Source organism: Prorops nasuta, unplaced genomic scaffold (assembly GCF_024137725.1).
Source record: "Prorops nasuta isolate Cenicafe-Biocafe unplaced genomic scaffold, Cenicafe_Pnas_1.2 PNAS00032, whole genome shotgun sequence".
Taxonomy (NCBI): Eukaryota; Metazoa; Arthropoda; class Insecta; order Hymenoptera; family Bethylidae; genus Prorops; species Prorops nasuta.
This window is the reverse complement of record NW_027116829.1, coordinates 175-63,435: the sequence shown is the minus strand read 5'-3', so window position 1 is coordinate 63,435 and position 63,261 is coordinate 175. Positions and strand designations below refer to the sequence as shown.

The 63,261-nt window shown below is 39.6% G+C and overlaps 1 protein-coding gene across 3 annotated transcripts; it reads left to right on the top strand.

The window, feature by feature from the left end:
• The first annotated feature begins 23,244 nt into the window (after positions 1 to 23,244).
• Positions 23,245 to 56,034, top strand: LOC136783131 (very long chain fatty acid elongase AAEL008004-like). Of its 3 annotated transcripts, none has more exons than XM_066742991.1 (7): positions 23,245 to 23,732; positions 40,785 to 40,921; positions 46,337 to 46,527; positions 48,690 to 48,773; positions 50,189 to 50,245; positions 50,412 to 50,517; positions 50,654 to 56,034. In XM_066742991.1, the coding sequence occupies exons 2-7, from the start codon at positions 40,864 to 40,866 to the stop codon at positions 51,166 to 51,168; spliced, it is 1,011 nt and encodes a 336-aa protein (XP_066599088.1). In that variant the 5' UTR covers positions 23,245 to 23,732; positions 40,785 to 40,863; the 3' UTR covers positions 51,169 to 56,034. The 3 variants fall into 3 exon arrangements, with proteins under 3 accessions (XP_066599088.1, XP_066599089.1, XP_066599091.1); XM_066742992.1 differs by lacking the exon at positions 48,690 to 48,773 and adding an exon at positions 47,139 to 47,219; XM_066742994.1 differs by lacking the exon at positions 48,690 to 48,773.
• Positions 56,035 to 63,261: the final 7,227 nt, after the last annotated feature.

Sequence of the window (63,261 nt, the reverse complement as noted above, 5' to 3'; positions counted from 1 at the left end):
TTATCCCGTTTAAGCTTCGTGAAAAGCTTTCGAGCACACAAATAATTGAAAGAAAAGATTATATAGAAAATGTACATGTATATATAGACGTAAGTAATGTAGAGAGACGATAGCGTGTTTATCAGTTTTAATGCTATTCAAATGATAGGCTATTGAGACACCAATGTTACGAGTTCTGTAAGGATTATCCTCTTTCTCATTAAATTATTGTATACACAGGTATTTAAGAAGAAGCTTAAACGAGAGGGAATAAAACGAACGAAGGAAAAATGATGAAAAGAACGATTTATCACGATGTCTCTGTACTATGGAGAGTACAGATGGATAGGTATACATTAATTTCACTGTGGCGTGAATTTGGCTTGAATATTTCAATAGAAGAGTCCTCGGAACGACGATAGGGATTGAAATAGAAAAAATGTACCTATATGTATTCCTCCCCCCCCCCCCCAATACTTTAGACTCTTACGCATCTTTAACTTTGACGTGGAGACAGACTGGCTGAGCAGACATTCTTGATTATACTTGACTTATATTCGATAAATAGCCTTGAGAACAGCTTTATATTGCTGTTACCAGCACGCGTCTATTACTTATCATCAATCCTTGAATCAGAGGCCAAAAGCGACTGAATTTCCATTTGTTTTAAACGACATTTTATCGAATTATTTTATCAAATTAATTGCAAGTGAAAGACTTGTCTGATTCTCACTTAAATTTCGCGAGTCAATTTACGGGATGTTTTGATCAAAGTGAACGCGATTGTTCATTAAGTTTCCGATCGAAAGAAAGAGGAAAACATTTGAAGGATGTTAAGCGATGAGGATGTGTCGTACCACTTCCGGTTGACCCTTTGAACGATGCATTTCTGATTTTTTCCGATAATTCATTAATTCCTCTTTGTAGTCTCAACGTGCGAATTTACGAACGCACAATCTCGTTCGCTCCAATTAAATCACCAGTACATTCTACACAGATTTTCTTAAATAACTGCACTTTTCGTTCATAAATAATGAGATATAATTTAATAAAAAAATAAGATACATAAATATATAGATAGGGTCAACGATGTATCATTATAGCAGAAAATATATTTGAACGTTTGATAAATTGCCGCATATAGGAGAAACGTTTGCTGTCGTAGAGTTTCCTTATCAAGCTAACCAGGTTTTCTGGCAGTGCTTGTCTTGGAGTTTATATTACGGTTGATCAGTTCAACGCGCGAGAGTGTTCAGAACAATCGTGAAACTCGCGTAGTTCCGTGGTAACCGCTGATTTTAGCCAAGTTTAATATTTTATAATTTAATTTATAATCATAAACGCGCGCATGCGCACACTTGTATAATAATTCTTAAATCCACACAATTTTTATTTAAATCAACCCATTTAATTTCTCTCTGCGCCAATTCACTCGATCGCCTTTACAAATTGATTCTGAAATTATCGATGAGATTGTACAGTGCAGGGAATTTGAAACTCGGATAGAAATTGCAAGATATTAATAAAGAAAACTTTGCTGTGCTACACATCTTATTTCGTGTCATTCATGTATGTTATTTGTATTTACTGGTCTCTCGTCATTCAGTTTGTCGCGTTGTGCGTTACCGACTTGTATCAAAGTGGAAGGTGTCATATAGTGAATAGACAAAGGTCGTTGTGGTCCTTGCTAACTTTATATTTGCAGCTCAAGGTCAACTCGGTGTACCAAATTTTCGTTAAAAGTAAGTATAATATCGATTGTCCACTCGAGGAGGATGGTCAAAGGATGAAGAAACGTTGTCGGAAAAAATATTACAGTGTATTCCACGCGAGAGACAAAGAAAAGAGTATAGGCACAATCGTAACGTACGTACATTATCAAGTCGTTATTAATATGTCAAAAGGTAATTTGAATATTAGAAAAAGTGTTGGTATATGCAACAGTTTCTTCTTATCGAGCAAAAAGGCGCCAAGAACTCCTCTATCTAAAATACAAGCCTCTCCCTACTATATATATATATATATATATACATATACATATACTGATGGTTTATCAAGCTCGTGTGTTTAAATCACGCATGCTTGATAAGATCCGGCTATCACGTGGCTTCTTTACAAAAAGATATGCAAGTTTGCTGGCACACTGCTTATTTAGTTATGCAACTCTGTTAAAATTCATACAACCACAGAAGATTATTCATTCGAAAAAGTCTGCATCAAAAGTGTACTCTTTAAATTACAATGCTATATACAGCGGTTTAAAAAATTGTACAATTGAAAATTTTGCTCGCTTTGGATTCTCCTTTATCGCGGACGATGCAGTAAGATAGTAAACACTTGTACAATTTTTTATTGCCATATATACATATATATATATATATATATATATATATATATATATATGCATATTGCATTCCTAAAGGCAGATAATTAATGAAGAATCGCTGGTGCACACACCGTGCCTGTGAGAGGAAATGAAAAAATCTCCGAGAAAACGCGCGCAGTGTTGGTAGAAAATTGCATGGACAAAAATTTCGATCGTTGGATCGTTTCTGATAAGACTCTGTCTCGTGGCGCATGCCAAAATTGCAGTTGAAGAGAGAGGCGAGTAATAATTAAATGAAAGACACACACGGAGGGAGAATTTAACGGGTCCCCTCGATGAGGAGGGGAACGATGTAGGTACTGCGATTAAGGCTCGCGTAAAATAATTGAGAATGCAGAATAAATATGAGAAATATATATATATATACATGTACTATACATATATAGCGGGGGCGATCAATGATCTCGAGAGTAGAGCACTGACGTCCAGCGATCGAGTTGGAGAGAGAATTGGCCGTGGGCGCGCGCGTTCGGTTTGCTCCTGGCGATTTTCCGGGTTACGTCTGGATGGATATGGTTGGGGAGGAGGAGGAGGAGGAGGGGGTTTTGGCACGTGCGCGTTCGACGCTGGGGCTGGGCGTCGCGCGCGTATGTATAGTCTCGGCGTCGGGACGCTTCGCGAGACGCTCTAGTCTCGGATCGTGCCCCGCCCGTGGTGAATTATTTTTAAACCGGAAGAGCGAGAGAGCGCCCTACCCCGTGACTCTTGGACCCGCAATTTTCGCATTCCGGACGCATGAATCGTGTGAACGGGTGGTACAGAGAGCTCTGGAGAAAGAGCCCCGGCTGGAGAGCAGATCCGGGCGATCGCATCTCTTCCACGAGTAATCCTTTGCCACTCTACACCCATACAATCTGTGAATGGTGAATGTCTCTTTCTGCAGTGCTCGACTGTGCCTGACTGCATGTGTGTTGTACATGCCTGTGCGTGCGTGCGTGCATGCGTGCGCGTGTCTCTCCGTGCGAACGACGACGACGACGACGACGACGACGACGACGAAGACGACGACGACGACAACGCGGACGAGGGACCGAGGGAAGTGGTCTGCCTTACCGACCGGGGGACCATCGTCGTCGTCCCCGTTCCATTCTCCCCGATCAGCTGATCGCGCCGCCAGGAACGCCTAATGTTTCTTGCCTCGACTCTACTTGGCCGGATTTTCATAGGTACGTGCCCTCTTGTACAGTACGTCGCGATCGGACTGAAACAATTTGTCCACTTCTTCCTCTCTCTCTCTCTCTCTCTCTCTCTCTCTCTCTCTCTCTCTCTTAATTGTTATTTTCCTCCTATAGAGACCTTGCACACCAACACAATGACAGTGAGATAAGAATGTATATTAGTGTATATGCATACTATCAGCGCAAACTATCGGTCAATTTTCGCAGTTTTTCAGTGTAATTTATTTATACGTATACAGTTATACATTGACACTTCGCTATCATTGTGTTGGTGTGCACGGTCTCTATAGACTAAGCAAAATTTTGCTACGTATGTGCATGGTAAAAGTTGATGTATTTCACGCGAATAATCCAGACCTTTTTCTATTTTTGTCAAGAGAAGGATGAGTCGGATTCAATGTTTGCGCGATCTAGCAGTGATCATCTCTCGAGTTAGCGAGGTTTTAATTATTGCAAAATATATCATTGTACCTTTTATCACTCTTAATTGAGATATATTATAATTTATGAGGCAAGTGTCGCGCGCGAAGAGAAGATTGCACCTCTTGTTTGATAAGAGGGTTCTCGTGCCTCAATTCACCGCTTCACCAAGCGCGTATACGTTTCCTCGTTCATTTCAATAATGTCATGTAATTAATGTTGCTGCACCTTTTTTCAAAAGATTATTCACCATGGGCGTAATTTTTAATTTTTAATAAGAGCCAGAAAAACTCGACCGCGTGAATCTGTTCCCCCGTCACTCTCTTTAACAGCTGACTGTACGACGCGCGATTCCTCATCTGAAAAATAAGCTTCCTCTCGATTATTATAAAACTCTATACTCATCCTTATAGTGTGACTTTCCAAGTTTGAACGAGGTTTTCGATTTGCATCTGTATAATTTTCTCCATCGGCAAAAAAGTACAAGCTATATACGAGCGAGTTATCGCGTGTAAATCAGTGAATATTTTTTGTTCGATACGAAAGGTTTTTCATTAATTCTTCTCCTCGTAATTTATCCGAAGCGACGCGACGCGGTGTTATAACATCGACCGTGGTCGCGTTAAATAGGCCAAGAAGAAAATTTCACTTGTTAATCGAAAAACTCTAAGGTAAATATACGTGTGTACTACATGTGAGACGCGTGTTCTGCACATAACAACACGTGGATTAATTAGAATACAAGGCGAATACAATATTTGTTTATTATTCGGGTTCAAGAGATCGAGCGTTGACTTTGTGCCGGACGCGTGTGACGAGCTGGAAAAATGTCGTTGGGAAATTTATTTTTGGAATCGATCGTGTGTGCGCGCGCGCGCGCGCGCTACTCCATTTTCCAAATCACTCAAATATTTTCGTGCATTACTGTTATAACCACTGGTCGGTGTTACATACTTACGGTGAACGGAGATTGCATAGGAGATCTCGCAGTGATACGAGTATTTGCACGAGGGTTGTCGAAAGGAGAGAATTATACGGAGCGCTCTCTCTCTCTCTCTCTCTCTCTCTCGGTAATTTAAGAGGTCTAGGAGAAAATGGTAAATTTCTGGAGGAAAACTAGAAAGGCGCGCCTCCCCTCCCCCCCCTTCCCCCTGTATATATATATATATATATATATACCTAGTTGACCAATTTCATGGGCAATAGAAGGGTTTCGACACTTTTTACGAGTACGCACGTCCGAAATCCAAAACCGTTCAGTCGCACAGCCATTCGGCTCGAATTGTGAAACAATTACGTGCACTTGAGCAAGATATTCCAGTAACTATTAAGAATAGTCGACACGAGGCTCGCTCGTATTGTCCAATGACATTTTTTGTTTCAGAACAAATTTTCAAAAACCATTGACAAGTTTACAAATGTCATATACATATATACTCCCTCATCCCTTCTTACGGTCTTTAATTATCATGAACCTCTCGCGTGTAGATATTGCACACCGTGGTTAATATCTCCTATTAAAATATTAATCGAATCCACTAGAAATGTTCTCTGACTCATCATCTCATAGAATGGGAAAATAATGGAATAGCAAATTAGTGGCACGAATAGATCGAAATATCGATGTAATTCTAAACCTATCCTATATATCTATATGTATAGTTCTACGTGGTATATCAATATGCCAATACCACGAGATAACACACACAGCACAGCAAGTTCGATATATAAATAATAAGTGGAAAATTGTCAGAGCGTTGAAAGTACAGCTACTATATGAAAATGGAAAGATTGATTGCAATGAAAATTTTCGCTGGGATAGAAATATAAGTTTGCTGCAAAGAATTTCATTTCTTTGCAAATCGAATCGTCTGATTTTTTTATTCGCAAAATGTGCGATAAGGTATGCGCTATACGAGTGTATACGATCAAATTATCAGCTTTGAAACTTCTCGTACACACGCGCAAATATATATTATAGAATAAAGATGATCCAAGGAAGAACGTATAATAAATTTAAAAAATGGTTTCATTATATCACGTATCGGGTAATCGATACATAAATTGGGATTTGCGAGAGAGATATATATGTATATAATCTAATCCCCGATTAATTTATTGCAATATAAATCCGTTTAGAGACAGTTGGAGGAGAATTCTGTACACCACAAGATTTTGACCAAGCTATAAAGCGAAACAGCAAGCATGGGAGTTTGATATTTCAATGAAATTGCTCGAGTTGTTGCGTTGCGAAAATAAGAGTTGGAGAGCGCGTGTGATACGTTCGTGCTCGCCTTGTGTTAGGAAGGATGCTTTTTTACAGAGTGAGATAATTTCGTGTCTGGAGGATATAGGAAAGCGATCGGTGATGAATCGGGTGGTCGTGGTCGTCGATCGTTGGAAGAATGGGATGGAGCGAGTCTCTCTCGAGCAATCATTTTCTTGCCGTGTAATTCGCTTAAAAGCCGAAACTTTCTCCATCATCGACAACAGCCTATTCCATAGCTTCGGCAATGTCGATGAGAAATTCCTCTCCTTTTCTTTCTTTCGATGGGGCGTCACGGACTCCTCCCTCTCTCTTTCACCCTAACTCGCGTACATACCAGTCGTAACCGAGACGCTCCTTAGGCGTTGCAAGCAAATATTACGTCAAGTTGCTTCTGAACGATTGCACATTTTTCAATCATCAATTGCGTCGCGCGCGCCAAAATGTATATATATATATATATATATATATATATATGCGTATGTGTGTATAGTCTCTTCTGAATAAATGAGAAAAAGAAAAAAAGAATGTTAAATTGCCTCACACACACATTCCATTTTTCCCACCGCTGATCCATTGTTTTTCTTCGAAAAGGTCCTTGAATCGTCAGAAATCACTGGCTGTCCAAATATTTCAACCGTCCCCCCCCCCCCCCCCATCCAGTTATCGTACGTATATTTCTGCTGGCGGTGGGATGCAACATTCCCGGCAATTCATTAGGCGACTTATCCTCGTTGCTCGCCTCGTTATTAATCGCTTTCGACGAGATTTAGGATTATATGGTTTCTAAAACGACGACAAAAAAAAAAAAAGGAAAGAATCTTGCCAAACGCGATTATTCATGATCCTTTCGCGTATTTTTCGTGGAACTGTAAAGCAAAATTATGAATCCACGTAATAGTATTCGTCCCTGGGTTATTAAAGCATTGTGCAATCAAATGAACCGTTTTGCAAGTACAAAAGTGAACTCGCGTTGCATTATTTGCATTGGTTGTAGCGCAGACACGAGCGGTAATTGTGGTATAAATAGTTTCTTATCGTACTTTACGAAAAATCACGAAAATTCTCTGCACTCGCGACAATCATTTAAACTCGTGATTTTTTATCGAGCCTATGCGTTTCTTGCAAGATTTATTCATTTTTATTTCTTCCACTTACAGTTAATAGGGCTTTTCTTTTCAATGTAATGTAATTTTGTAATAATTGTAGTAAACTCTGGTATATATATATATATATATATATATATATATAAAGTATCAAATTTGTTTTAGTTTATTTGTACTTTTTAAGTATTTCAATACTGAAATTTTGTTGAATAAATGTCAGAAAGTGCATATACGTACAGAGCTTTAACGACAAGTGCAGCGAGAGTGGAGGAAAGAAAAGCGAAGGTCTCTGTGTGCATACGCCGTAGATATACTTTAGTGATCGTCAGACTAAGTTTTTAGCCACCATGCAAGAGGTCTCAACACTGTCTCCATCTCTTTTATTCCTTCAACTTGAACGTCGCGTTTCTGTGACATTGATACTTTAGTGCCACAATCATTCGGAGACATTAGAGCGCGTTAAAAAAATTCAAAGTAATCCTTATCCCTCCTCGGCTTTCGTCCGAGGCGAAGAAAACATTGTTTCTTTTGTTTTGAACGTACGTTGCGTGTTGTATACAATGCCGACAGATTATCACTCGTTTGAGAGTCTATATTACGAAAATTTAAGCTAAAGGCTCCAGAATGGAAAGAAACGATTGCAATGATAAGAAAACGCAAAGTGCTAAAATGTTTTCTCCTCTTTGCCTTGGATTCCGGAAGTTTGCTCCTACATTTATCCATGCACCAATAATTCTCTACAACTACTCAACAATGCAATGGGGAAGCAAGTACTTGCAGTCCTCTTGACAAATACGTCTTTCAAGTGTTTCGAGAGTGTTGTAAGAAAAAGTTAGCATTGGTTTTGGACCAAAGGTCATTTACCAAATATGCTTTCTTTCAATACTTCCCGTGGATTTGTGTATATGAAACTTTGCAAGGGTTCGGAAAAAAACAATGAAGAAACGAACGAAAAGAAGAAAGAAAAGAAAAAAGAAACTGGAAAATGTCTCGGCTCCAGTTTCGCCATGGAATTTGAGAAATACACTTTACTTGGAGATCCTTCGAGAGTATTTTTGTATTCGTCCTATAGATGGAGGCAGGGGTAGCGAAAGCTTGCGCAAACCATCGAATATGAAATGGATAAATTTAAAGGAATTGATGAATAAATATAGAGGTATATTAAAGAAGGACAGAGGTGTGAGAGATGGATAGTCTGGCTCGCGCGTATCGATGGGTATATATATAGTGATGATTTTGGGCAGACGTTTTCTAGGGTGTGTGAGCGTGTGTGTCACGAGCAGTGAAATAGTGATATTTAATAGTGTACACGTATGAAGTTGGTGGAGCGTACGAGAGAGAAACCAGTGAGTATATGAAATCGGGCAGGGGCCCGGGCAGGGAGCGATATCGCCAACACACGTTCCTTTGGCTTGTGCAACGTATCGCGTCGCACGCTCGATTTTCTGACGCTAGCTCATATCACACGTACGTACACAGTAGGAAACATACATATATGTAGGTGAACTAGTGGGCCAAGGCCGAGATCCTCCGTGATACTCGCCTGCCAACTGCCAACCTGCTTTGTAAACCTTCTCGCTTGCCTGTGTGTGACCGATCTACTTTTGTCAATTTCCATTCCGCCTCTCTCACACACACAATATATATATATATATGTTCGCAACTTTGGTCTCATTCCTCTCAATTCTTAATACACCAACGATCATTCATTCATTTCCTTAAGAATATTGATTCTTGCCTTCTTCCTGTACATATACGCACGTATATGTTTTACAATTTAATCATATACATGTAACAATAAAACTTGATTCGTTCCTTCGAAATAAAGTTCAAGAGGAAACTTTGCAAATATATAATAAAAAAATTGATTACATCTCAGCACATATTCTTGCATCGACTACTGACCAGTTTCATATTCAAACGTGAAAGGAATAAAAGTCAGATATACATATAATATGTATAATAATGAACTATGGGAGTTAGGCAGCGTCTAGCATAATTTCTTTTATAGGAAAAATACAGTGCCATCGTTTGGTTCCTAAATTATAGAGAGGTATACGTGTTAAATAGTCTCGAGCCATGTGTGTGACGGAAAGGATGGATCGCGCGCGCGCGCGCGACCGACCGACCGATCGAGGTTTCTTTTATTTTCTTATTGAAGAGAGAAGTCGCGCCACTCGCCTACGGGCCGACCCGATGCGCGTCCGCATGCACTACGACGAATAGCCCACAGGGTATCGCATCTTCCAAGAATCCGCTCGATGAAGAAATGTTCAGATTTATTGGCCAGGGTGTGCGTGCATGCCTATATCCTCTATATATATATAGGAATTTCGCTCTCTAAGCTTCAACAGCGCCCTCTCTCTGCCATTAATTTTTCTTATTCCTCTTAATCTTCCGTCAGTTTTAACACTTTAACGACCGCAACCTTCATTTCACTGCAATTCGGATTAACGTTTGCGTGTTCATTCAACGACGCTGCAATCGGCTGAAAAAAGCCTGAATGATTCGCAATATACAATACGACGAATTGCGAAAGCAGATCACGGAAACATTGTCGTTTGTCGGAAAAATAAAACTAACGTTAACTCTTCGTGGAATATATCCCCCCCCCCCCCCCCCCCCCGCCCTCCTAATGTTTCTTACACACAAATTGTCATTCGTTATATTGATTTACATAATAACTTTATTGAATTTTAGATGACAATTCGCGATCCTAGCCTATATGGTCCCCCGCGCACAGTGGAACAATATATCAATCTTTTTTAATTTGGTTAGTGTCAATTGGCCGAATGGAGAAGAAAAGTTTTTCAGGAGAAACGATCGAGGCTGCAGTTTTATCGGAACACGAGACTTTTATGCTAAACTCGTTTAAAATGGCAAAATATATTGCCTGTCGGACGTATTATCGGTCACTGTTAAAGTCATTTGTAGGTTAGTTGCATTTATACCACAATTATTATTCCATTTCTAATTTCCTATATCGAGTTATTTATTATATATAAGGTTTGGAAGAGTGAGCTAAAAAATAATTATTTCATTCGAACATATAGCGATGCACTAGAACAGTCTCGATAAAATTAATTATTGGATATGAATAAACTTTAATCGAAATGAGAATTCGATTCGATCTGATTGAAAGCACTTATTATTTGTTCGATCAATTATTCGATCACGAAAAATTAAGCTAATAAACTGAGTGACTTTATTGCAGGCCCTATTGTCTATGAAATGATTTAATTTTTTGTTTCCCCATACTCTATCTGTACATTAAAAATTTCAGTCAAGAATATATTAAGTACGCGAAGACATAGGTGCTTTTATCTCTATCAGTAACTATATATATATAGACGTATAAACATTTCTTATAAGGTCCGTTGCTATCCTGTTTATTATTCAATTCCATGTTCTGGGTCGTTTGACTTATTGTTGGAATTCTGTGCACATATATAGAGACTGCACTATATAAATAGAATTCGACGATTCGACAAATAATTAATCGGTTTTAAGGAATTTCTAAGGACATTTTTGACAGACTAGACAAAATAAATCTATATAGACAATTATTATATCTTGTTATTTGGTAAACTTGACGAGATTATGCATCGCATAAGTAAAAGACTTGGTCCATGTGCACATGACTATTCTTTATTTATTATTTATTGATCTGGATTTTACAATGAGTATTCAAGTCACATATTTTCACCAGGTTTTCCTTGTAGCGTTGAATATCGTTGACTTAATCGATTTTAATGTGCAGTAAAGCTTTCAATGCGCGAACTTGGAAGGCGAGACGCTATGAATGCAGAATCAATGCAATTATTCCAATCTTTAAAGTTTTTGATTGCAAAGAGTGATTGATTTAGGGGGAAACCCTTGGCAAAGCTTGGCATGATTAAACGAGCTACGTTGTGTTCCCTAGAGAGAGAGAGAGAGGGAGAAATTTCTCCCAATCACACTTATCATATATTTCTATGTTAATACCTATTTAGTACATATATGTACATATACTATATTACTTATTATTTATCGAGAGAAATGATACCTAGCTGAGTATGCGATTTTACGGAACGACCTTGAAAATATCTTTAAACCATAGTGTTAAGATATTTTATATAGAAAACACCTGGCGTTTGTCATATACGGTAGTAAAATAATTACGAGATTCATTGCTACATATAATAAATCGTAAAATCCCTAAAACGACCTCGAACATTCTTCTCAAACGACATTGAAAGCATTTTCTGTATTAAACACCTGACACACATACTAAAGTGTATTATAACTTCTCTCTATAGGGATTTCTTGATGCAACTTTTGAACCTAATATTTATCTCTTCGACCAATCATTGTATTATATTTCTAATCTCTATTATGTAAGCGATTACAAGCATTCCAATCTATTACATTTAAAAGCCATCAAACTCAAAATTTATAAATACGTGTGTATACACACAGTTTATTATGTCGGGAATGAGAGTTTAACTCGTGCCTTTTTTTTTTTCATTTTTTTTTTCAGATAAATCCTGTCCCGTTACCATTGATTTTTTTGGATACACAGTTATTTTCTAAAAGAGGGGAGGGAGGATGGAGAGAAGAAAAAGACAAATACTGCTTACAGGAAGAGTTTTATGAATTGTGCAATGAACAAAAACTTAAGGCTAAAATACTAAAGCATAATTGGTGTTGCTTGAAAAAAGTGCTGTTTTAAAAGCTAGGTTGCATCCTCTGTGATGATTTAAGTTTCAGCCTGTGCTGCTTTATAGATAATAATTCACGTAGGAGAAGCTGGATATATAAATAACTGAAATATCTCCAAGTACGTAATGAAATTATTGTCTTTTAAGACAAGTATCAGTTTCTTGAGCAATGATTTATAGATCATCGACTAATGACGATTTTTAATGAGATGTGTAAAAGATGTACGTATAGGTAATATCTGTAAGGCTACACATGAAATTTTTTATTAATAATAAATTAAAATTAGCAAAGAGCTGCTGCACATGCCTACTGATTGCATACGAAATTGCAAATGTTAATTCTGTAAAACTTGTTGTACATTTCCATCCCGTACAAAGTATTACAAGAGCCAGTAAAATTCAATCATTGTGACACATAAAACGTCATTAGAAGTGTATTACAATCGTGTCGAGGAATTTATTCAAATAGCCATTTCCAGCAGCAGCAATTATATGGAATCATATAATTAACCGATAGTAATAAGAGCAATAACGCAAACATCGTTACTTTACATGCATAATTAATTGGTAAGAAAGAAATTTGTAACTCGTATTAAAAAAATTCTGATAAATATTAATAATTGGATGAACTTTATCTTTATGCTGCTGGTACATGTGGATGCCAGCTGGTTAACGGTATATGTTTTTTCTCTTTGACACGCAGGGAATATATTTCAATAATAGGGTTTAGATATCGAGTTGCAATTTTTTAGCATAGTGCTTCGTATATGTGTATATATATATATATATAATACAGATGGGAGAAAAAAAGAATTATTCGAATTTTTTTCTCCTCCAAATAATTTATTCGTAAGGCAAAGTTCGCACCTCCGCACAGCTCATCCGTCCGTCCGCGTCCCTCCCTCTCTTCTATACGGTAATTAATTATTCCTTATTACCAAATTCACAGGAGCCCGGAAATCGATCAAAGCTTATAAAGAACATTTTGCATATTAGGAGTCGATCGAGAGTATCCTATGGTACTTTGGATATACCATCGAAATTTACCAAGGAGATTAATAAGAGATTCGTGGAATTAAAACGGTGATTACCTATATATTTAAATTCGAGTGTGGGGTCGTCTGGCCTTATGGATCTTTAATTGTTAATTGTCTCTTCAGCTGCGCGATAGGCCTTTATTTTGTAGGACGAATCGTTCAAACATATATTCATTCGTGCGCGTGCAATTTTCTTTAACACCCCGAGAAAAAGTTTGGTATTTCGTCAGTCGATTAGCTCCCGATGGAATCTCTCTCACGCGAAACGTTAAAAATTCTAATGAGCAATTTTTGGTTTGACGCGTAAATCAACCTGAGAGAAAGTCTGTCTTATCGTTGAATGGACTGTAAGGTTGATCGATTTTGCAATTGACCAGTGCCAGGGAGAGAGAGAGAGAGAGAGAGAGAGAGAGAGAGATTGGGACTTGTGTGTGTGTGTGTGGCTTCAGAAGAAAGATGCATAATTCAATTTTTACCACTCCCCCTCCTCAACCCCCTCTACTATTTTGTAGGAGTTACGAGTATCTTCTAGCTCCCCTATTTTGATGAAATATTACAACCCCTCTCAATAAAATATTCCACATGGCAAACCTATCTCTCCACTCAAAACATTCCAAATTCCACCGAATTGCATGCAAAACTATATATATATATATATGTATATGTTCGACCGATACTCAGTCAATATTGCGAGGCTTGATGATGAAAGCAAAATAAACAAGCACAACTGCGAGTTTAGCATTTTTCATGAAAATAATACAATCATGTGATATAACGAATCCTTGCTATTAAAACTATCGAGAGAAGTGGAAAATTTTGTAGCTACATTTTTAAAGAGGAAAAAATTATCAAAACAGGTATTTGGTATGGAGAAAAAAAATGTGCAAAGCTAACGTTGTGCCTGCGGTCGACTGTTCGTTCTACCTGTTGTCGAGGAAAAAAGAAAAAATAAAAGAAAGAGAGAGAGAGAGAGAGAGAGAGAGAAGTATAGGTGCAGTTTGGTAACTTTTGGTTGAGTCAGCAGGATGCGAGTTTTTTTTTTCCTTTTTTTTTCTTGTAGATTTGTTTTTAATTCATACAAGCAGCAGCTACAGCTGAGATGGGGAATCTCCGTGGCAGCGCGTTCTCGGACTGCAAAGGACTCTGCCTGCACAGTCTTGTCCGCCGCGAATGCCCCGCGCGTCTTATTCTTTCCCGGAATCCTTGCACGACGACGATACGCGAGACGATCCTCGGGAATATCGCGAGCAATGCTGATGATAGATGCATGGACGAATCAGCAGCTGCTTGCGCTTGTCTCTCGCATTGACCTTGAAACGTACGTCCTTCGGACATGAGTCGTAGATGCCTCGTTTGGTCCACTATTCCGCTTAAAGACCAGAGACAGCTCCGAGACCGCACCAGCACCTCGAGGAGAGAGACTCATCTCGAGAGCGCGCGCGTTCGGCCGACCGATCCTTGTGCACGAACGATTCGATTGGCGTACACATGCACATGCACAATCAAATGTATATAGATATTTATTATACTTGTACTCGTACATGTATACACGCGTGCACGCGTAGAATTCAAAGCGACATAAATTCTTCTTTGTTTGATTTTTCTTTCGACTTTTGAAGAATCTAAACCTCTATATGATGCTTTGGTGGAGCATCCTTCGAAGCTTTCGCGCTCGCTGTAAGAGAGTGAGAGAGGAAAAGATATTTTGAGAATGGATAAAAAAAGGTGGTATATAGGGGGGCTATATAGAGCAGCTATACGGGAGAATTGTCGCGATTAATTTAATCGAATGAAAATATTCGGATAGCTTGTATATATGTATAGTATTTTCATTGGAAGAGGCTATAGCTATCGCAACTGCGAGTATATCTGCATGCATGATGGCTAATTGTATTTCCTATATATAAACATTTAGCTTCTCTCAGTTTCTGGATGTGACAATATCGCGAAAAAGAAATTAACGCTGTTATCTTTCTTTTGAATTGGCACGTCTGGACGCGCCAAGTATAACTTTTCTGCTGCTTATCACTCGCGCGGAAGACTTTGACGATTTTACAAGCTAGTATAAGGTTATAGTATAAATAAAGTTAAATTCTTTCGATCAAAGTGCATTTTTTAAGGTTGCGCTCTCTCTCTCTCTCTCTCTCCCTCTCTATGCATGCGTAGAAAAATAAAGCAGCGTATATACGACGAATGTTCGCACTCTATATCGCTTACGTTGATTCTCGTAAAAAGTAAATTGTGCGATGGATGCGCTGCAGCGATGAGATGGAAAAAATAGTGGAACGCGCAAGGATGAGAGACTAAGTTGTATGCGGCGCGGGCGGGCGGAGGCGCCTTTGAAAGAATCCTGTTCCTCAATTCCATTCAATAATTTACCTATATATCATCGCTTTGCTTTATAGCATATAGACATATGGCAGCTGCACGTATTCTCTATGTATATATGTATACTATATGACATAACGAGAAAAATCAGTAATCTCCATATTACTATGTTTAATTCCTATAGTGATTATTCTAATATCGAAATGACGTTCAATTAAATCTCATTTCTGTCGCGTTATTACTCTTTCAGTCTTATACGTTCTTGGAATATATTTTGCATTAAGTTATTTTTTTAAGACAGACTTTTGTTTATCGATGCTCAGACGTATACGTTAATTGCATCACGATTACGCACGTAAGTTTTTTCGCGTCTTTAGTCCCCCACATGCTCTTCCACGTGCACTTCCCGCTCACAAACACGCGCACACACGCGCATTCTGTCGTGCCGCTGTACATACACATTCTTAATCGAGGCTTACGCGCGAGCGCCTCTTGTATACGCCTATATACGTACTACACTCTCTCGCGTATACGCCGCGGTTTAATAATTTGTATGGGGCTGCATGTGTCGCGCGCGGAAATCCGGTGAATATATATATATAGCGAAGGGATAGCTGAAAAGTCGCGTCGAGATAGCACGATATTTCTTATCGTGCCTATATATAGTATATTATACATTAGCCTAATTGATATTGTGCAACGTCAACTAATTATACCCCGGTCTAGCTGCTGACGCACACTACTTTTCCAAATTATATGAAAATTTTCTCTTCCCTAATTATACAGTAACCCCCCTTGTATATCTTGGATTAAAGTTCCCCTATATTGCTAGGTATACGAATGATATACAGGATTCTACTACCGAGGACCTATACGTACATTAAGCGCTATATATTTATCACAATTAAATTATCTTTTAAACCACATGTAGCAGGTACGATTATTCTTTTCTCTTCAAATATCTCATCTTGGAATGTAAATTGCTATACCTATATATACATTAACTTTTGAAATATGGTGTGCTCTATGAAAAACACAGAACATATATTTTATTACTAGAGAAACGAGTGAGTTTCTTTGTTCGTTCAATTAATCCTATAGTGGAAATTCGAGGGCATGCACGCAACACCCTCTACGTAGCACCGCGTTTAATTTAAAACTTGAGAAATAGCAATTAAACGTTAATTCTCTCGATTGGTCATTATCGTCTCGTTATATACGCGCGCACACACACACACACACACATATATATATATATATGTATAGATATACGTATAGCAGAAGAGTAATGGCATGTGTCCCCTCGAGCGATTAATCATCGATTCCAATTTAGAGAATTATTGACAAATGCGCGTGCGCGCGCGCACATGGAGAAACGGAAGTATTAGTATGACAGGATTTTTTGTTCCTTGCTTACGTTCATTTCTTTCTTGTCCAGTCTCTCTTTTTTCCGTTTCGTCGCTTTTAGTCAATATATGCATAAGCTTTTCCTGATAAAATATTTTAATGCGTCGGAATAAACGGGGTGCAGATCCAGTCGCGCGCGCGCGCGCGCGCACGCCTGACACATACTCAAAAAACGTAAATTTCTCATGCACCATTCCAGACACACGCTTCTTTATAAATCGACCGGCCGATCCATGAATGATCAAGCAATGCCACACTCCGCGTTACACGATGCATGCATGTCTCGCTCCCTATGTACTCTCGCGGCACACAGCAACTATATACATGTATATATATTGTATAGGAAAATAAAAAAGACAGAATTCTTCAACACCCGAAATAACACTTTGCTCGATCCTCATCCTATTGGAATCCATGCAAATACTACACCCGCGCGACTGCACGTTGAATTTCTTTCTTTCTTCGGCATATTACGAAATGAACGATTCGCAATATATTCAGAGTACACTTTAATTGTTGCCTGATGTAATCACGGACACTGGTGATTTTCTTCATTATATTTAGATTCAGCCGCGTTACATTATATGTATAATATATTTATATATACATTGGGTTTGGCCCCCTGGAAAGAATTTTCATCGAGTACTCGCGCGAAGAAAAAAGAGGAACCTCATTTGTAAACGTCTGTGTATGTGGTAAAAATATAATTATGGTACCTACATGTGCAAATGTCGTCGGTCCTTTTCAAAAGATTTTTCGGTCAATTATTATTCATATACATTGAAAGATATCGCGCGTATATATCTCTACTTAATTCTTATGCTAATTGAGTATGATGAAAAAAATGAAGTAATATGAAGGAAACGGATGTAAATTACGTATCGTAAACGCGCCACGAGTCAATGACACTCGATGATTTAATAATATAGATTTTTTTATGATTGTCATCAATCCCTGCGCATACGTATTACGTCAAACTATAGCTGAGCGGGCCACGAGAGAGCGTTGTTTTTTTTTCTTTCATCTTTTTTCTCTTTCTCATAAAGTAGGAAATGAATCTATTAAATCATAAGGAAGTATCGGTTGTGAAAATTAATCAAGCACCACATGCGAAACTATTCGTACGGTACATCTGGATTTTGACCTTTGCGATAACCCGTTAAGGAACGTCGAAGCTAGGCCGAGGGAGAGAGAGAGAGAGAGAGAGAGTCCAGTTTCGGAGCTGAATTGTATTAATTAGTGATCGACTAGTCTCGCCTAGGGCATTATTTTATGGCCTCTCATTAAACTGAGGGAAACTCTGTGTTGAAAAATCTTTTACTTGAAAAACGTCACAGCATATGAAAATCGATCATAACGATAATAACATTGCAAAATGTATACAAAGTACAAATTTTCCTAATGATATATATGTATATAATTCTAGTTTATACACGTCCAACAGCATCGATTTAATAATATAATAATTTATCTTGCTTTTCAATGTCTTTCTTTTCTATAATTTTATACAGATTTTATTTTGCAGCAAATATACATGTACTTTATATATGTATATATATATATATATATATTAGAGCCAGAGCTATAGAGAGTAGTGCTCGTAATGATCGATTGTGTGTAGTTTTATTGGTGTCGGTGGTATATAGAGAGGTGTGAATAAAAAGAACCTGAACTGTGTGTATGCGTGCCGTGGTATTACGTATACAAGTATCCAAGATGACGCGTAAAAATTTGAATTGGCCAGGAAAGTTCAAGGGAAACGACGATCGAGGTGCGCCACGGAAAAGTCAATCAAGTAGCTAGCGAGTAAATTGTTTTGATTTTTAAATTCTTGCAAGATATATATGCTTCCAATAGGTTTTGGAGCGATGATGTAGTTTGCTCGTGGTGCGCGCCTCCGCACACATCAGCTCAATTAATATCCATTGAAATCATTCTTATATGCATGACGATCGGCGTGTAACGATCTCCATATTTATATATACATATTTAAAACTGGATCACATCTGCAGCGAGATTCTTCATTTTCATGTTAATTGTAGATAGAAGAGAAAAGAAAAATATAGAATATATAGAAATTTAGAGCCGGATTGCCTCTTATTGCACGATCCTCGTTCTCTAGAGGCGGTCTTGTTGTTTTATACTATATATATATACACACAAAAAAAGCCAGGTCGCGACTCTTCGATTTCCAGACCAAAGAAAATTTACACGATTCGCGCATGGATATTCGCAATTTTTATCGTGAGAGAGCTGGAATTTCGTCAGAGTACGCGCGTACGGAATGAAAAAGATTTGGTTGCCCCATGCAACTCTTAAGAAGTAAGGCACCATACCTATACTAGCTATTATAATGAGTGAATCCTGCCGCGTTATCCCAAATACATACATTAAGGAGTATGTACGTATATACACAGCAGGACGAAAGAGGGACGCCTGCGTATACCTATACGTATTGAAATAACCAAATTTTTCGTAAATCAAAGTTCAAGGCTATACATGTCTACTGCAGTCATCGCGATGATTTTTTGCTTGACGTATAAGAAATAACCGATCAGTGTGCAGAGCCGGGGCAATAAGTTATTCTTATATTATTGAGAGTTCAAAGTATACACACTGAATAATGAGTGTTTTTATTTTTTTCTCCTTATCAAACCATTAGAATCAATACAATTTAGCGTTGAATATCGGTATGAGAAAAACTCGAATCGCGTATAGAATCTAAAGTGAGCTAGCGCATTCTAAGAGAGAATGTTTTTTTGTTTGTAAAATAAAAGGAACAATTTGCATCGGGTACTATAGGTGCATGAATAACAATTGTTCCCCTGACCTGTGCAACTATATTGTGCAGCTTCCACGGAAGGAAGCTGCAAAAAATTCACTCTCATAGAAACTCCTGACCCCTTAAAATATATATATATGTATATATACATATGCCTGTGTACGCACTTTTAAAAATAACAATTATCAGAACGAGGATAGCGTTTTCATTCTCTGCATGCAGTTGTGTCTCGTCATCAGACTAGATTTTTTAAGAAACTATTTTTTTGAAGAAGTGTGGAACGTTTTCGAATATGAAAAGGAAAATTTCGTACTAATAACATAATTCATATAAAAAATATATGATTTTTATTGTAGGCGCTCGCGTATGCAGATCGAGTCAGTAGGAAAACGTACGTTTATGCGAATGAATGTGTATATTTGATTCTGAAAATCTCTTTCTCGCGAGGAGCGCATTGAAAGCTGCATAAATGCTGCATATATCGCTATATAATAGCACTCTTAAAAATAAATTCAACAAAATAATTTCTGTCTCTTACGCAAATGCACTTTAATTCTAATTGATTCGTTCCACGCATCTGTTTCCTTATATCATGATTCGCCCCATTGATTAAGATGGTATATCTTTTTTTGCAAGATTCCGTCGACGCGTATATACCTTTGTTGCTTATGCAATGCTTTATATCAATTGCAATATAATTAATTTCCATTGTAAATTAATTGACAGAATTTGTTAATTAACATTGTTTAAACGAAGCTATAGAGCAGCGTCCATCGATTCGTCGTAAAATCTCTCTGATTGTACCGAACGGATCGAAATTTTCCATCCCTGTGATTGCAGCATGTAAATAAAACACTTCAGCCATGTACTGTCAATATATGCTAAGCTAAATTGTGTAATTGTAATAAATCGTTTATTTCATTGGGAAAATAATTTTTCAGACAAGTCGTTTTGTTGAAAGAAATAAAAAGTTGTGGACAAAAAGACTAAGGAAGAAATAGCAAAACCTTTTCCTCTCTCTGTTTACTATATAGAAATTACAAGGCAGCTTTAAATCACAACTCTAAAGAGCTGTCCCCCATATTGTCAGCTTCTATAAATAAAAGTCCTTTAAGGACAAGTAATTTTTAGTTATTCTATATAATCATTCATAATACAGCGTACGTAATTTACAAGGTGCATGCACACGCGCGTGCTCATCAGTTGACTCTCACGCCAAATCGATCGATGAATATACAGGGGGGGGAGCTGAAACATATAGGATTGTATATGAAATTTTCTACTTATTGGCATAAATTAACTCTCTACATTTGATAAATGTACACACATTCGCTTTTTAATCAAATCTTTCATACCCGCAGGTGTTTACTTGGCAAAGAATCGCTCAGGCTCTCGATTATGGTTGCTTATTTTAAAGATGCTCGCAACAATTAAAGTTTTTTGCTTGTCGTAGCAAGGATCAATGTGCTTTAAGAATATATATTATGAATTGCGGAATCGCAAGGGACAATTGTTTTTCTCTCTCCCTCTCTCTCTCTGTAACAAACGGTTGAGGGTCGAGAGCAGCATTGACGTTGGAGGAACGAAGCATTTCTAGAATACCAAAGAAACTAGTGAATTATGAATGATGCACAAATGCACGAAAAAACAAGTGTATACTTGCATGCGTAAAGTCTTACACGATTTTAGTCTCTGCGAGAAGCATTACTCTATACACGTGCCGCAGTAATAATGTCGAAAATTTGTGATAACAGTGGGGAAAAATCAATTTTGAACGCCGCGATAAATATGGATGTTGAGACGTATCGAGGTTTTAATAGTTATGTGTCAGTGAAATGAAATTATTATGCCAATTTGTGGAAAAAGATGAGAGGGATAATTTTTAACCAGATTAGAATCAGCGTTGCCAGCTCCGCCATTTTGATTATACTACACTGAGAAAAATGTTTTCATCCAATTAACAGTTATTCGTGATATCAATAACTAAATTTATTGATATTACGAATAAATTAACAATCAATTCATTTTTCGTAATATTAATAAAATTAATTTAATAATATCACGAATAACTGTTAATTGGATGAAAATAAATGGGAACTTTTTCTCAGTGTACGGTGTACAGTGATGTCATTGATTCCAGAATGAAGCTTTTAGCAACAAAAATAAAGTTAACCGTTAGCCAGCAGCATTATTGAAAACTTGAAGGGAAGAGGTATATATCCCTTCCCTTCAAATTTTCTATACTGCTGCTGGTATTTTTGTTGCTAAAAGCTTGATTCTGGCATCACTGTACACCGTAGTATAATCAAAATGGCGGAGTTGGCAACGCTGATTAGAATACATTCGGTTCGTGCCATAAAGAAATTTCGAATAGGCTTTTCGGATAAATATCCGCTCGATATAGTTTTATTCACACATTTAAGATACTGAAGAGTATATATGGTAGAAAATTTAAAAAAAAAAAAAAAAAGAAGAAGAAATCCATTAATTGTGGCATATAGAAATTTCACATTAAAGCCTTAATTATTCCAAAATCCGTGCTCACGCTCAATTTATAATAATATAATAAACGAATATATCGATCGGATTAAAAGACACATGCTGTGCAGTAAAGTTCGCACGAATGATCGACTCGTGCAATAATTTGGCCCTTGGAATCGATCGCAAAATGCGTCGTTCGCTCTCCAAGCTGATGGAAATTTACCACAAAATAATTCAAACTATATATATATATATATATACCTATACATATGCGCCATACGAAACCTTAACGGCTCTATAATGTATGCTAATTATATCCAAGATCTCAGATTGAATTCGGCACTACGAAACCCTACACGAGTTCAATTTCTAACGGAACCAATTAAAATTCACGAGATGAGATTTGCAATTTTTCCAAGTCTCGATCAAAAATCGACGTTATCCTGCTTTGATCATATAAGAGCCTCCGCATATTATCCGATGAGTTTAACGGAACGATTGAAGAAGTTAACAGTACGGTGTATAATCCCCTAAGAAAATTTAACAAGATTGGAGAAAATTCTGGAAACCTTTCACCAAAGAGACTATACTGCACATATATATGTAGCGCGAGTCGCATAAATTTCAGATTAAATAATGATGACAAATATTCCATTGTATCCGATGTTTTACATGGGGCTGTATAGCGCAATATCGGTTGTGATATTAAAGGTTGCTTTTGCGTCGGCAAAAAGCTCTCTTTTTTCTCCCTCTCAGTCACGCATGGGGCAAGGGTCGTATGTACGTGCGTCAGGACGTTTCGAGTCTGGTTTGGTTGATCGAGAGGATACGAAAAAGGATGCGGGGAAGAGGAAGAGGAATACGGAGGCTAAGGCTGAGGCTAAGGCTAAGGCGAAGGCAAAGACGAAGACGAAGTCGAAGAAAAAAGAAGTTGTGTGTGTGCGTGCGTGCGAGCGTGCGTGCGTGCGTGTTGTTGCTCCTTAGACACTACACGGTGTGTTGTATATAGCCGGGTGGATTGGTAGGGGGAAGGGGATGTGGGGGGATCGAGTAGAGGCGGTTCAGGCCTTTTCACCTACACAGTGTTAGGGAAAGTGTGCACGCACAGGCTGTCCACAGGTGGGAGGGATGCGTCGGTACCAATATGGCTGCTCGGTTAAAAGCAATGGACCGGCCTAACGCCTGTCAGTCCGCGAGTTGGCACGACGGCAGCACGTTCGAGCGCGCGCGCCCGCCCCACATATATATTCTCTCTTTTTTTTTTCTCCTTCCCCGTATTTTTTTTCCCATCCACGCACCTTTCTACTCTCCTCTATACTTTGCTCGATCCTCTTAGTCCCCTATTGAGAATATCTCTCGCGTGTCTCGCCGAATAATAAGTATATCCTTGTGGGAAAAGTCATCGAGAGGCAGGATCGAGATCTCGCGACGAAATCTCGAATCCCCGAGTTGAAAATTGCCGATTCAACGCGCGCGTGCTCCGCTCTACTCCGCTTCCTCGAAACTCGTTGTTTTTATCTTGCCGAACTTCCATTCGGGATCTACCACGATCTTCAGGGTTGTTTGTGACTTTTATAGTGCTCCAATTCTCCACTCGACGCTCTTCTCTTCTTCTTCTTCTCCCTCTTCTTCTTCTTCTGCTTCTTCTCCTCCTCTCGGTAGGTACTTATTTTTTCTCTCTCAATTATCATTGCTATTAATTGGCAGAATAGAATTTCTCTGCCACGTATACGAGAGACTACGCGTCGTTAATTGTGATCATCGCGTACACGCGCTTGCATGGTTACGTTCGTTGGAGTTTCAAGTATATTTGGATCGCTGCGGTAAAAGGAACGGTGCAGTGCATGGGTTTGGATTTTTCCTACATATATGTACTATATATAATATGTATACAATAGAAAATTGGATGAGGCAACGCGATCGATGATGCGACATCAGCCAATTGATTACAGCAGTGAACTTGGTGGGGAATGGATGGATGGAGGACCGTCTGGCCAATGATTTCCTTTTCTCCTTTTCCTTTCAGTGAATCACCGCGAGCACGCGAGCCGCTAATTTAATTTCGATTCACGTTCCACGCGTTCGCTACAGCCTGTGGGAGTGTTTAATGGACGTATTTATAGTCGTTAGGCCATCCTTATAATCCAAAGGAAGCCTTGAGAGTCATCGTCATCGCCGTCGTGGTCGTCGTCGTCGTCGTCGTCGTCGTCGTCGTGGTAGTCGTGGTCGTTTCTCAATGCGTTTCGCGCGCGCGTCATGTGGCGTAGTTTTTGCCTATATATAAGCTACGTGTATGCCGTACATATATATAGCTCCCCTCAAACTTTGTCTCTCAAATATTCTTCGCTCCGCTGCCATTTCTTAATTTCCAGCAATTTTTTCCCCAATTCTATATGCAGGATTGCACACGCGGTAACATGCACCATTTCATTCTCGCCAATCCTTGAACGAACGATCCGTAAAAACGATAACGCTTTTAGAGACTCTCGCGAACAATCGGTCAAAGCCATTAACACGATTCTTGAAAGTAAAAGTCGTTTGAGCGTCGCGTCGATCGCGAGAGACTCGCAAACAGAATTACGAGAGGAATTTTCGTGAATGTCGGTCATAGCTGCTGGCGGAGATTTCAAACGGGACAGGATATATTAACGATTCTCGAAAGTAAAAGTCCATTCGGTTGATACAATTAGTCGATAATAGCTTCTCGCGCGCGTCTTATTCGCCCGACAAAAAGGGCAAAAGAAAACAGAGCCAGAGCAGCGCAGCAGCTTTGAGGAATTTTGCTGATCCAATTAATAAATGCACTTTGCTCGTATGCGCACATGTGCGCGACTATATATATATATATATATATATATATATATATATATATAGTTTCTTTTTATAATACAGGGTATAGACACATCGATATGCTACTCGAGAGTGAAAACTAATTGTTGCGAGATGATCAAGAAATTGTCAACAATTACAGGGAGTGAATAATTTCGTGCAATGTTATAATCTTTGGAAAGGGAGCCGTGGGGAGGGGAAGTTGTGCTTGTCACGACTGTGACACAAGTTTCAAAATAACCGAGAAACGATTCTCGAAAGCAAAAGTCGCGCGATTGGGCCAATAATCCTCCGCCGGCATTATTACTCGCGCAGAAAGGAAGTCTTGTGTATACCTATATAACAGAGCTGAGAGAAAATTCGATCGAACGAATGACTATGACACTGAGCACACGGTAAAAACCTTATTTCCAATTAGTACATGGATCAATGGAGAAATTAACATTATAATTGAGAGACTCGAAGAAAAATTAATTCTATCAACAGCCACTCGCGACGATCTATCATTATCCTTTGCATAAGAAATCGGCTCTGAAGAATTTGATTGAAGGAATAAATGTTGCTCATTATAAACTGCACGGTAAACCTTATAGAAACAAACAATTGCACCAACGAATCTCGAAATGAAAATTCCATGGCAGGTTGAAAAAGATTATATGGTGAGAGAAATCTAGCTCTCTCTCTCTCTCTCTCTCTCTCTCCGATTACACGTATATAGCAAAGAGAATCATCAATCAGCTGATATATAGGAATTTGTCAAATGGATGGAATATATATATATATATAAGAGGGGGGCTTGTCGCGGTGTCTCATAATTGACGCGGAGCTTTCAAACGGGACGGTCGATTGGTTCGATCGTTTGGTATTTTGTCTTTTCTACAGTCTCTTAGCCTAGCTTTTTCTTCGGTAACAATCGGATTGCGCAAATAACCATCAATGAGCCAACAACTGGCTATCGTAGCGTAAAACGCACGGGAGACGCAATCGTAAACTGTCCTCTATCTGTGCAGTGTGCATGTATTCGAGTCTCTCTCAGTCTCTCTGGTTCTCTATTTGTATATGCATATATAAACCCCTAAACAACTTCTCGTCTCAATACCGCGTGAGCTTAAACAACTCGCGAAAGGCCACAAATCAATTTTCCTCCTTAAATTTCCTCACGCGAATATTTATATACAACAATGGTATTCAATTTCCACATTTCAAAAGTGTTCGACACTTTTCTCATCCTATAGACGTAGACTATCATTTGCCTAGAAATATAATCGGCAACTTTATTCCAACAAGCATCTCTATATAGGTATCGTCCCCATCACCCATCGCTATACAATAGACTGGAATTCCTCGTAAAACTACACTGCACAACAACAAGTCGGTGATTCAAATTTACTCGATGAATCTTTATGATTTTTTTCCAACGTGAAAACTAACGAGGAGGGCGAGAGAGCGCGAGAGAGACTCCTGTGATTCGAGCATTATATTTTTATATATATATATATATAACGAAGAGTAGAACTGGCCGAGAGAATGGAAAACAGGATGGAACGGTGAGAAACATTGAAAGGAGCAACTTGAAATTCTATATCACAATCGATCGTTGAGAATTTTTTCCTATACTGCGATAGATGCGTTCGCGCGCTCTCCTATGTCTGCATGGCTTACATAGTATTTATTTTCTACTGTAACACGCGGCTACATCCCCCCATCCCTCTTTCCCCTCGGTACACAATCCCCAACAGGCTTGATTCTATTTACATTAACAACCTGTAATTTCTCGATAATAACGAACAAAAAGTTTCAGCACGCAAAACGACGGTGTTATTGATGTTATTGATAATGCAAAAAATTCATTCGGAAAGTACGCTAAATTGCGTCACGCTTCTCATTAGTCAGACACCTTTTTCTACTCGCTTCGCTTTTTTCTCTCTCTCTCTCTCTCTCTCTCTCTCTTCTCTATAGATCGCTCTGTCTCAGCTTATCGATAATTGCTCAATAATCCTGGGAAATATTTCAAAATTGGAATTCAATTATCGTAAAAAACGACGATCGATAGTTTTCCGTTTGTTTGTTTTTTTTATAATCCAATGCAAAGAGTGAATAATAGAGCGATATCACTAAGAGCGTAAAGTTTTTCCTGAAATAAAAACTGTATCAATCATTCTTGCAAAAATGCCAAATGGAATTAACTTTTGACACGCCTCTGATCGATATATTAGCGTGTTAATCGATTGTTATAGTAGAAGCATTTGAAATATATATGATAAACAATATTTTAACATATACATCGCATATATATACTGATGAATTACTATACCTATATATTGGTTTGATGTAAAAAGTTTCGTTTAAAGATGTGGGGAATAAATATAAATGTGTATAGGGAGCTATGCACATATGTATATACCTACAGGATCGCGTCAACTTCTCGAACGAGCAAGATATTTCACTTGTGCAGTTGTGACACGTTGAGGAAGCGGTAAAATTGAAGGTGCGTGTGCGTGTGTGGGACTGCGTGGGCAACTCGTATACGAGACGATCTGTGTTGGTGGACGACGACCCTGAAGGTCACCGATCCTTTCTACTTCGCGATTCAGCAGTCGATGGACACGATGCCCTTCGGAAAAGCTATAGAATATGCAACGGGGCTCTCTCATGTGTCTGTGTACATATATATACGCTTCCTCAAAATCCGCTCTGCTCATTTTAATCGAGATAACTCGCAAATACATTAAAATTCCTTCGACCAAATGTAAAATCGACCGACTAAAATTGCAAAAGTCTATTCTTAAACCGATCACGTATCGAAAATATACGTCAAATAAGTTCTCGAGGCTCTTTGTCCATGATGCCAATTCGCGAAATTTGCTCATTAAACAAATCTCTATACTCGCGATTCATGAAAGAAATTTGTAATTCTCTCAATGACTCGATGAGAATTTTTAGAAATATTCTTTCGCGCGTATTTTTCTTTGCTTTCAGAACACGACGATCAATTTGAATGGAGGATGATGATGGATTTATTGAATGGAGTACATGGAGCGAGTTGTGTCCTCTTTAAATTATTTACAGGATATATGGATGTGCGCGAAGCCTCTGTCTTTAGAATACAGAGACTTTGCCCATTAAACTTTTTCAAACACACTGTTGATTTTAATCGAAAAGAGTCTGTACACGTGCGTGCGCGCACTGCGCACGCATAACTTTATCTACCTCCTTAAGAATCCTCGTCCGTATCATCAGAGCCCAGCACCACAGCTTCTATATTTGAGAGAAAGCAAATAAAAGCCTCTATCGAAATTCCACTTGACAAAGCTTCCTTCTTTTATTTACATTTTTCTACCAATAAGTATCTATCCTTTCGTTTCGCAATAATTTCCATGAAAAACCGACCATCTTCTCGTGGACGACGAATCGCCCCTAGAGCTCTCTCTCTCTCTCTCTCTCTCTCTAATGGCAATTTTCAGGAAACCTCTGCAGGATAATCCTTTGCTCGTTCATTGTCATTCTCTAACGCGTAAACACTTGGGTCAAATTAACTTTGCATAAATTTTCAACAGTCAGAATCGGATGAATATGCGCGCGGCACGCGCGTCAACATTTGCTATTAGCTGGAAAACACTCGATGCATTTATATCGATTCGTCGTCACCGCTGCCGCCGTCGCCGCCGCCGCCGCATTCCGTGAGACTCTTTTTCCCTTGATTAGTGGAAAAATTCACAATCGGTAATTCCCGATTGTGTCCACGATGAATCTTATGCTTTATAGAACAGAGAATGAAAATAGCTAAGAACCACGAGCATGGATTCGCAGTTATATATAATAAAGGAAAACGTAATAAAACTATAGCGAAACGATCATCTAATTAATGATGAGTGAATCAAAATTAAAAGCTACTACGTTTCGTTAAAATGATGACATTAATTTTTCAATTTTCAGCCACAGACTGCTATTACGTGAGATTCGTTCCTGTTCGGTGGTTTTATGTTGATTACCTACTTGTGTGTTTTTATGTGTGTGTCAGTGAATTTTTAACGTTTTAAAGGTCTGGCGTGATGCATTTTTATGGGGGCGAGGTGGGGAGGATTTACGGTGTGTGTGTGCACGTATCCGTGTACAAAGGCTGCGCACAATCATGTAGTCATATAGTCATGGACATAGATATAGGCACAGAGATTTCAAGACAGGAGTTTAATATGCCAGAGATTATATAAGAGGATTCTCTCCCTCCTACTTTACTCTCGAGCTGCCATTAGTGCATTACAGCAGCTCTTGGAGAGTTGCAACTTGACGCAGTTATGCACTTTCCCCGTAGGCCGTAGTGCCTCAGAAGCAGGTTGGATGCTGGTTCCGCGGACCCGGGGCGATCACAATCCACAACGCTTTTCTCCAGCCCACTCTTTTCTCTTATTGCAAATGTAGCTGTGACAAGTCGAAAATTCCACCCCCCCCCCCCCCACAAAAGGGTCATCACACACATATGTATATGTGTGTGCAGAGTCGGGCACCTGAGATATATGCCCCATGGGTTGAAATATAGGGGAATTCATTTCTCTCTCTCTCTCTCTATTGGTGAGATATAAATATATATTTATTGTTGTTGAGGAGACGAACAATTGTTTGACACGTTTCCTCTGGTACGGCCGTCAAGTGTCTCGTTCGGTATATATGACTCTCCTGCGAGAAAAAACTCAACTATAGCAAACTGCAGTATACAGTACAGTATACTCGTTGCGAGTCAAATTATAGATTATGAAATTCGTTGTTTTTTTATCATTTATTTTTTACCCTCCACACGAAAGAAAATCTATCCTTAATTCGCTTCTTTCAATCTCTCATGAAAAGTTGGTATCTTTAGATAAATTTGCAATTGCATGGTCTATTTTTATTAGCCCACTATCGCTACTGTAGTGTTTACCGCGTACGTGTATATATATATAAATGCGATTTTCCGGTCCCTGCCGACTTTGCACTCAGTGGCCAAGGCAGGTTTTATCAGTTTTAGTCGATGGAAAAAGTCTCGACACCATTTTCCCATTTATGCTTTCCATATGTAATCCTGCAGTGTTATTCACTAGGTCTGCACAACCTTTTAGTCGAAAAGAAAATATATATTTTTAACAATCTCTCGCACGACTCGTCTCAGTTATAATTTGCGCATGCACGTATATAAGATATACTGCAATTGAAAAAGTACTTTTGTGCTTTATACCGAGCGTCGCGCGTGGTTCACTATATGAAAGAGACCAAGCTACAAATTTAAGTCGCTCCAAACCAAGTACGATAGGCATGCGCACACGCGTTCCTTTGTCAAACGAATGCGAGCTTCGAGTGACGTTGAAACAGAATTAAAAAGAATTGTTTACCTATATACAAAATCGTGCAATGAGACTTGCATGCACACACATACATATATATATATATATATATATATATATATATATCCAGCGAATATCCAGCTCAATTAATTTCAACCCAACCAACGATTATACACATTGTCGCGAGTTTAATTAACGCAGTTGTAATATTTGTCAATGGATATATATCTACTCCTCGATTATATTCGAGCGACTATTAATGTTGGAAAGAAAATCAATGAATTTTCAAAACATTCCTCGACTGGTTAAATTGGCAAATTTTCGCGATTATACCAAATTGGTCGTAATTGATTACACGCGGAGCGATAAAATGTTGTAATAAATGAGTCTGTATTGGTGTATATTAAGCAAACGTTACGTTAAAATTGGACGTTGGCCAAAAGTAGTATTCGAAAGTCGTTAGACAGAAACGGACGGAGGAGATTGGCTCCTGAAAATCGATGGGAAAGTGCAGAGTGATCGCGCGCGCGGTCAGAATGTGCGAAGGTCGATTTTGCCTGGAATTTTTTCACTCCTCTCCCTGGCCCCCGGCTCCCAGCCCACGAGCGTGGAAATTTCGTGAAAAGTCACGGAGCCATTATAATAGCGCGCGCGCGCGCGCGCACGCATCTCTCATTTCACGCACCTTTCCGCCCGACCCGACCCGACCCGACCCGACCCGGTCCACGTGTCAATCTCGTCCAATCTTTATCGTACACCTCAAATATGCCTCGTGAAATATTTCATTGGTAGCTAGAATCACGTTTAATTGCTCTTATCAAACGTATATATACCTATATACATATGTATATACATAGAAGTGCACATGTCAGGTACTGTGCGCGTGATTCAGTTGGAAATTAGTGACTATGAGAACGATAAAAGATTTATAGAAAGAAAAAATGGAGGAACGTTATATATATATATATATATATATATCTAAAGCAGGAATACTGTAGAAAGGGTATAGTTTTCATATAATTTTAGGGGAGAAGGCTGTGGTCCAAATTCTTAATATAATATAAGAATTTGACAATATCACAAGGTGCGATGAGCTGCAAGTGATGATATATAATGTATATGACTGCGTGTATGCACGAGGATAGAAAGGGTATATATAGCATGTTTTCTGATTTATATAAAGAAAAATTAGAAATTCATCTTTGAGAGTTCCTATAGGAGAATATGTGTTGGCGCAGCGCGGATGAAAAAGGTGGAGGAAGGTTATATAGCTGGAACGTGTGTGCGGGGTTCAGGAGCCAGTGTTTAATTTATGAGGGGTAAGAGAGAGATGTGAGTGGGGGAGGATAATGGGTGAGGATTTAATATAATATGTAAGAACTGGAGAATCATCGAGTTGTAATAAAATTGTGCGTGTGCGTGTGTAGACAGAAAGACAGCGGCACTTCTGGTTGAAAGAAAAAGTTGTCTCGAGCTAGAGAGCCTGCAGGGAGTTGAGAGAACGAATGGGGGAGAAGTCTCTCGCGCGACGGGGAAGAGGCGACAGAAAGTGCAAACTGCAAACGCGCTCTCGTGTATTACGCGTGCAGGCTGCGCAGCTGATTGCGTAAGAAAAAAAGCATAGGACTCTGCATTCAGGGACCGTAACGGAAAAAAGGAGGAGAAAACGCAAAAATTGTTCTCACCCTAACTTACGTACTTGCGCACTCTATATATACATATATTTATATACGTATACTTTGCATGGACATATTTAAAATGACCAATGTAACATTAGAATCGCGATCACTAATATCTTATTGCTTATATATTAATGATCTTTTTGTAAAGCGATCTCCACGCGGTTCAGGTTTATTCTCCTCTTTTCCTTTTTTTAAACCGGAATCTTGATTTCCAACAGGCCTTTGTATACTTTACTCTCTTTGGTCATTCACAATAACTGATACGTTTAAAATCATTAAAAACTCGATCGTCAGATGACTTATGACTCAATATTATCTCACGCAGGTAATGTTTATTTCCCTTATACCCGTGTCGTGATAATAAAGTAGAGATAATGGTACGTGATATTAGTGACGCTATATTTATAAGTATATAAGGTATATACTTTCGTCAATTTGGCACTTATCGTGTACGATAATGTAAGCAGCTCGCAGTATGAATATTGTGGCTGAAAAAGATGGAGTTATTTATATATATATATATATATATATATATTCATGCTTATATTTATCATAAACTTTTAGTTTGAACGTTTCTCTCTATTATATATATATACGAATGTGTGGGACTAATGGACGTCGTTAAAAACGATAACGATCGTTAACGCAATCGTTCCATTTTTACTCATGAACGATCCCTTTCAGAACGTGTTCAATACAGGCACAAAACCATCGGTTTTCAATCATTTTCGTTTACTCTTCTTTCAACACACATACCATTCTTCGATAAAAGTATATAGATGGTGCTTATCGAGGCTCCTTTGAAATTCTATTATTTCTCCTGCAATAAAATTCAAATTAATTCAAATTCATAAATATTCAATTCACTGAAAAGCTATAATGTTATTTTACGTTAATATCTCGCTTTGCTATTATTTTTATTTAAATATTGGTAAGAAGAAATGTGCAGGTGATTTCAGTGTTCTCCACGCAGAATCTTTGCTTCTCCCTGCTAGAGTAGAGTCCGATAGCTGATTTAATATATATATATATAATAGTGGATTTTGTGCCTCGCGCGCGAATGATCCTGGAAGGCATCGGGGAGTCACGAACTCTTATGACTATCGGTAATAAGCGAGACTCGCGCTTAAGTAACAACGTCGAAAGATAGAAATATGAGAGAAAACCTGGCTAAGAAACGCGAGAAAAGGAGATAGGAAGATATACACGCGCGCTTCTACATACACCAGAAAGCTGTAGATATTTGAGAAAAATCACGATAATCTGCAGTGTACCACTGTATAGAAAGAGAACAAAACACTTTTTCAATTTTTAATAAATATTTGTATATAACATTATTGATCAATCCCTCATTCAAGCTCCATTCGATCGATAATATATATTCTCAATCATTTTCATCTTTCACTCGTATCACCCGTCGCGTATATATATATATATATATATATATATACTTTCATAATATACAATTTGTAACGATAGTAAATGGCAGAAAGGAATTTCATTTAATTTGCAGGATATAGAAAAATCTGGTAAACGCGTAATTTATTTACACGTTATTACGTCCACACACTATTTTTATTTTTTAAACAGTACAGAGAAAATAAAATCTATATATTTCTTTCATAAAAATGTTTATTGGTAGCTCGTAACCTGACATAATTATACTGAATTGTAGAAAGGGTCGAGAAATTTTAGAAAGTATAAGAAAAAAGGCAACAGAATTCCCTTTGTGTCCGATTATTATTGTTACTCATATTCTCATGCGGTTTAGAAGAAATTGTCGGAAAATATGCAAGCGCATTATGGCACTTTTCTATACGAAATGAAAAGGAGAGGTGAGTGATATCACGAGGATTGTGTTAATTAAAGTTTATGACGAGAGAAAGATTGGGGGGGGGGGGGGGGGGCAGGTAAGTTCGGTGATAATAAGGAACCGGGATGGATCGATGTCTTTTATAATCGCGCGCGGGTCAATCATTCTGGTAGAAAAAGTATATAACAAAAGTTGAAGCGGAGAACGAGAGACTCGTAAAATTTGATAATTTCTCCATTGACGAGATGTTCGCTCCTGCAGGATAAACGTTGCGCTTCTCTCGGTAGCCGAATAAATACTTTCACCCCATCTCTCTCTCTCTCTCCCCCGTGTTTCACTCGCATTTCACTCAGAGTTACCTCTACTCGCGCCTTCTTTCATCTTTCTCCTCTCACGTAACTCGTACAACAGCACAGCACACGTACTATTTTCTCTACCTCAGCTTTTCGATGTATCATCAACCAATTACATGACAAAGCTCGCCAATTCTCTCTCGTTGGATAGAATTCATGTAAACAAACACACGAGTTATATCTCTAAGTCACACAAATTCTCATTGGTTCGCGTTTATTCAACCTACATATATATTCTGGAAAATTTTCACTCAACCGCTCGAAGCAAAGATTCACCTTCGCATCGATCGATTTGTCCAAATTTTTCACAAAAATTGCTGTATCATATAATAATGAAGAGTAAAATTGCTCCATATTTTTCGTTTGCCGCTCAATTTTCATTCGCGTCACAATTAGCTGATGGATCGTCTCGCGTCGAGATGAGAATATATACATATATACATACATTGTTTGGTTTTTCGAGACGCCGCGAGTGCAGCGCGTGCATGTGTCCGCGGTGCGGTGCCGGCCCCGCCATCACTTTCTTCCATCTTTCTCCTTTCGCATGTTACTCAAGAGGGGAGTCGCTATTACTTAAGAGCACCGGCCGGTTGCGTCGTGTAATAGTTATACTTGCACTTTCAGCCGGCATACTCGGCGTGAGCCACATATTCCTTACTTTCCTGGTTCCCGTTTAACCGTTCGTCTCTCTTGATTCGCGTTGTGTGCGCCAGCCACACCACCACCCCTCCCTCCCAACTCTCTTATACACCTATAGCCTACTCGTTTATCAACCCACACAACCTGCTGTCTGTCAACCTATGCCTGCTTCTCGCACCAAGGAATTTCGGACACCGCCGTGCCGTGCCGCGCCGTGCCGCGCCGCGCCGCGCTTTCACGATCACCCCACCGCAACTCTATAACTACATATATAAATACTTGCATGTAACAATGTGATACCTTTTAATTAACCTGATATTAATTACTGCCCTCTACGTTGAAGTTATTCGACATTTTATTGATATACAACACGTTGTATAAATAAATGAGACAAGTATACAATATACATATATTTATATATCAATCTGCACGCGCGCATATCTCGAAGTAGAAAAGAATTTTCAAATTATCCTGTGGCCCCGGCTCGAAGGAGAATACAGTGAAATTCGCGGTGGAGGTTTTCGTGGCCGAAGCGAGACGGAGGAATTGGCATCGTATGGCACGTGCACGGCAGCTGTGCTGCTGCGTCGCCTGAAAGAGTTCAACGAACATGTGACCGCGGTGGCTGATGCTAATTGAGATCACTTTAGTCGTGAGAATGGTACACCTATCCCCTCCCCCCCCCCCCCCTCCCCCACCGCTAGCTCTTTCTCTCTCTCGACCACGTTACTTATTAAATTTCTTCGGTCTGCTCTCAACCTTCAAACTCTCTCAGCAACCTTTTTGTGTACATATAGGATATAATATGTATGGTGTAGATTATTAACATGGAAAATGTCATGGGATTCTCTCCATTCGGAAGAAAACTCTCACCTGACGTTTTTAAACGCGAGATTATATATTTTTTTATCGCGACACTTATTGCAAATAATATTTAATTAAATGAGAAATGCAAGAAATTTGTTGATCGTTTAATTACTTCATTATTGTCTTTTGCATGTGTGTACACGCACGATTACATGACAGGTATTTAGGTTGATTGTTACATAGAGTGTGTGTGTCTGCGTGTCGAATAGGTGTGAATTATCCTCGTCATTGTTCTCAAGGCCGTTGTTTGATAATTACGTTGGTTGTAATAGCCACTCGTGCCATTTGTCGGAGTACTTTTTAAGAGTAGTTTTTCGCTAAAGCTGTATAGTCTCTGTGCCGAGAGTGTAAGCGGTTTTCGTCGATCGTCCAAGCGTGAATCACGAGCTGGGCCAGCATCCAAGAGCAAAGCTTGAATCAGAATCTAATACTGCGACGTGCTGTCATTTCACTATTCTGGAAAGTAATTCTATACCTGCTGAGAACTCGCTTTACGTAATAAAACTCGGTTGCACGGTCTTCTCTATATAGACTTTGGTTTCCATTATATAGACGCGAAATATTTGTTTATCACACAGCTCTCCGATCTCATTTAACCATTAAACTCATTGAGGGCACTGGCGGGTCTGTTTTTCGAGCACTTATTTTCATTTGCCATTTTTAAATGATAAAATATCTGACACACATTCCAACGGAACACCTACTTTAAATACAAATAGACTGCAAGAGTATGCTGGCTAGGTTAATTCATACTTTAAACACAAAAAATGTAAAGTGTAATATATATTTATGTATATATTGCATGATTATTTCAAGACGCAAAGCGCTTCTGGCAAATTGTTGGTTAAAATTGTAACCTTCTTCTGCGTGCGCGCCATGTTTCGATGAAGAAACTTGGATTTATTTTAAAAATGAAAACGAAGACTTCTCTTGGACTCGAAGACGAGTTAATTATTTATATTAGGGATCGTTATATATCGTGCAACGCGAAAGATTTCTATGGAGATGGCGAGCTCGATGATCTTTATGAGGAACTGCTTCTCTCTCTCTCTCTCTCTCTCTCTTTCTTTGTGCCTGATGCGTGCTCTTTATTTTATCATTGCGTTTGCGCGCAAAGTAAAAATTAAGCGATTAAACGGGAAGAAGTGTGTTTGTTGATCGAACGTGACAGCTATACATATATAGGCTTGGTATTCGAGATGTCTCTGCGACGATCGAGTTGCTCGATGCCGATGGTGATGGCGATGGCTTTCGCAATTGGTACGCGTGGCCCGTTTTCTGCGCCCGACACCGATATAATGTATACGGTTTTCGCAAGATACGCTATAATCCCGGCTGTTTCGCTTGCTTGGCGCGTTTTCGACTTTTCGTTTTGCAAGCGCGCAAATCGCTGATCGAACTGTGTCCAACATTCTTTCCATTTCCGCGGCGGCATGTATACTCGCTCGCTCCCTCGAAACTCGTCAAGTACGAGGCGAGAAAGGCGAGAAAGGCTCCCCCTCTTGTACGTATATATATATAACCTTCCTCCCCTAATATGTTTTCAACCTTTGACCCACACGTACCAATCCTTCTTTCTTCGCGTCCAATCCACTCAGTCTTTCCTTCCAAGTTTTTTACGTATATATATATACGCACGTATAATGTAGTAGAGAGATCAAAATTTAAAACTGGTATTTTATACATATTTATAATTTAATTCTCATCTTCTCTTGAGAAGAGATGCGAATTTAGTAAAATAAAATTGTATACGAATAATATTGACAAACGTATATATATATATATATATGATGATTAACGAGGACTGAGATTATGATCAAGTTATGCATGCAGTATATGTATATTGGAGAAATCATCCTTGTGTGAGCGATGATTTTATTAATAATAAAAATAACTGGACTCATCAGTCTTAATAGAAATTCACGAGTAGAATCGTTGCATCGAAAGCGAAATTTAGTTGCCAAACGAGCGATCGTCGTGTGTATGGGTGGGTGGCTGGCTCTGATGGCCATTGTGACCACGCACACTCGTACCAATTCACCTTATTTCGTTATGTCTCAGTTGCAATATCACCTATAGTCGAGTACTCACTCGCTTATACCATCAACGCTCAAACGTTATTTCTTCGATCGTTCCTTCTTTCTATATATATATACACTCGATCGGAAACTCGAACGATTCCTAAATATAAATAGGTATATCATTTGAAAAACTCTGAAATTCGTATAATTATAGAGTACTCGAGATTACGGATATTGTCATTTGAATTCAATTGGCTAAAGTCGCGTACGCGAGTGCGTGCGCGAGATGGAGAGAGAGAGAGAGAGACGGCGTGGTTCGGAACGCCTGTGGCCGAAGGTGAAGTAAGAGAGTCGGAGGAAAGGAGAAGAAGTAAAAAAAAATAAGCACTCAACTTCAATATAGAATGATCAATATCGAATTGCACAATTCGAGATAATACGTTCTCAAAACTGACGTTTCCGGCCATACTACGCGCGTACTTTCCTTCTCTTAAAAGTCGTCTATATATACATGGAGTATAGGGCGCACACAGGGGCAGGCTATACGGAATATCCTGTTCAATGGATATTCCTTCGTTCGACGAGAGAGACTGTGATGATTTTCGCAATGCGCTCGCGCGCTGCTGCTCCAGATTCTTCCATGCACCTTAATTTTATTACGTCCCTGTCCCTGTACAGCCTGCATTCTTTATTCGTCCAAGGACTGTACTAATTATGTGTAAAGAACAACACACTAAAATTGAAAGCAAGACCGCGTGCCTCTACCTCGATTTTTCGAATCGACCGGATAAAGATAAATAATGATAGGCGCGTGTAGCACATGTTGTGTGACGACCGTTCTGGTCCACGACTGTGCGCAGATTTGATTAGACCTTGCGTCAATCCAGCTGGAAACGTTTGCCCCGCTCACGTTCACCTAATATACTATTTCTCCAAAGAAACACTATATATTTTACTCTATTATATATATGTACCCACATTTTACCACGTAAAACAATCAAGCACATCGCGTCATCCGTATATACAGAAACCATTTCTTCATACCCTTTATACTATACGTACACGAGCAAAGGTATATATGCTTGAACCGTTTCTCTCTCGAATCGTTTCGATTAATATTATTATTGACTCTTTTCATTATATATATATATATATATATATAGTATAATATTAATTTTCTTTTGCCATGCACGCACGCGCGCGCGAGAATAGAGAGAAGGCTGTCTTAAGCATATTCTAACAATATAATCATCCTTTCGATTATAATATTATTGATGATTGGTCTCGCGCGCGCCCTCGTGTCCATGTATTCAATTCCCTTTTAACCATGAAAAAATGTCAATGACAGTTGGATGATCGATGCGGAGAATAAGGAGGGGGAGAAATTTTTTTTAGGAGTCGATTATTGGGCAAGAGATTGGTATTGTTGGAGAAATTGAAGCGTCTACGTTGCTTGAGTAGAAGAACGTGTACGCCATAATGGTTCAAGGACGTTTCGATTCATGGTCGAGCCTCCAGTTACGAGAGTGGCCAAGCGTGTACAGCACACAACAATAATTATTATACGAGAGTAGCCATCGAGCCATAAACCTCCTCTGTGAGAGAATCCCTGTAATTTCACTTTTCAATGTTTGTGTGTGTGTGCGCGCAGGTGTCTCTATAGAACAATTTCCGCACACTTTTACCGACCCATCAATTCCTATTTTGCATTACGAAACTATGAAAAAGCATGACTATTAATGATTGAACCCTCCTCCCGTCCGCGATGCTTCGGGAAGATTGTCCAACGCTTTCTCAATCGTGCAATCTTCAAAATTTGCCCTCCAAACATAATTGACAGAAATTGTTTTTTCATACATCCAATTCGAAGCGACACAATCATGCGTCGCATACACGCACGTGTACCAGATACATACGATATATATATATATATATCGTGTGTTTATAGGAAAGCAGTTTCTGGCAACAATACAGGCGCACACCTAACATGCACACGTATACGCTTATACGTATATACTGGACTTTTCGTCGGTGCCCGATCGTCAGGCGCACAATGGCCTTGAAACGTTTATTTATTTATTATTTTTTTTCTCAGCAATAATTATTCTCGACATTGTTAATTATCACCGGACAATAGCATGCGTAACAGTATACTTATCGTGCGTTTACAAGACGGCCCTGTAACTCTGGCATATTGTAATAACGCTATCAAGAAAAAATTTAGCCCGCACAACTAGGTTGACACATGCAATATCTAATACAGAAAGCAAACGATTAATGCTCCGAAGAGATCGAGACATGCATATAGTATACACTCTTTTAACGCGTTATGATAAAAATGTGCAGGTTTAATTAAAGGAGCAGAAAAATTGTGTTGATAGATGGATAAGAATATTTATTAATTATAGCCAGTTGCAATTCTAATTATAGGACAAGCAAGTGTCCCCGCCCCCAAATGTTTATAATTTAATTAAATAATTGCAGGAGACTATATATAGTTGTTTCCTCCTCCCCCCTCATATTTTGCATCCGTAGAATCACTTTTGTGTCGCAAGGAAGTGAGAAAATTCCGATGCGATGTTTTAATTACCTACGCACAAACCTCGTTCGCGTGTCATTATTCAGGAATCCATCGGTGTGTATATTTAAAAAGGAAATATTATCCGCGTCCCACGCGAAGTAAACAGAAATAGCACACACAGGATAAAACTCGACTGTGAACGATCTCTCGCGCTCTCTCTCTCTCTCGTGTACGATTTTTTTATCTTTTCAAATGTATAATTTTCATGAAGGGGCCAATTGTTGTCTCTCGCTTGGAGATCGAATCGTGATCTAGACCATTCATTCGCGCGCGGTCCAAGAATTTTTCTCTAATCTCATTAGCGAGGAAAAGAGCAATATTCCTGCATGCTCGTTAAAAAAACTGTATAATGGAGCGAGTGAGCGAGCGAGAGAGAAAAAATGGAGAAAAAAGATGAGAGATTAAACGTCCAAGATAATTAATGTCACGGAAAAGGTCGCACGTTTCATCGGTGATTGTATAAAAATTGAGGAAACGCGATATTGACGATGGCCGCGTGCATCCATTGGGAAGCTGCTTGACCAACAATTTACGACATATTATCTATTGCTTAAAAATGTTAATCGGGATAAGCGCAGTTTCTGACCAAAATCTCATTTCTTTGTTTCAGGTAGAAAGTACCGAAGCGTCTCTCTCGAAGGCTTCGGTCCGGTTTCTAAGTGAATCCGACCTTGGAGAAGCACCTTTAGCAAAATGTCGATTGTAATGCAGTACGTGGACCGGTTCCACGAGATTCTGGACAAACATGCCGGTGAGTATTCAACCATCGATAACAATTATTTCTGACAGCTGATGAAAACCTATCGCGTAGCGTCAGCTGCTTTGCTGCTCGAGAAACATTTTTCTCAATTTCGTGAACTCGTCCAATACGATATCGATCGGTAACAAACCAAAAACTTGAGAAATGTAAAACTATTTGTTTCTTTTACAAGCCTGATGTATGACTCTTTAGAAAAGTATTCCTTTTGATGAAAATTGGTAAGACGTGTACATTTTAAGAAAAATTAAAATCTTTAGAAAGTCACAAACAAATTTTTTCTTCCGAGATTTTCCAACTATATAGTTACTTCCACTTGGCTTATTATTGTTCGTCTCTCTCTCTCTCTCTCTCTAACACTGAAGTCACTCGAGTCATTAGAACCAGTTAGGAATTACATGTATAAAAATAATGTAGTATAAATTGTCAAGTATATCGTGATTTAAAATTTGGCACAGGAATTTATAGCAGCGTATTGAGATTATTGAAAGAGAGGGAGAATATCTATAATTGAATATGTTTATATATTTGCAGAAGAGCCGGGGCGATTAATCCTTTTATTGCAAAAAATCCACCAAGTTTTCGTATCTCCTTGTGCTCGCTCACACTCTCTGCTTCTCGTTCTCGACTCTCCTACTCTTCTCGCTATAGCACGAAATTGCACCCGATTAATATTACGCAATACAGTTAATTACTTGATTCACTCGTGGCTACTAACTTGTCTCGAGCGAATTTTTTCAATAGCCACTTCTCACGTGGATGGTGAAAAAATTGTTTGCACTTGGGTGACAGCTTTTTTCATGACTCGTTCAATCACCAACTATTTACCATACCAAATACGATTCGAGGCACAAGGTTCAAGAAGGAGTAAAGTGTAGGCGGTATTATATAGAGGCTTGTTTAAAAAATATTTGCCACATATATATCTCGGTCTCTTCTCTTAATTCCATCTGGCTACTGCAATTATGAAAATGCAAATTTGACCGCGCGCGAGAGATACCATTATGCGATAAATAAATCATATTTGCAGCTATGGCCTTTGAGGAATAAAAGTCGTGATTGAACATTGACAAAGTGACTCGCGCTTGTCGTCGAATTGTGCAGAAATTTCGTTCGAAGACTCTTACACGTGAATCCTATGCAGCTCTTTTTGCTTCTTTCCACAATTATTTCTTTGGATGTCAGTGATAAAAATAGCTTTTCCATTAAAACTGATTTGCATATGAAATATAAATATGTCGTAAAATCCTTGTATATATATGTGTGCAGGAAGAATATTATGAATGATCTCGCCTCGCGTCGGCGGGGTGTGCTTTATAATTCACCTACCTGTGTGTGTGTGTGTGTGTGTGTGAGGTCTGGCCGACCCAAATACAGTATACATGTACGTTCCTGTGTTACGTGGATATTACGCGAACATGTGGTCATTTTTTATTCCACATTATTCATTCATCTTGCTGACGCTTGGCGTAAAGGGGGTGCACACACACACACACACACGGATTATACGTAAAAAATCTTAAACGTCAATCGTCCTGGGAAATTGCAAACAATCGCAATTGCAATATGGTTATAACAGTTGTACATACCTATTGACATGATCATGTAATATTTAGTGCTGGAGTAATAGTTTACGATTATAGTTTTATTAATTTTCTTTTTCACAGTATCTGTGTGTGTGTGTCTGTGTGAATAAATTGAAATCTAGAGTGGCAAAGTTAACATAAAAAATATTAATACTTATATCAATGTAACGAGAGAATAATGTTTTGTTTATTTTTTTTTATCTTATCACACACACACAGGTCTCCCAAATGTTTGGCGAATTATGAAAATGCAAAATTATACTTAATTATTTAGAGTTTAAAAAAAAAAATATGCAGCAATTTTCATCGATCAATACCAGGGACAGTGTTTGTGGATAATTGCTCCAATAACGTATCAGCTCTGTTTTAGATAAGAATAATAATTATCCTATTTCGCGTAACACTTGGTAATATCTCTCTCTCTCTCTCTCTCTATCCCCGCACGATAGCAATTGGTTGGAATAATTTGTGCAATATTATTAATTGACTATAACATTTAAGCTGGAAACGTGACTATATAATAATTGTTGGCATTTTAAATACTGATTTAGGGAAAAATGATTGAATTCGAGATATAGAAATTTCATCCTTGAAGAGATGACCATCAAGGCTAATCGGTCGGTTCAAGTGCACTGAACGTTCCATGAATAGACGAAAGTACAAAATACCTATACCAACGGAGAGATTCGATAAACTAATGAATATCCAATGTCTATATTGCGCAAATGCACGAACGCTTATTGCATTTATTCGACCCTGGCAGAAAAGAAAAAGCTGCTCCTTGAATAGCATTGATAAATCGCGTCAACTTGGAGCTTTTAGTAATTTAGCAATTAATTAATACATTATAGGAACGTGACGTTTAATCTCGAGATGATCGCAATAAGAAAATCAGAATATAGATTTCTAAGAGAAAAACAATTTTTGTTTGTCTAAATTTAATCGCGCCTTTGATAAAGAAGACATTTTTTAATATTTACACGCGCGCGCATTACCAGCTTCCAGTTGTCAACAATTAGCACCAAGTATCCATCGGAGATACAAATAAGGAAAAATCAGAAAATTCTCTAAAACAATGACTATAACGAGCAAAAACACAATATTATACTATATTTATTTATTTATTCATGCTCGCGCCTGAGCATAAGAAAATAAGAATCATCGCAGTCTCTCGGAAATATTCCAAGCTGCTGCTGCAGCGACGTACGGAACGCGAAAGAATAATTGATGCGTGGAGACGAGCGCGATTGGGTTAAGGATATGTAAAAAAAAAGAAATATCGTAAATTCTTGAAGAAATTGTTTCCAAGGAATGTGCACGATAGGATTGGCAATATATGTATATATATAAATCATTGCAAAATAGAGTGCGGTTGCATGAGAGGAGGCATATACGCGCGCGCGCGCGATGGTCTTTCGTGAGACTAAGATATAAAGAAAGGAGGAAGAAAAAGGAGCAACGCGCGCAGTACAGCCTTGGTGAATATGTAGCTGCAGTTCCGTAAAGTGGAGCTCTTTTTTCAATAGCTGATTGAGAGAGAGAGAGAGAGAGAGAGAGAGAGGGAAAGAAAAGATGACCGAAGGTGAGCCTGCTGGCTGGATATTAATCGAAATTGAAGCAAAGGTGCAAAAAGGTAAATGAGACGGAGACGAAAAATTCGCGACTGCGCGGCCAAGAAGAAGTAAATTCGTCCTTGTGTGGAAAGAAAATTACAAGTATATACCAGGAATCGCGTTGTTGCGATAGATTGCTAGTCCTTATCAAACCACTATAATTATCTCATCTATTCGAGTCGATAAGAACAAAAACTCGTCCTACCGCCGCGAAGGCTCGAAAAACGCTTTTTTTTTAAATTATATATATATATATATATATAGTTATTACGGTGTATTTATATGCAAGTAGCCGAGATTGTTTTTGCGCGGGCCGCGGCGAGAAACCGCACTCGCGAACAGTTAGGATCTGAACGAGAAGAGGCAAATGAGAGAAAATTGAGGAACGACAGAAGCTTCGAGAGAAGTTGGAGCGAAATCCGACGATTAATTGCGGTCAGAAAAACCGAGGCTGATTATATTCTCAGCCATGGCTTTCGTCACAATGTCCGCTCTCGCTAATGACAACGCGTCGATCCTTTTTCTTTTCGTGCCTCGTTATGTAACTTATACGAGCTCCGTTGAAGAAGACGAGGAAGAAAAGAAAAACAAATAAAATGCAAAAAGAGAGGATGGAAGAAATATGGTGAATTGAAAAGTATAATGCTTTATTGCGAGTATAGAAGTAGCGGATCGATCAAAATATATATATGTATATGGGTGGAAAACAAGATTTCCAAGTTTAGCGCGCTGATTTTCGCGAGTCCCCTTACCATATTTCTGCAAAGAGAGCCAGCCCCCTGGCAGTCCCCCTCCACCAAAATTTTCCCACTTTAATTAAATTTAATCACACCCGACACAGATTCGATCCCGAGAAAGTCGCCTGGCAGCATACGCGCGTCGTTTTTTAGAGAAACACGTGCAAGCAACGCCAGAGAGAGAGAGAGAGAGAGAGAGAGAGAGAGAATTCGTCGTTTTCACGTTCAATTCCCTCTGTGCGAACGATTGATACTCTCTCTCTCTCTCTCTCTCTCTCTCTCTATAAATATATATATATATATATGTAGGAAATTACAAAAAGTATGCGCGTTTAATGCAATGCCATAGGGTCCGTATGCATATATGTATACGTACACAATTAAGCTCCTTCAGAATTGTACCTGTATATATTGTTTACGAGTGTTTTCTAGCTTTATCGGCCGCTAGATTATATACGAAACGTTTGTTTAGACAAATATTTGTTATTTGCTCGCAGTTTTATTCGAGACACGAAATATTTTTTATAACGACCAAAGTATAGCTACTTTTTTTTTTAATATTCCTTTCTCGTATGGGAACCATCTCCTTATTTCTTTCTTGATATTACCCCGTAGGAACTGTACGTCTCTGTATTTCTTGTCGAAGCTTAGAGAGAGACTGTGTTTTTGAATTCAACCGCGTCTGCTTAGCATCCATTTCCGCGATGGGACTAAAATGTGAACAAGTTTGAGGTCCCAGTCGAGGTCGTTCCACCAGGATCTGAATCATTCCTGCGGGAATGGAATGATAAATTTCCGCAGGCGAGCGAGCGAGCGAGCCCAACCTGCTCTGAAAACCGGCTGCGCGCGGACCAAGTCGGATATAATAAAGCCTCCCGGATCACACACTCGAGATCCTTGCAGAGAGGCGCGATGCGATGTGGTTGATTGAACCTTCGAAGGACGCGCGTACAACAATGTCCAACACATAAACCTGGCAAGCAAAAATTAATAATCGGCTATGCCGTGCGCTAATTCGTATCCAGCCGCGCACGATGGTTTACATAATTCGCGACTTTGTGAATTAATTTCCCCGCATATTATACTCTTTCAATTACCCCTTTCAAGATCCTATATACTATTGTATCTCTTTAATACTAACTATAACAATTAATTTCTCGAAATACGTATTTCGTAAAATTGAAGTATGACACACGTTGAAAAATCAGTTTTCTCACAGTGAATATATGAACACACACAGATATACAATGTGCATGTGTATATTCATAGGTAGCTGAAGTCTAGGTATATACATATTTTTGGGGGATAGTAATAAGGGTGATATCTTGTATAAAATTTAAATAGAGAATATGAGTGGGGTGTGAGAAAAGATTTTTATTATTTTATATCTGCGTGCGCGTCGGTTTTATTGCGAGTGAATTTAGAGAAAAAGGGTTAATTGATAGCATATCTAAATGATACCTATTTTTGCAGATACGAGAACGACCAACTGGTTATTGATGAAATCGCCATTCCCAACGTTATTCATCTGCTTGGGCTATGTCTATATCGTGAAAGTCTTGGGCCCTAAACTGATGGAAAATCGAAAACCATTCCAGCTACAAAATGTTCTGATAGCCTATAATCTCTTCCAAGTCATCTTCTCAGCATGGCTATTCTACGAGGTAAATAATCCACCACGAGGCATGCGAAATAAATCGTTATCTCGCACGAGACGAGAAATGCCAAGAAATTCTTAACGATTGCTATATATGAACGATTGAATATCATATTAATTTAAATGAAACAAAAACCGAAATTAAATAAGTTTCTTTTCAGTATATAATTAAAGCTTCTATGAGTCTATCTTTTGCAGCAATAAGCGTCATTCCTTTCTACTCGTATAGCTCTCTCTCTCTCTCTCTCCCAGCCTAAATTGTGAGATTTTTCCCACCCTTCTGCTCTTTCTCCATATTTATGCTTACATTCTCTCTTACGCCATTCGTCCAATTTCTGCAGTGCATGTCGATCAACAATGTCATTAACGAATCTGTTTTAAGAGTTTCTATTGTAATCTTGTCCTTCTCTTAGATGTATAAAAAATAACAAAGTTCAAGGTTCGAAAGCCTTTGTGTCAATATCACAAACAATTTAATCAAAAGAATATCGAGCGGGGCTCTCCAAATCTATGTTAATTTGAAAATCAAAATCGGTGAAGATATTGGACAAAGGCTCTTTTCGAGCTTTGAGACCAATAAGTTTTTAAGAGCGAATAAACGATATTTTGGAAATGCAGTGTTTGATGGGCGGCTGGTGGGGCCACTATAATTTTCGCTGCCAACCAGTGGATTATTCGAACAGTGCTACCGCCATCAGGGTGAGTATTTTTATTGTACGAATTCACAGGTGGACTTTCCAGACCAAGACAGAACTACACCACCGAGGACTACAATACTGATTTTCTCATATAACACCCCCCCCCCTTTTTTTCTTTTTTCCATCATGACCATTATGTATCGTAACTATGTGTATATGTACATATACCATGGTGTGTATACAGTATGAAAAAAAACGAGAGAACATTTTTCGGGACAGAAACTGCATCATCACCTTGATCGGTGGGGACTCGAAGCTGTAAACTGCATCAAACGCATAAAAACTTGGCGGATCTTGCGTTCTTTATGGTATATAGAGTAACGTCAGGGGATTTTGAGGATTGATCCTTTCAAACGGTTTGGCGGCGTAGTTTGGCTTTTTATGTATATGATATGGCTTGTGCGAGTCTGGTATCGCATAATCATACCTTCTATTTATCTCCGTTTCTCTCGCTTCCTCGATATGTACATCTTTCCATCTCTCTTATTATATCTTTTTACTTAAATTTCACTTTATTATCAGTACAGCTTTTATCCTCGATCACACTCGACGCACGCACACTTTATTTGCTGAAAGATAAAATTTCATTTATTTTTCTTCTATTTTTTTTTAATTATATAATAGACAAAAATTGTCACCCGTCAGGGATAAAAGACTGTGTTGGAATAAAGAAAAACAAATATGGGTTTACTATCGCTCTTTCCATATATATATATATATATATATATATATATATATATATATATATATATCTATCTATATCTATCAATTTATCTGTAGTGTGAACAATAATAAAAAAAAAAACAACAGTGGCGAAGCACTTGACATGCTCCAGAACAGAGAGACAGAGATAAATGCGTAACGAGAATAACATCTCGATCATTAACTCTATGAAATTTTCCAAATTTTTTCTTCTCACCGAATCTTTTCCATCTGGTTCGAGTTTGCAACGATTGAAATTCTTATAGAGAACAAATTGATATATGTATATATACATAATGTTTTCGAGTTACGTAGATAAATGAAGTTTTAGACGCATTCTTGCTCTGGAACATGAGGAGTGCCTCGACCTGCGTAAGCGTAATGTTTCTGTATACGTATCTTACTAACATTTTACAAGGGATCGGAGTGATCAACCTGGAACGGATGCTGCATCTTCGTGCTTCTTCAGAGCTACCTACCTCATCAATGTACGACTTATGCTTTCTAGCCAAAAAGTGCCATTCTATCTTGCGTCTTGTATATCTTTCGAATTAACAAACTTTTCCCCTTGCAACTGTATTCGCGTACGATGTAATTTTGGCATGTCATAAAATAAATGCTATTAGTAAATAGAAAAGGTATAAACTAGAATAATTGGAATTAATAGAGTTTGCATAGAATTTCATGCAATCGATTGGCACGAAAATCTAAATTTATCTCGACCTTTTCCACTGATTGGCGAATGGCCTCTGGGCGGTTGTGGTTGCAGATAGGAATGTCCGGATGGCTGACCGGCGACTATTCTCTAAGGTGCCAGCCCGTAGACTACAGCGATCGACCCCAAGTACTAAGGGTGGGTCTTTTCCCCATTAACACACACTAAATTAACACTGGATCCCAGATATACATATATACTAGTTTTTGAATTTTATCCCCTCTCGCTACCTCTTCTCTCTACCTCGAATGTAATGCATTCTGCATTGTGTACTCGAAGACCTTCCAGCACATTGCGCCTTTCAGTAATTACCCTCGATTCCTACCCTTTCTTCGTTTCTTACTATAAATCGTTCTGAAATGTCTCATGGTATAAGACCATTTCAGAATATACTCTGAGCTAAAGTTATTTCAGTCAAATGTCAAGTATACGCATAGTTTTGCCTGGATAGTAATAAATTTATAGAATAATCTAAACGAATGTTACATATTTTTTAAAATAATTGTCAAGTACATTTACTATATGACATTTCAATTTTTATATTTAAGTTAATTGAGAGTGCTTAACACACAATTCCTTGATTATTATCTACAGCGTTCAGAGATCTTAAGGATCGAGCAGCACATTATTTTCTTTCAATTAAATTTTATTGTTTTAATTAGTTTGTTTGCCTTTCCAATTTTCTCCCCTATCCCACTCTCTCTCTCTTTCAAGACTCTTCGCCTTCTCTCGCACTCCCGCTTCGTACATCCAGTACTAGAATTAAACGGGTTTCTGGAAACACTCGGTAGAATACCATAATATGGCTGAAAAGTAGTTAGATACTAGCCTAATGCAATTAACATCACTTAACACACGGCAGGAAACAAGAAATATCTCGAAATAATAACACGTAGCATAGCCTCTGTCTCACATAAATTCACCTATACATATATATCTAAATATACAGCTATATTTACACGTACAAAAGTATAATGCAATTCAGTCGAAACTTTCATGCTTTTACTCCGATTCATTTAATAGTAAAACAGTTGCGTTAAATATAAACGTATATTTGTATATATATATCTAGAAAATTCCACTATCGCACTCACACAGACGCACCTACAAATCTGCTGACAGTTACTCTCTCACAGTAATGACACCAAGTCGACACCTAAATTCGATAGAAAACAAGTAGTTGTTAATGAATTATTTGACAAAGTCTCCAAGATCGGCAGTCACCGAAATAAATAATTCTTGCTAAATAAATACTGTGGAATTGCAAGCTTTGCTTCGGATATTTACGCGTGTGCACGAGACTATACTTATATCGATGCTGCTTCCACGTAGGAACTTTTCCTAGAAAACTCACGACATCAACGTTAATCGAAGTAACATTCGAGAGAAGAATTTAATTAAAACCCAAACTATACATATATATATATATATTTATTTAAATATATATACGCGGTACAACGATCAGTATCGAGACGAGATCTTGGGACTTTGGGAAATTTTTCAATCGAAAATTAGCTGGAAATTCTAATTGAACTTTTGGCAATATCGCACAGATGGTCCACGCCTCTTGGTGGTATTACTTCTCCAAGTTTACCGAGTTCATGGACACGGTGAGTTAATGTTTGAATAAGATACGACCGTGCTAAATGGGCAAATCTAGCGCCAGACGAGGATCGTGCGAAGCACTCGCGCGTTACAACCTCGTAGGGTACTAAGAGTTTGACCTTGAACGGTGTGATTCAAAGGACTTTTTTAACGAGTCATTCTAATTTGCAGATCTTCTTCGTCCTAAGGAAGAAGAATAATCACGTGTCGACTCTTCACGTGATACATCATGGTTGCATGCCCATGTCTGTGTGGTTCGGCGTAAAATTCACCCCTGGTAAAATTATTCTCTCTTATATATCGATTAACCTTGAAATTGTTCCTTTTGGAGATATTCTACTATACACATGCATGTGTCATAATAAAGAAACTATACATTAAAGAAACTAAATATCGTTTGTACTACCCCACAGGTGGTCACTCTACATTCTTCGGGCTTCTCAACACCTTTGTCCACATCGTCATGTACAGCTACTACCTTTTGGCAGCGCTTGGACCCAAGTTCCAGCCCTACCTCTGGTGGAAGAAATACCTCACGGCCTTCCAGATGCTGCAGTTCGTAGCCATCATGATTCACGCCTTCCAACTCCTCTTCATCGACTGCAATTACCCGAAGGCCTTCGTCTGGTGGATCGGTCTGCACGCCGTCATGTTCTTCTTCCTCTTCAAGGAATTCTACCAGCAGAATTATCAACAGAAGAAGATCAGGAGGTTGGCTCAGAACGGCCTGGCGAACGGTACCAGCAAAGACATGAAGAATGGCCTGGCCAATGGTAGCACCCCTGCCAAGGATGACCAAGCTGAAACGGTGGTCAATGGTACCGTCAATGGCACAAGGCGAAGGGACGCCGCGGATTATTACATCAAGGGCGAGAGTCTTGCTGCTAGCGAGCTCAATCTTCGAAAGCCCTATGCGACGATCGAGTGACTTGTCGGTGCGACGGAAACGCCGTTGAGGTTGCTGCTTATCCTCGTCGAGACCTTGTTGTGACAATGCTGAAACGTGGGACTTGTCCTTATACATCCCAAAACCATCATTGTCACTCCTCGATTCATTGTGCTGGACACTCGATTACACTGAATCCTTATATATATATTCCTTTTTGTTGGGGAGTCCTTGCAAAAAGAAGACCCCTCTACGAACCCCGTCCGGCTTCCCCCAATTAGTCTTATTTATTCGTGGAAATCCAAGAGTAATACTGACGTCAACTTTTTGGAACATGAAGACACGAGTCGAGTTCTTTCCTCCCACATTTTGCAAGCTTCTCTAATCCTTCCTCGTCTGTATACGTATATATATATATACATATGCAACCTTGAGAGGAGCCCTCTTGAAAATCTACCCTCCGCTGACATCACTCGTAATTGAGATCCTCGTTAAAGCTTAAATTCGTTTCTTTGAAATTCTATATGACTTTTAAACTATATTTTTAATGTCCTTCGTAACATTCCTTCCCCCAGAATCATTGCTCGCTCTTTACTCCAGTTTAACCACTCTTAGGTTGAAATGTACTGCACCATATTGAAATACGTTTTCACCCCCCAATTTTCTTATCTCCCAAGTAAATTAAGAACAATGATAAATTTCACTTGCGAAAATTCCAATGAAGGATTCCTTCTGGATAAATTACTCGAGTGATCCACGAATCTCTTTGCGGAGTCTTTGCTCAATTAAGGTCAAGGTCACACCGATCCCAGAAAGTTCCTCAAGGCTTAGGCATCCATCTAGCAGAGTACAAAACTACCTCGACGACGGTTCCACGTATAGTTTAACAATAACACGTACGGTATATAGGAAGCGTGTAAGTGTAATAAACGCGCGTAGCGTGTGGCTACGCGCAATCGAATACCTCCCAGGACTCTAACTCGCCCGCTGGTCCCTGCGCCGACGTGCCACGAAAAAAGGAAAATTCGCTGGCACCCAAGGATCTTCCAGCCCAAACCGGAAGTGCGTGTTAAATCATCAGCGAAATCAGCCACGAAAAAGCTACTAAAAATTATACACTCTACGATAACGGAAGAATAAGGCGCGCGCCAAAATTTGCTCTTCGTCGAGCAACAAAATTCCAACAAGAGAATAGAAAACGGTCGACTGTGAGTGTGTAACGTTGAAAATTCGAATGAGAGAGCGCGATGAAAAGCGAGTTTCCAAACTGTACGAAAAAAAAAAAAAAAAAGCGCGTGTGGGGTTAGGTGAAGAGTAGCAAAACATTCTCGAGCGACAAAAAATTTGTCATTGGTCACGCTAACCGAGGACCTTGCTCTACATTGACTTTAAAAATCACTTTTTTCACTTCGTACGGAGAACTACGCCCCGCCCTGCGTGGCCGAAAAATTTCCCTCGCGCGTCTCATTGTTCACATTTTACACGACTGTTCTCGACAATTTCTTTTCACGATGCACGATGAATTTTCTCGAAATTCGCTGGATCCTTCTTGCAACCTCTTCGACGACGACCATGTCGTTGATTTGTGCAAAAAGATCGCATATCGCTCGCGCCCACGTGTGATTGGACGGTTATATAAAAACAGGCAATTACATAAGAGCAATAACCTGCTGGAATCCCGGCGAAAATTACGCAACAATGACCCCCTCGTGTGTGTGTATATGTGTTATTCTTGCATAATTCAAGAATCAATTTCTGCATTTTGGCCAACGTTAGAGAATCCGCGCGCGCGACGGGGAGAACAACCTGGGGAGGACAAACGGCACAATTATGTAAACTTGGCTAGTTTTCCCGCCAAACGTCTATTTCTCGACCTACCGAGTCGCAACTGTTAAAACTTGCAGAACGCTCAGAGTTTTTATCCCATGTGAATAATTAAACTGATAATGGCTTGAATTTCTCCACGACGAATCTCGATTATTTCTAAAAGTCTTTGGTTTTACCAAATCTGGATGTAATGGAAGATCACGCGTGTAATAATAATATAAAATATATATATGCGAGTGTATGTATGTATGCGTGTGTGTGCGCAATTCAACAAGCAGGAGTTGTAACAAAATATTGACAAAGTTTATGGATTCGAGAGTGGATCGTTAAGTCTACATATATATGCACATCTTTCTTTTCATTCGTTATCGAAGTGGATTAAAATCGTATACAAGAAAAATGCAAGGAAGAATGTTTATCGTATTTATAATTAAAATAGTCCTGTGGTAGAAATTCTCATGAATCTCCACAGAAAAATCATATGTTTTTTTAGAGCCTTGATGATTGCGAAATTAAATTTAATTGAGCGGTTTGAAGTGAGGGAGGTTTTATCATTGCTTTGATTGCATAGTTTTGGGGCTAAAATTGAAATCTGTCTATTTGTGCGTCTTGTAGTGAGAAGAAAAAGAGAGAAGGAAACGAGAGAAATACAATCAGACAGAGAAATAATCATTCTCGTTACGTCGGAGAGAACTTGTAGCAAACAATTGTATCGACGAGAGCATACTGTAAGAAAAATTTAGCTACCAGTAAATATTGTTCATTGCAATAACTTTATTCATCATAACAATAAGTTTGTTAAATTTTTATAGTCGAAGCTATTTACTGATTGCAAAATTTTTCTTAATTTAGATCAATGATTCTGAAACTGAGTGTGTAATCAAACATTAAAACGCGGGAGATTATACAATTGATTTTTTTGTTAAGCACATATTAATTTGTATGGAATAAATCTGCAACGCACATTTTCATTTGTATGTTTTGCATAGTAAAGGGGGGAAAGAAAAAAAAAAAAATAGAAAAAAGAAGGAAATGGGGGAAAAGAGGAGCAACATAAATAATCATCCCCGTGGCATTGGGGAGGGCTTTATAGCGAGCGCAAAAGTAGCGAAGAGTGGGTCGATGACCAATAATGATTTCGAATGCCAATTGAAGCACGTATATTAGCGCTAAACGCACTTGCGTATGTTTGCGGCTATGAGAGAGTGTTTTTGTATGAGCGCCACAGCGCAATCGCGCGCGTAATTGGAGAAGATAATCTCGTGCGAGTGTGCGTGCGCGCGTGTACGTGTATTCGATAGATTGTACATATACAATAGTATCATGCGTAGGGGTAACGAAAACAAAAAAAAGCAGCGGCGAGCGAATCGCTCGTATTATTTGCGAGAACGCGCTTAACGAACGAAGCGCGCGGAAATTTCTTTGTCTCATTTGTATCGCAAGAAGTAATGCGCGCGCGCTCGCGTGTGTGTATTGTATAGTGTATATATATATGCTGCACATTACATACAAATAACATTGATGGTCAAAGGCAAGAATGACGCGACGAATAATGAAATGAAATCTACGGGGGTAGGGGAACCGGTCCCCAGGCAAATAGAAAAATTCGCCAATCGCCGACGCGGACAGGTTGTGCCTTCTTGCTCAAAACTTATATTCAATTCTGAGAATTTTAAAGATTGGCCAATAGTTAATTTTTTTTGTAGCTTCTGTGATCCTTTGCATGGCTATGGAACTCAGCACATCGGGCATTCTTTTTTCTCTCAACGAAACTAGCTTCTTCTCTGTTTCTGCTCACTATTTTTCGAACTTCATTGGCGGAATCAACGACTCGCCTCGGTATTGGCTTCGCTCGATCCATTTCAAGAAATATGATTGATTCGTCTTGTAAAAGTATTTTAAAAGAAAATAATATCCGATTGAGATGTTTGAGTTTGAAAGATTGCAAAATTTTGTGCGAGCTAGGATTAGGAGAAATTCAGTAATTATGTGAAATTTGTGTATCGGTTCGGGGTACAAAGGATCGTTGCTGTGAGGTGTGAAAGACACGCGTGTCGATTTTATGAATTCTTTGGTCGATGCATGGTGATGGAAATCTTTAAGATCGTGTGGTGGATCGGACAATTCCATGCCCATGTAGAACGGTGCTGCGCTCGCTTTAACGGCGGATCAACGTGATAGATTCACACGCGCTTCGTTCGCGTTATCTTGTACATAAGTAGGTTTTAGTTTTTTACTATCGTAAAAATCACGGCATAACAACTACGGTGCCACACATCGCATACTCAAAGTTATAAGAAACAAGCTCGAATTGTACAATATCATTGCCCAATATTAATTTCCATAGCTCTGTATGAGAGATGGTAAGTTGATCATACCGCGAGTACAGAGATATTGAAATATTTGTAAAAAGAGTGCATAATGGGGAGGAATATTTTATAGTTGCGGCTATGTACATAAGTTTATAAGAAGCTGTAGGCCCTCCAAGAGTTTGGATCTAAAAGTTAAATATTTGTTTCCTTTTTGTATAAGGACAATGATTCATTAGTCGTCTCTTCCTTACAAATGTCACCGAATAGTCTTCTTTAACGCAGGTTGCGGTAATGTTGATACAATTAGGCTGTAACGTTACATTAAGACATAATTAAATGTATACGTAGAGAAATAAAGGATGAAGAGGATAGAGGGGGGAGAGTGGTAGTGAGAGAAAAGGAACAAGAGTGTGACGGAGAATTTGCGTGTGTGCCTCTGTGCGTGTATGTATGAAAAAGTCTTTTTGAATTGGCCAGGGGAACTTGAGGTTGTTTTGTTGCAAGTCCCTCGGTTTTGTCCAAAAGGACCCGATAAGATCTGTACGCTGCCAAATCGAATTAAGCATGGTTCGACGACGTGTTTTCATGTTTTACATCGAAAGGAAAGTACATCAAAAAAAAAAAAAAAAAAAAAAAAAAAAAAACACAGCAACAACGTAATTTTATAATATCATCTTGTTTTCTCTATAGGTAAATTTAATCTAAAATTGGTTAACACGTGCCACATGATGTATTTTTTCGAAAAAATAAAAAGCTGTTTACTAATTCATCTGAACATCATTAGCCTATTAACAATACAATGGATGAAAGTATGAGAAAGTGAGATATTAGAGAATAAACGAGTATTAATTTACTCCGCTATCTTTATTTTTCCATTTTATGTACGATTGTTTCGCTGTGTAACTTGAACCTAATTATTTACTTTAGTAGTAATACATTTTGTAGTTTTCGAATAAAGATCATTAGCCGATATGACCAAAATATGCTAGAGATAATCCTTTGCCTTGATTAAACCCTTACGGCCAAAAGTTTCGAGACAAAAAATTATTAAAGATCTACATAGCTGTACCTGGGATGAAATTGATTGTAGTGCGCGGTACCCAATAATTACATGCGAGCAAAGAATGAGCCGCTAACTACCGTATAAGGTAGTGGGGACACCACAGGTTGTCTATATATAAAAAAAAAAAAAAAAAAAAGTAATATAGTTCTGTGGGATAACAAATGAAATAATTTATAGTACTTGGGACTAAACACTTTGCAAGTAGGTAAGGAAAAAATGGATAAAACAGTCACGAGCGTATAATAAACATTTCTATTGAGAGACGCCTCGACGACAAGTAAATTGTGGACTGCTGTTGGTACAATGACAGGCATATATGGCGCCCCTTGAAGCATTTAGGAATCGCGTTTTAGGGCCCATTAGTAGCTTGAAACGGAAAACGAGTTTTGGCATATAATTTGGATTAAATAATTTTTGAACAATAAAATGGGTTCCAGATCAGGGAAAGCAGAAAAATAAATTGTCCTCTGCTTGGTTTCCTTATCTCTCTTGCACGTAGAGTCGACAGATAGACCGCCAGCGTTTAGTCTGCTCACTTTGATCCTGTTCCGACTGAGTACTGAAAAGCTATATTTAATGTGACTATAAGTTATTAGTACTCACAGTAAATAACGGAACGCGCCCTCTTTCGCTGCGGTGCGCTTGTGTGTCTATTGGCACGTCGCGTTACTACTTGCGCGATTAGTTGCTAGGTGGCCAGTGCCTTCGGCAGCGCTCTTGCTGGCAAGTTTAGTGTCGCGTAATTATATAGATGGGTTAAGGACCCATCGCAGCCTAACCACGCTTGATCAGCAACGCTCGCCTATCTTTTGTCCCTTTCGCTACCACCGGTAACTATTTGTGACGCATCACCGGCAGCATCACCACCGGCGAACTCTTCGATGCTTTTGGTATCACCCAGTCATCCATCGTCGTCCAAGAGGGTTCTTACCCTCTGTGGTACTCTACTCCTTCTGAAGGGAGATTTCTACAGGAGTTTCCCAGGAGGAAATAACCCTCTACTTTTATTTTCCACACTGCTTCCTAGGGCTCTTTCGGACGTTCTCCAGTGCTTTCGAGAGAGTTAACACATCTTAGGGGTGGTTTGGAGTCATTAGAGATTGTGGAGAAGGAGGCTGCAGGCGATTTCCTCTTTCCTAAACTATTTCTCTACCTTTGCTCCTTTTTGTGGCTGGGGACAACTTCAGGGAAATTGTCCAGATTGGATTTAAGTCTCCGATCGTATCTAGGGATTTTTTTCCTTCTTTTGGAAATTTCTTAGGAAGGAAGTTGCTTGGATTTAATAAATTCCCTAGGCCCTTGATAAATTCAATTTGCATTATTAATTTTTTTTATAATAAAAAAAAAATATTTTTATTCCGAAAATGTAACCTAACCGGTTAGGCAATAGGTTAGGATGAGGTTAGGATGCTGGTTAGGCTGAGGTTAGGTTGTCGGTTAGGTGAAGGTTAGGTGGACCCGTTTTTCGCCTCTATAAGGCGCGCGATGACCTAACCGGTTAGATTTGGACCTAACCGACGGTTCTGATCATGTTTCGGGTGCGCGATACACCCTAACCGGCTAGGCCACCTAATGCCCCTAATCAGACCTAACCGGTTAGACCAAGCCAAGGATTTTAAGCCGCCGAAGGCGGCCTATTCCTTGGAAATCTATGGTTAGGCCTAGGGAAGTGTTTTAAGCCGCCGAAGGCGGCCTATTCTTTGGAAATCTATGGTTAGGGGACCTAATCGGTTAGACTAAGGTAAGTGTTTTAAGCCGCCGAAGGCGGCCTATTCTTTGGAAATCTATGGTTAGGCTTTGGCAAGTGTTTTAAAGCCGCCGAAGGCGGCCTATTCCTTGAAAATTCTAGATTAGTTCGACCTAACCGTTAGGCTAAGGCAAGTGTTTTAAGCCGCCGAAGGCGGTCTATTCCATTAAAATTGATAGATTAAGCCTAGGGAAGTGTTTTTAAGCCGCCGAAGGCGGCCTATTCCATTAAAATCCTTTAATTAAGCCTAGTCAAGTGTTTTATGCCGCCGAAGGCGGCCCATTGCATACCAAACCCCCCTCCAAAAGATTGAATTAAATCAAAATTTCCCTAGATCTAACCAGTTAGGTCACCTAACCAGAGATTTCCATGGAATAGGCCGCCTTCGGCGGCTTAAAACACTTGCTAGGCTTAACCATCGATTCCCATGGAATAGGCCGCCTTCGGCGGCTTAAATCCTTACCTTGGTCTAACCGGTTAGGTCCCCTAACGCCCCCTAACCAGACCTAACCGGTTAGACAAGCCAAGATTTAAGCCGCCGAAGGCGGCCTATTCTTTGGAAATCTATGGTTAGGGGATCTAACCGGTTAGGCTTAGGTAAGTGTCTTAAGCCGCCGAAGGCGGCCTATTCTTTGGAAATCTATGGTTTGGGGATCTAACCGGTTAGCTTAGGTAAGTGTCTTAAGCCGCCGAAGGCGGCCTATTCCTGGAAATCTATGGTTAGGTCGATCTAACCGGTTAGGCCAAGGTAAGGATTTTAAGCCGCCGAAGGCGGCCTATTTCTTGGAAATCTATGGTTAAGGGACCTAACCGGTTAGGCCAAGGCAAGTGTTTTTAGCCGCCGAAGGCGGCCTATTCCTTGGAAATTCCTGGTTAGGTCGATCTAACCGGTTAGGCTAAGTTAAGTGTTTTAAGCCGCCGAAGGCGGCCTATTCCATTGAAATCTATGGTTAGGCTTTGGCAAGTGTTTTGAGCCGCCGAAGGTGGCCTATTCCTTGGAAATCTATGGTTAGGGGACCTAACCGGTTAGACCAAGGTAAGGATTTTAAGCCGCCGAAGGCGGCCTATTCCTTGGAAATCTATGGTTAGGCCTAGGGAAGTGTTTTAAGCCGCCGAAGGCGGCCTATTCTTTGGAAATCTATGGTTAGGGGACCTAATCGGTTAGACTAAGGTAAGTGTTTTAAGCCGCCGAAGGCGGCCTATTCTTTGGAAATCTATGGTTAGGCTTTGGCAAGTGTTTTAAGCCGCCGAAGGCGGCCTATTCCTTGAAAATTCTAGATTAGTTCGACCTAACCGGTTAGGCTGAGGCAAGTGTTTTAAGCCGCCGAAGGCGGTCTATTCCATTAAAATTGATAGATTAAGCCTAGGGAAGTGTTTTTAAGCCGCCGAAGGCGGCCTATTCCATTAAAATCCTTTAATTAAGCCTAGTCAAGTGTTTTATGCCGCCGAAGGCGGCCCATTGCATACCAAACCCCCCTCCAAAAGATTGAATTAAATCAAAATTTCCCTAGATCTAACCAGTTAGGTCACCTAACCAGAGATTTCCATGGAATAGGCCGCCTTCGCGGCTTAAAACACTTGCCTAGGCTTAACCATCGATTCCCATGGAATAGGCCGCCTTCGGCGGCTTAAAATCCTTACCTTGGTCTAACCGGTTAGGTCCCCTAACGCCCCCTAACCAGACCTAACCGGTTAGACCAAGCCAAGGATTTTAAGCCGCCGAAGGCGGCCTATTCTTTGGAAATCTATGGTTAGGGGATCTAACCGGTTAGGCTTAGGTAAGTGTCTTAAGCCGCCGAAGGCGGCCTATTCTTTGGAAATCTATGGTTAGGGGATCTAACCGGTTAGGCTTAGGTAAGTGTCTTAAGCCGCCGAAGGCGGCCTATTCCTTGGAAATCTATGGTTAGGTCGATCTAACCGGTTAGGCCAAGGTAAGTGTTTTAAGCCGCCGAAGGCGGCCTATTCCATGGGAATTGATGGTTAAGCCTAGGCAAGTGTTTTAAGCCGCCGTAGGCGGCCTATTCTATGGGAATTGATGGTTAAGCTTAGGCAAGTGTCTTAAGCCGCCGAAGGCGGCCTATTCCATGGAAATCGATGGTTAGGCTTTGGCAAGTGTTTTAAGCCGCCGAAGGCGGCCTATTCCTTGAAATTCTATGGTTAAGCTTTGGCAAGTGTTTTAAGCCGCCGAAGGCGGCCTATTCCATGGGAATTGATGGTTAAGCCTAGGCAAGTGTTTTAAGCCGCCGTAGGCGGCCTATTCTATGGGAATTGATGGTTTAAGCTTAGGCAAGTGTCTTAAGCCGCCGAAGGCGGCCTATTCCATGGAAATCTATGGTTAGGTGACCTAACTGGTTAGATCTAGGGAAATTTTGATTAAATTCAATCTCTTGGAGGGGGGTTTGGCATGCAATGTGCCGCCTTCGGCGGCATAAAACACTTGACTAGGCTTAATTAAAGGATTTTAATGGAATAGGCCGCCTTCGGCGGCTTAAAACACTTCCCTAGGCCTAACCATAGATTCCCCATGGAATAGGCCGCCTTCGGCGGCTTAAAACACTTCCCTAGGCCTAATCATAGAATTTCAAGGAATAGGCCGCCTTCGGCGGCTTAAAACACTTCCCTAGGCTTAACCGGTTAGATCGACCTAACCGAAGATTCCTATGGAATAGGCCGCCTTTGGCGGCTTTAAAACATTTCTCTAGGCTTAATCTATTAATTTTAATGGAATAGGCCGCCTTCGGCGGCTTAAAACACTTCCCTAGGCCTAATCATAGATTCTTAAGCAATAGGCCGCCTTCGGCGGCTTAAAACACTTATCTAGGCCTAACCGGTTAGATTTGGATCTAACCGATGGTTCTGATCATGTTTCGGGTGCGCGATACACCCTAACTGGCTAGGCCACCTAACGCCCCTAATCAGACCTAACCGGTTAGACCAAGTCAAGGATTTTAAGCCGCCGAAGGCGGCCTATTCCATGGAAATCTATGGTTAGGTCGACCTAACCGGTTAGGCTAAGTCAAGGATTTTAAGCCGCCGAAGGCGGCCTATTCCTTGGAAATCCATGGTTAGGTTGATCTAACCGGTTAGGCCAAGCCAAGTGTTTTAAGCCGCCGAAGGCGGCCTATTCCATTGAAAACTATGGTTAGGCTTTGGCGAGTGTTTTAAGCCGCCGAAGGCGGCCTATTCTTGAAATTCTATGGTTAGGCTTTGGCAAGTGTTTTAAGCCGCCGAAGGCGGCCTATTCCTTGGGAATCTATGGTTAGGCTTTGGCAAGTGTTTTAAGCCGCCGAAGGCGGCCTATTCCTTGGAAATCCATGGTTAGGTTGACCTAACCGGTTAGGCCAAGCCAAGTGTTTTAAGCCGCCGAAGGCGGCCTATTCTATGGGAATCTATGGTTAGGCTTTGGTAAGTGTTTTAAGCCGCCGAAGGCGGCCTATTCCTTGGGAATCTATGGTTAGGTCTAGGGAAGTGTTTTAAGACGCCGAAGGCGGCCTATTCCTTGGAAATTCATGGTTAAGCTTTGGCAAGTGTTTTAAGCCGCCGAAGGCGGCCTATTCCTTGAAATTCTATGGTTAGGCTTTGGCAAGTGTTTTAAGCCGCCGAAGGCGGCCTATTCCTTGGGAATCTATGGTTAGGCTTTGGCAAGTGTTTTAAGCCGCCGAAGGCGGCCTATTCCTTGAAATTCTATGGTTAGGCTTTGGCAAGTGTTTTAAGCCGCCGAAGGCGGCCTATTCCTTGGGAATCTATGGTTAGGCTTTGGCAAGTGTTTAAGCCGCCGAAGGCGGCCTATTCCTTGAAATCCATGGTTAGGTTGACCTAACCGGTTAGGCCAAGCCAAGTGTTTTAAGCCGCCGAAGGCGGCCTATTCTATGGGAATCTATGGTTAGGCTTTGGTAAGTGTTTTAAGCCGCCGAAGGCGGCCTATTCCTTGGGAATCTATGGTTAGGTCTAGGGAAGTGTTTTAAGACGCCGAAGGCGGCCTAGTCCTTGGAAATTCATGGTTAAGCTTTGGCAAGTGTTTTAAGCCGCCGAAGGCGGCCTATTCCTTGAAATTCTATGGTTAGGCTTTGGCAAGTGTTTTAAGCCGCCGAAGGCGGCCTATTCCTTGGGAATCTATGGTTAGGCTTTGGCAAGTGTTTTAAGCCGCCGAAGGCGGCCTATTCCATGGGAATCGATGGTTAAGCCTAGGCAAGTGTTTTAAGCCGCCGTAGGCGGCCTATTCCATGGAAATCTCTGGTTAGGTGACCTAACTGGTTAGATCTAGGGAAATTTTGATTTAATTCAATCTTTTGGAGGGGGGTTTGGCATGCAATGGGCCGCCTTCGGCGGCATAAAACACTTGACTAGGCTTAATTAAAGGATTTTAATGGAATAGGCCGCCTTCGGCGGCTTAAAACACTTCCCTAGGCTTAATCTATCAATTTTAATGGAATAGGCTGCCTTCGGCGGCTTAAAACACTTCCCTAGGCTTAATCTATCAATTTTAATGGAATAGGCTGCCTTCGGCGGCTTAAAACACTTGGCTTGGCCTAACCGGTTAGGGTGTTAGGGTGTTAGGGTGTTAGGGTGTTAGGGTGTTAGGGTGTTAGGGTGTTAGGGTGTTAGGGTGTTAGGGTGTTAGGGTGTTAGAGTGTTAGGGTGTTAGGGTGTTAGGGTTGTTAGGGTGTTAGGGTGTTAGGGTGTTAGGGTGTTAGGGTGTTAGGGTGTTAGGGTGTTAGGGTGTTAGGGTGTTAGGGTGTTAGGGTGTTAGGGTGTTAGGGTGTTAGGGTGTTAGGGTGTTAGGGTGTTAGGGTGTTAGGGTGTTAGGGTGTTAGGGTGTTAGGGTGTTAGGGTGTTAGGGTGTTAGGGTGTTAGGGTGTTAGGGTGTTAGGGTGTTAGGGTGTTAGGGTGTTAGGGTGTTAGGGTGTTAGGGTGTTAGGGTGTTAGGGTGTTAGGGTGTTAGGGTGTTAGGGTGTTAGGGTGTTAGGGTGTTAGGGTGTTAGGGTGTTAGGGTGTTAGGGTTGTGTTAGGGTGTTAGGGTGTTAGGGTGTTAGGGTGTTAGGGTGTTAGGGTGTTAGGGTGTTAGGGTGTTAGGGTGTTAGGGTGTTAGGGTGTTAGGGGTGTTAGGGTGTTAGGGTGTTAGGGTGTTAGGGTGTTAGGGTGTTAGGGTGTTAGGGTGTTAGGGTGTTAGGGTGTTAGGGTGTTAG

Coding starts and splice junctions, on each gene's coding strand:
- LOC136783131 (XM_066742991.1), top strand. CDS start 40,864: ATGTCGATTGTAATGCAGTACGTGGACCGGTTCCACGAGATTCTGGAC. Junction 40,922..46,336: donor GATTCTGGACAAACATGCCG/GTGAGTATTCAA, acceptor CTATTTTTGCAG/ATACGAGAACGACCAACTGG. Junction 50,246..50,411: donor TTACCGAGTTCATGGACACG/GTGAGTTAATGT, acceptor TCTAATTTGCAG/ATCTTCTTCGTCCTAAGGAA.